The sequence below is a fragment of the Mercurialis annua genome, linkage group LG3 (genome assembly GCF_937616625.2).
Source record: "Mercurialis annua linkage group LG3, ddMerAnnu1.2, whole genome shotgun sequence".
Lineage (NCBI taxonomy): Eukaryota > Viridiplantae > Streptophyta > Magnoliopsida > Malpighiales > Euphorbiaceae > Mercurialis > Mercurialis annua.
In genome coordinates, this window is record NC_065572.1 from 61,051,784 (window position 1) to 61,112,981 (window position 61,198).

General features: G+C 32.4%; 3 protein-coding genes across 5 annotated transcripts; 2 read left to right on the forward strand and 1 right to left on the reverse strand.

The window, feature by feature from the left end:
* The first annotated feature begins 7,187 nt into the window (after nucleotides 1-7,187).
* LOC130014585 (glutamine--tRNA ligase-like) lies at nucleotides 7,188-14,502 on the forward strand. 2 transcript variants are annotated; one of them, XM_050365549.2, is made up of 23 exons: nucleotides 7,188-7,432; nucleotides 7,511-7,561; nucleotides 7,753-7,824; nucleotides 7,929-8,028; nucleotides 8,263-8,358; nucleotides 8,564-8,625; nucleotides 8,721-8,822; nucleotides 8,915-9,001; nucleotides 9,307-9,459; nucleotides 9,580-9,635; nucleotides 10,351-10,441; nucleotides 10,518-10,604; nucleotides 10,815-11,012; nucleotides 11,101-11,199; nucleotides 11,486-11,617; nucleotides 11,724-11,860; nucleotides 11,953-12,052; nucleotides 12,137-12,232; nucleotides 13,043-13,143; nucleotides 13,250-13,355; nucleotides 13,493-13,582; nucleotides 13,691-13,820; nucleotides 14,284-14,502. In XM_050365549.2, exons 1-23 carry the CDS (start codon nucleotides 7,295-7,297, stop codon nucleotides 14,376-14,378), a joined length of 2,379 nt encoding a protein of 792 aa, XP_050221506.1. In that variant the 5' UTR covers nucleotides 7,188-7,294; the 3' UTR covers nucleotides 14,379-14,502. The 2 variants fall into 2 exon arrangements, with proteins under 2 accessions (XP_050221506.1, XP_055960881.1); XM_056104906.1 differs by having other exon boundaries at nucleotides 7,341-7,432; nucleotides 7,757-7,824.
* Nucleotides 14,503-26,443: 11,941 nt separating this feature from the next.
* LOC126671748 (glutamine--tRNA ligase, cytoplasmic) lies at nucleotides 26,444-34,237 on the forward strand. Of its 2 annotated transcripts, none has more exons than XM_050365544.2 (23): nucleotides 26,444-26,777; nucleotides 26,862-26,912; nucleotides 27,145-27,216; nucleotides 27,306-27,405; nucleotides 27,553-27,648; nucleotides 27,730-27,791; nucleotides 27,890-27,991; nucleotides 28,075-28,173; nucleotides 28,484-28,636; nucleotides 28,756-28,811; nucleotides 29,720-29,810; nucleotides 29,890-29,976; nucleotides 30,280-30,477; nucleotides 30,566-30,664; nucleotides 30,952-31,083; nucleotides 31,191-31,327; nucleotides 31,419-31,518; nucleotides 31,603-31,698; nucleotides 32,766-32,866; nucleotides 32,973-33,078; nucleotides 33,216-33,305; nucleotides 33,415-33,544; nucleotides 34,023-34,237. In XM_050365544.2, the coding sequence occupies exons 1-23, from the start codon at nucleotides 26,640-26,642 to the stop codon at nucleotides 34,115-34,117; spliced, it is 2,391 nt and encodes a 796-aa protein (XP_050221501.1). In that variant the 5' UTR covers nucleotides 26,444-26,639; the 3' UTR covers nucleotides 34,118-34,237. The 2 variants fall into 2 exon arrangements, with proteins under 2 accessions (XP_050221501.1, XP_050221503.1); XM_050365546.2 differs by having other exon boundaries at nucleotides 26,445-26,777; nucleotides 28,084-28,173.
* A 10,295-nt stretch (nucleotides 34,238-44,532) lies between these two features.
* LOC126671747 (transcription factor MYB62) lies at nucleotides 44,533-46,380 on the reverse strand. Its single transcript, XM_050365543.2, has 3 exons — nucleotides 46,054-46,380; nucleotides 45,826-45,955; nucleotides 44,533-45,596 (listed from the first exon to the last, which is right to left on the reverse strand). Exons 1-3 carry the CDS (start codon nucleotides 46,229-46,231, stop codon nucleotides 44,999-45,001), a joined length of 906 nt encoding a protein of 301 aa, XP_050221500.1. The 5' UTR covers nucleotides 46,232-46,380; the 3' UTR covers nucleotides 44,533-44,998.
* Nucleotides 46,381-61,198: the final 14,818 nt, after the last annotated feature.

The following is a 61,198-nucleotide window of genomic DNA, read 5'->3' on the forward strand; positions in this document are numbered from 1 at the left end:
TAACAATTAAAATTTTAAAGAGTGGATTACCATTTTTGACAAAAAAAAAAATCATTCCGTTGTAGAATGACTCATTCAAAATTGTTGAGGAGTCGTTCATTTATATATTTTGAATATTTCATTAATAAAAATTTAACCTATGATTAAAAAAATCAAAACTACAAAATATTTTAACTTTTTTTTAACTAAAAAACCCATTTATGACACTCAAAATAAATCGTTAATTTTGTATTGGAAAGAAATTAGTCTTCCAGCAATTTTAATGTCCAAAAACGGAAAGGACAATGCTATTTAGCCCGAATGTTTATGGAGGCCAGAAATATTTTTTCTTACAAATCAGTCCTTCTTTTATTTGGTCCATAATTGCTCTTCTTCTTTTTTATTGGAAATAGTGAATGAAATACTAAAGTTAAATGCTAGTAGAAGTCCAATTTATCAGTAATTGAATAATGAACAGTTTTTTTATCGTTCCACCAATGGGCACGGCTCTTTTATTAAATTACCAATTCCAAAAAGAACAATGCTATTTGAAACAAGCTTATACGAATTTTTACATATTTAAATATTAATTGACTTGTTTACTACTCTGTCCTATATCTACTACCTAAGAAGCACGGAAACTTCGATAAAGTTGCGTTTTCCGTTTCGGAAACGTTTCGGAAACCGGAAACTCTTGGACACTCGTACGAAACGTTTCGGGCCGTTTCTGTAAATAATAAAAATTAAAATTTGTAAAAAATTTAAAATTATTACCCACAAATAAAAAAATCTAACTAGTTACCCATAAATTTTACATTCGCATTGCCCACAATACAACAAATATACTTATTTGTGTTGAATTGTATTATATTTTTTATATATTTTTAAAATTTTAAATATTTAGTACATTAAATTGAATTATTTTGTTAATTATCATAAATATTTAAATAATATTTTTATAAATATATCCCTAAATTTTTGTTATTTACACGTTTCCCCCACGTTTCGTATCCTTCATTTTGAAAAACTTTCGTTTCCCCGTGTCCGTTTCGTATCGTTTCCGTTTCCCGTTTCCGTTTCCGTGCTACTTTGTCTACTACTATATTTATCGTATTTGATAAAAAAAACATCCATAATACTTTATATAATTATATTAGTAGTAAGGCATAACAAATATACTAGTTTTTTTTTAATTTTTATGCAAAGCCGAATATTATGGACTAGCAAAAATGTATTAAATTTTTATTCTTTAAAATTAAATATATATCACCATAATCGATTGGAGTAGTTTTTAAAAAAAATTTAATGCATAAAATAAAATCTTTTCAATAATAGTACTTTTTATTTTTTTTATTGAATAGAAGTCGAGCTCAACCTCCAATAACTCGCATGTTATTTGAATTTAAACTCTCCAATGTTATTTGAACTGGAGCTATAGTTTAAATATTTAAACTTATTCTAGTTCAAGTTCAAACTTGTATAACATGTTCAAATTCGAGTTTGGTGTAACTCAAGACTCAATCCGTTCAAACCATGTACTCCCTTTGGTTCAAAACATTCATCGCTTTTGAATTTTTTTTGGATTGATAGTATTTGTCACTTTAAAATATCAAATAAAGTATACATTGCTATTTTAAAAAAAAATTATTCTTATCAATAAATAACTTGACGAAACTGAAAAAACTAGCTAAACATGAAAATAGTACTCCCGCCGTTCCGCTTAAAAAGTGATATATTCTATTTTTATATGTCCCATTTAAAAAGGTCATATCATGTCTTCTTTGCCAATTTATATAAATTCCTCTTTATCCCCATTTTTCTTTTTATCATTTTTTTGACGAATCTTTTTATATTTAATGATTGTTAGTCTATATACAAATTATAATACCATTATTAATATGATAATATAATTTAATGCTTTCTTCATTTATTTGAAAATGTCACATGTTGTTCCTTCTTAAACGGGACGAGGGGGGTAATAATAAATATGGATAAATTTATAAAAGCGTATATAACTTAAGATATATTTATTGTTTTGTAAATTTATATGAAAATAGTCAAATGCAACTAATGTTATATGGATTAGAGAAGTAAAACTAGTTAACTTAATATGAATTTTTCTTACAAATAATTTTATTTTTGAAATTCTTTTAAAATTAAGTATATTCTAATAATTAGAGTTAGCCAATAATGATATAATAAAGGATTTAGTTATAAATGATTTTTTTTTCAATATTTATATAATAAAAATTACATTATTTATTGATATAATGAATATACATTTTGTTTAAAAATCTTGAATATATGTTAAAAGAATCCATATGTTATAATATAATAAAACAAAAAATTATTAATAAATGTCATACCCGATAAATTTTTAATTTTTAATTATTCACTATAAAATATATAATATAATCAACTAAAATAGTATTTATTTAAATAAAGATAAAAAAGTTAATGTGATAAAAAATAATTATTTTGGTTGTGTAAAGATGCTCATTTGGGTTCATGAACCTCGCGAATCTTGTTTTTTAGTCGATCTCGAATAACTAGCTATCGATTTAATATTTGTTAAAGAATCCAAATATTATAATAAATAATTATATACAATTAAATATATTTTTTCATTAAATAGTCGATTTAGTTTTGATTTTAAATTTAAATGTTAAGTCGGTTAAAAATTATTATTTTTTAAAATAAAGGCAACTAATTCAAAATTAATTTTAAAAAATTAAAGGCGACTTAAAAAAATTAATAAAAAATTATAAATCCACTCAGACTTCCACTTTATATGTCACCTATAGAAATGGAAGTAGCCAGCTTGGATATGTAAGCTTGTATAACATACTCAATTTTGAAGTTGACATATAATAGGATCGCGTCTGTTTACACCTCTAAGTGCGATGCTATTGTAATATTTAAGAAAAAAAATCATCGATGTAAAATATCCTTTTAATAAAATTGATTTTATTTCTCCGAGTTATCGTTTACTTTTCAGAATAAAAATTAAATTCACTTTTATTTTTTTAACATATTATAAAAATTAATTAATTATATTTTTTTGATGCTGGATTTGAACAAATGTTTGTTTGTATGTCAATAGTCAGACATATGCATTCAATTCGTCTTTAGACGGTTGACATAAAAAAACGACTTTTACAAAGACGGAAAGAAAGACGAACGTTAACAGCAACAAAGAAGGAAAAAAGAAGAAAGCAAGAAGGAAAGAAGAAAAAGAAAACGAAATTTTTTTTTTTAAAAAATTTTATTTAAATTTAATATGATTTCAAACTTTCAAAATTTTAAGGTTTTTATTTGAAATTAACATAATTAAGCTTCAAATTGAGGAATAAATTAAATACTATAAGAATTTTTTAATTTTTTTTAAATTTTGTAATGGAGAATGTAACATATATACATGGGTGCGATTCAATTTTTGAATTTGTTTGACGTACTTTGCGCGAAAATAATTTTTTTTAGTCTTTTATGTCAAATTGACGAAGTAAAGTGATACGTTGTTCGTTATTTTTGTATAAAATTTACTTCATTTTATAAAATTATTTTATACTGGTTAATTTAATTTTTATAATAAAATTTACTTGATAAAAGATTACTATATTATTTTCAATTTTTGATAATTGCTATAATTTGATTCAGCTATAAAATTCATTTTATGAACTATGTGGTAGAAAATAGAATCAAATAATAATTTTTTTTTATTTCTAACCTAACAAAAAGTTCTATAAAAAATTATACTATATATCTAATTACTTTAATATTGGTATTTCATTCTGACATATATTAATAGTAATTTATTTATTATTCTTTTAAAAATATATATTACTGAAATAAAAAATTAAAATATATTGATTATATAAGATATGGTATGATACATTAAAAAAGAATACAGTATAGATAATTTAAATACTTATACTATAAGTCTATAATTATATTAACATGGGAGATTCAAAAAAAATTGATGTGGTATTATGCATTGTAAAGTCACGGTAAAAAAACATTGAATAATAATAAAAAAATTATTCTAGCATTAAATGATCAAATAATTGTTTGTTTATTTTACAAATAATATCATTAATTGGTCAAAGAAGAAGAGAAAATGTCACCATATACCCCAAAAATTGAAAATATTATGTTAGTGACCCAACAAAATATTTTTGGCAAAAATCCCTCTTTTTTAATTGTTCCTTTTCAGCTCTACCCCTTTCCATAAGAAGTTACTAAATTAACCCTATCTTATTCTTATTGTTGTATACCTGATTTAGACAATCCCCTCCCACTTTCCCTGCCCCCATTTTATTCTTCTTCACTTCTCCATTACTGTATATTTATTTTTTCCAATTTTTTTTTGGCATACACAGATGGGTACAAGTGGCCGGACCTTTAATGGTCGGTAGCCGGATTGCTAGACTTGTGGTGGTTGTTAGCTGGATCGTCCGTACCGCTCCCTCCGTCTGTTTTCTATTAACCGTCGAACCACCATTGTTGCTTCTTCACTCGCTAGATCTGGATTGCTGCTCAGATTATATATTTAATTTTGTTTGAATTATTGAGTTTTTCTCTCTATTGGTGCTGTTGTGGATTTTAGTTTCTGCACATATACCCACCTGTACATGTCAATAAAAAGAAGATGAAATGATATAAAAAGTTCAAAAGGGTTCCTATCTTTTATTTTAAAATTTATTTGGTTCTTAATTTGAATGGTGGGGATTTGATTGAATAGATAAATGTACATTAAATATGAAAAATAGGTGAATTTGATATAACATATACATTGGAAGTGGAAATTGAATTTTATAATCCTGAATGATTAGGTTGTGATATGTTATGTTGAGTATTTTACTAATGGTTTGTTTTACTGGAAAAGAAAAACAATTAGAGGTTGAAGATGTGTAAAAAGTATCATTTTAGCCATGATGTTAAGTTGATATATTAACAATTATTAAAGAAAAAAATACATTTTTGTCATAATCCATATTATCATATTTTTTAACTTTTTATTCGGTATAAATATTGAATAAATTAAAGTTTATCATAAATTTACAATCTTAAATGATGTTTTATATGAAGAAAATTTCAAAATTTAGTGTAATAGACAAATTGAATCTCTTTTTTAAGTGAAATATATTTGGCAGTCTATAATATCAAAAATCAACCTGATGTGAACCGGATGTGAACCTATTTCAACTGAACTACCCTAATTCAATTTTTAATAAAATTTGTCTTACTTCTCTTTACAATCTCAAATGATGTTTTATATGGATAGAATTTTGAAATTTAGTGTAATATATAAATTGAATCTCACTTTAAAGTAAGATGTATTTGGTAGTATATAAAATCAAAAATCAACCTGATATGAACCAGATGTGAACCTATATCAGCTGAACTGCCCTATTTAATTTTTTAATAAAAAAAATTAATAAAATTTGTCTTGCTGATTTTTACAATCTTAAATGATATTTTATATGAGAGAGTTTTGAGATTTAGCGTAATATGCAATTTGAATCTCTTTTCTAAGGGAAATATTTAGCAGTCTATAAAACTAAAAATCAACCTGATGTGAACCGGATATAAACTTATATCAATTGAACTATTCTAATTCAATTTTTAATAAATTTTGTCTTACTGTTCTTTACAATCTTAAATGATGTTTTATATGGATAGAATTTTGAAATTTAGTGTTATCATAAATTGAATCTCTTTTGAGTTAAATATATTTGACATTTTATAAAATCAAAAATCAACCTGATGTGAAACAGATGTGAACCTATCAACTGAACTATCTTAACTCAATTTTTAATAAAAAAATTCTTACTGCTCTTTACACTCTTAAGTGACATTTTATATAAAGAGAATTTTGAGATTTAGTGTATATACAAATAGAATATGAGATGTATTTGACATTCTATAAAACCAAAAATCAACCTGATGTGAACCGGATGTGAACCTATAATCTACATAAATTTCTAAAAATGGTCCTATATTATATTTTTACCTTAGCTTTGTTTATTTTGATTTAGATAATTAAAAGAAAAAGTAGTAGCAGTATAAAAACTGAGGTAATAATTTATTTTAGTTTTAATAATAAAGAGTTTATTTTAAGTTGATGATAAATTATAAATTAAAAAAATTCTAATGTAGAATGCATTTTCATGTCTAATTTATTAATTAGTTTTTTTTTTGTCAGATTGAATATTCAAAACTTCTTTTGCTTGACAAGAACTTTGTGAATACTCTTTGCATTTTAATGCTTCTTCCATTTATATGCAAATTGTCAAAACCCTTTTCGTCAAAATTGAGTACGAAACCCTATAACCCCACCTGCAAACTGATTATGATTCAAATTGCACACTAGATTTATCCAATGTGTACTACAGAATCCATTTTTCTTCTACTACATGTCCATAACAACGTCAATTTCAATTTTACTCAAACCAACAATATTAAAATTATAATCGGTTTGCACCAAGCGGCACTGCTGCTATTTTCTGTCCAGTAGACGGTAGCCAATCGATAATGGATACAAATCTTGTCGGAACAGGTAGAGTGATTTTAGATCCAAAAATAAGGAAATCGGAGGTAATCAGCCATACCTCCGCCGGACCACCGTCAAAACGCCAGCTCTCCATCCAACAGTCATCGAACTTTCGTTGGACTACTGTCATGTTAACTATTTATTGTAATTTATAATTTCATTTCAGATCCGCTCCAAAAAAAGCAATAGCCATGAGTAAGAAAAAGATTCACATCATCGTGGTCATCATGTCAAACTCGTGAAGTGGTGTTTCATGACTCTTTCAAATCATATGGCTGAAGCAGTACTGAAATTAATGCTAAGCTTTAATGGCGGCAATTTAAAAGGAAGTTGAAGATGAAGAATTTTTTGGTCCTATTTGTATCACACGGCTTTTGTGTTTAGGGGTTATAATTGTCCTATTTCAAATTTATTTTGGGTTATGAGAGAATTGTGAAAACTTTTCTATTTTATTGAGAGATTTTTGCAAAAATAAAAAATCTGAGGTAAAAACATTAGATAGGACCATTTTTGAGGGATTTGTGTAGATTACCCAAAGAAGAATGGAATAATTGGTCTTATTCGTTTTTTTTTGGGCCAAACAATTCGGGCGGGCCAAATATAATATTCCAAACGGGGAAGGGCAATCCATTCCAAAATAAGGAAAAAAAAATTTAATTTTGCTTTCTAGGGTTTATAACAGTATTAAAAACATCAACATCTTTCCCATAGACTGACACGCACAAAAGTTAACGCCGTTAGTTTTTCTTCGAACTGAAAAAAATGGCGGGGAAAGAAGAAGAAAATTCAGCTTCGACTCCTTTAGACCTGTTCTTGAAAATCGGACTCGAAGAAAAAACAGCTAAGAACACCATCGCCAACACCAAAGTCACTAACAATCTTCTCGCCGTCATTCACGAGGTTTTTTCTTTTGTATTTTTATTTATGTACTTTTTTAGGTTCAATTATTTTTTATGATTCTTGAGTTTTTTTTTTCAGGCGGGAGTTACTGAAGGATGCAACAGGACGATTGGAAACCTACTTTACACTGTAAGTATAATCAAATAATTTGCTTATTTATAATCTTGTTTTGATTACTCTTGTTGGCTATTTGCATTCAGCAGTGTGTTTTAGGAATTGAATAGTTAGGTATTTTAATTGAATTTATGTAGAAGTTTTGGTTTTTATTGGACTGAATAGTTAGTTATTAATATGAATTTGGTGAATTTTCTATCGGAAAGGCAGCTACAAAGTATCCAGCGAATGCACTTGTTCATCGGCCTACGTTGCTTGGATATATAGTCTCCTCCAAGGTTTTATACTGTATTTTACACTCTTTTTGCTTTACTGCTTCGAAAAGTAAGTTTTTTAAATTTTAATTATAATATTGATTCTTAAATCTGTTAAAAATTCGCAGATTAAAACTCCGGCTCAACTAGAAGCTGCATTTACCTTTTTATCTAATACTGCTTCAGAGAGTTTTAATGCGGATGTATTTGAAGAAGCATGTGGTGTGGGTAGGTTGAATTTTATCTCATACATTTAATACGCTAAATTACAGTAGGTTCCTTGAGGTAATGCTTTAGTGTTTTGTTCTGTTTATTGCCACTTCTTGAGTTTCCTTGATATCTTGTCATCTTTGTTTCGTCACTGTTAAAATTTATTATATGTTTGCAGTGTTACTTATAATTCTTTGATGGATAATCTTATTTTCAAGAGAGAAGATAATGATCTCTGATCCTTTTGGGTAGGTGTTGAGGTCTCAGAAGAAGACATTAAAAGGACCGTAAATGAAGTGTTTGAACAGAATAAGGCATCCATTCTGGAGCTGCGCTATCGAACTAATGGTCGGTGTTGAATTCTAAAGTTTTTTCTTCAATTTCTCTTTGCTGTTGTATGCTTTACCATCTTTCTTTTCTGTTTTTCATGCAGCTATATGGATTGTTGCCATTTTTATTCCATTGCTTTAATTTGTCCATGCATGTACATTGCTTATTGCCTCCTGTTAATTAAATAAAATCTTTTTATTTGGTTTTCTTATTCTGTTTCTAGTGGGTGATCTATTTGGGCATATTCGCAAGAGGCTTCCTTGGGCTGATCCTAAAACTGTCAAGGTGATTAATTATGTTGTTAAGATGAAATTTTCAATAGCAGAAATGTGTATGTTTTGTTTTATTTGTTGATACTTCTTCTCTTTTTTGTTTGTTAGAAACTCGTAGATGCAAAATTACTCGAATTACTTGGGGAAAAGACTGCAGCTGATAATGAGAAGCCCGCAAAGCAGAAAAAGGAGAAGCCTGCTAAAGTCCAGGTGCAAACACTTGCATGCAGTTACCTATTTTGGTACTGATGTTATGTATGTTGCTTTCATAACCCAGTTTTCTGTATTTTGAGATTGTGCAGGACAAGAAAGTTGCTGATTTGCCTAGACAGACATCTGAAGATCTTAATTTATTCCTGATGTTGCCGAATCCTGATGAAAATTTCAAGGTACTCTTTCAATATGCTTTCATGAGTATGAGGCTTTTATTTTGATTTTTAGTCAGTATGCAGTTTAAAGTCTGATCCAGTTCATTGCCAGTTTATGATTCTCAATGACAATGAATTTATAAGTTACTTTTTTTTCTAGGTTTTAATTTGCTTATCAACCTCGACATGTTTACATAAAGTTTAATTGCTTCCTTTCTCCATTTTTCTCCGAATTAATTCTTCAACTGTCTGTTTCTCATTATCCCAATTGATGAGCTTTTTCATCCGGTTAAAGCACACATGATAATTTGTTTTTCTACTTTTAGGTGCTTACTGAAGTATTCTTCAGCAACGGCTCTGTTTTGATATGTAGCAACAGAAGGGAATTGCTTGATGAACACCTGGCAGCAACAGGTGGGAAAGTTTACACTCGTTTCCCTCCCGAGCCAAATGGATATCTTCATGTTGGTCATGCTAAGGTATCATCTACGAACAGTGCTGTTTGAGATTTTGTTGAAAGGGTAGAGAAAAACATAGAGATTTGTCATTTTTCGTTATTCATGGACCATGGTTATCCCTCATTCTGAAATATTTTTCAGGCCATGTTAGCTAACTATGGTCTGGCAATAGAGCGAGGTGGATACTGCATTCTTAGGTGAGGATTGTTTTCTTTTTCTTGATTCTTAATACACTTATGTGCCAGTATATGCTGTTTATCATTGTGAATTTACACATCCAGCTTACTTTGTTGGTTTGTCCTATCAACCGCAATTTGAAAAAAAAAAGGATCTAGGATGACTTGTTTCCTGAACTTTCTATTTCATCTGTCCAAGGATCAGTCTCACCTATATTTTTACAGTTTCTTTTCTTAAATCGTTTGTATGAACATATTGAACTTCATATACCTTTCAACGTCAGGGTAGGATCGAACAGGGGCTACAAGGTCGGGATTTTTTAAGGCACTAGGCCTTAACAATTTTATTCAAAGTTTGATGTTTTTTTACTATTTGTTGCTTCTTATAATGTGATAATCACATTTTTTTCCTCTTTATTCAAATTGGAAGCGGCACTTCCAGTACAATATGCATTAATAATGATTGAGTTTAAATTGCTTATATATACATATTCTTGTTTTCCATGTATTTCCCCTCTAATATTCAATAATCATAAATTATTTTAACTATAACCTTTTAATATAGAACAGTAGTGTCATCTGTTATCCAATGATTCCATAAATATTTACAGCTATAGAATGGTCAATTTATTATGATTTTACGAAGTTTAGCATCTGCTAGAAAATAAGGCATGTAGTTGCTTTAACTTTATTTTGATTGTTAGTTTCATCTATTCCTATTCTTTGAGAAATTCAGATTTGATGATACAAACCCAGAAGCTGAAAAGAAGGAATATATTGATCACATCCTAGAAATTGTTGAGTGGATGGGTTGGAAATCCTTCAAGGTATTGTTGGTACAGTATTTGACTGGCATGTGTGTTTTGTGTGTATCTGTCTTCTGACGTTGTCTTCCTTTTGCAGATCACATATACTAGTGATTATTTCCAAGATCTTTATGATTTAGCGATTAAGCTGATATGTAAGGGTCATGCTTATGTTGATCACCAGGTAAAGACCAATATTTTTTATTTAAATTTTGATACACCTAGACGGTACAATTTTAAGTATGTCCCCTGTTAGTTGGCTGTGTGCTATGTATTTTTAGCCTGTGCATTAAATACTCCTTTTTGCACTGCCTGCCTTAAAACCAATTTTTCTTGACACTGCTTTACTTAGAATTTGAGAGTGTTGATTGAGGGAATTAAATGCTGTTTGTAGACAGCTGATGAAATTAAGGATTACAGAGAAAAGAAGATGAACAGTCCATGGAGGGATCGGCCAATTGCAGAGTCTCTGAAACTTTTTGATGAAATGAGAGGAGGCCTGATAGAAGAAGGCAAGGCAACACTCAGAATGAAGCAAGACATGCAGAGTGATAATTTTAATATGTATGACCTCATTGCTTATAGAATCAAGGCAAGTGAAATCAGATTATTGTCATTTTGTAGAACAAGACGTTAGCCATTTCTGGCATGCACTAATGTTTTGTCATTCTTTTGTTCAGTTTACTCCTCATCCACGTACAGGAGATAAGTGGTGTATTTACCCAAGTTATGATTATGCTCACTGTCTCGTGGATTCTCTAGAGAATATTACTCATTCGGTACAGTATATTTCTTCTTCATGTTTCACTATTTTCTTCTATTTTTACTTCAAGTACTGTATTCGCAATTAAGATATGTGAAAGTCACAATATCTATTCCCATGACAAAGACTTCCAATTTCAACTCTTAATTTGGTGTGCATTTTCTTGGTCTTTCACGTCCTCAATGAGATTTTATATCTAATGTGAATCAGTTGATTTCTAAATGGGTACATGTTTAATGTTATTTGGGTTGTATTTCTATTCCTTTTAACTTTTTTCCCTCTCTTTTTATCATTGTGCATAGCTTTGTACGCTGGAGTTTGAGACACGACGTGCTTCATATTACTGGTTGTTACATGCATTGGGCATGTATAAGCCTTTCGTGTGGGAATACTCGCGGCTGAATGTTGCAAACACTGTGATGTCAAAGCGTAAAGTGAGCAAACATCTTATGAGCTCTTGTTTGTAGGTCTCATAATTTGATAATACCTTGCTCTTTTGTGATAAACCCAATTGTCATTCTGTTTTTTACACCTTTCCAGTTAAATTTCTTGGTGACTAAGAATTATGTTGATGGTTGGGATGACCCTCGTCTTATGACGCTTGCTGGTTTAAGGCGTAGGGGTGTTACGGCAACTGCAATTAATGCTTTTGTTCGTGAAATTGGAATCACCAGAAGGTACTATATTTGGTGGCATTTACTCAGAAACAGTCGTCTTTTTTAGATAAACTAATTATATCTATGGTACTTTGTTTTTGTATTTGCTGCAGTGATGGTAGTTTGATACGCTTGGATCGGCTGGAGCATCAGATACGAGAAGAACTTAACAAAACTGCACCCCGTATTATGGTTGTCCTGCATCCTCTAAAGGTGCTCATATTATTTCTAAGGAGGTTATTCTTTTATTCTATTGATGGAATTCCAGTTTTGAGTTGACCCTTTCTGTGTTCTTAGGTGGTCATTACCAATCTAGAATCTGGTTCGACTATAGACGTTGAGGCTAAGAAATGGCCTGATGCACAATCTGATGATGCTTCTGCTTTTTACAAGGTGAATATTTGGTTCTATTTGAAGCCTAAGTTATAGATGTCCACAAACTTTAATATTTTTTAATTTGCAAACTACCTCAATGCCTTTCTCTATTAGTTATTGTTGATTGAGGGTAGTTTTAGGCTAGCCTTGAAAACAGGCCACCCAAAGAAATCCTAGCTTGAGTTTCAACAGATTCGGTTGTGTTTGTTAGGCTGTAAAAAAGATACGAGTGATAATGTTAAATGCATACATTCTTGATATCATATTTTACCACAAATTTGTTAATGCAAAAGACATTAATTGTTAGTAAGAGAGTAAATGGCTTCTTATGAGTTTCTCTATTTTCAACTTGCCTTTGTTTTTGTGGGTCAAATTTGGAGAAAACTAAAGTGAAACAGGCATACGGTGAAGAGAGCATGGATGGGAATTAAGGTTAGGTTTGCCAATGATCACAACTCACAAGTAATCAATCAGCCAATTAGATGTGAAACTGTAATCAGTCTAGATTAGATGTGAAACTGTAATCAGTCTATGTTTAACTATGGGATATAAATCTTGTAATTTGCAATATGATAAGATTGAACTTTTAATATTTAACTTGTTGGCAAGAGGGCAATACAGGGTAAAATGAAAATCTTTGTTATGACAGGGCTTGTCTTTTTTTCGCTACTTGATATAGGTCTACTGAGTTGCATACACAATTGTTGGTCCGATGAGATATATTAATGGCTAGGATTGTTAATTATTTGATTGTGATTGATGATCGAGGCTTGTACTGCAAGATCGTGCTTCACAAGCTGTTACATCAATTGCTTTTTTTTGATTCAGGTTCCATTTTCTAATGTTGTATACATTGAACATTCTGATTTTCGGATGAAAGATTCGAAGGATTATTATGGGCTTGCACCGGGTAAATCTGTCTTACTCAGGTATAGGGAAATTCACTCAATTGATCTGGTTCATTATGTAAAATTCTGCCATGAGAAAGTTGTTTTAACATTTGAAGATTGTACTTCTGCTTTTGATTACATGTAGGTATGCTTTTCCTATCAAATGCACAGAAGTAGTCCTGGCTGAAGATAATGAGACTGTTCTGGAGATCCGGGCTGAATACGATCCTTTCAAAAAGACGAAGCCAAAGGTCTCTGTTTTTTTAGTTCTTTCAACTTCCTCTTCAATGTAGTTTCTTTGAAACAGTGTTTTCATCGGCGGTGTACCTTTTCAATTGTTGCTTTGTCTGCTGCTTCTAATTTTATGCGAATGGACGTCTTTCCACAGGGTGTTCTTCATTGGGTTCCTGAACCTTCCTCTCAGGTTGATCCATTGAGAGTGGAAGTCAGATTATTTGAAAAACTATTTAATTCAGAGGTTGCCAATTATCTTATTTAAATTAATTGAATTGTAGTTTTTCATATTTTGCTTTAACCACCAGAAAATTCAATGCCTGATAATTTCTCCAATTACTGATTGCATCAGAATCCTGCTGAGCTTGAAGATTGGCTTGCTGATCTAAATCCACAGTCCAAGGAAGTCGTGTCCAATGCCTTTGCTGTACCGTCACTTGGAAATGCCACTGTTGGCGAAAGTTTCCAGTTTGAACGCCTCGGTAAGATTTTTAAACTCTTTTCAGTGTCTTGATTACACATTGACTGCAAAAATCTATTTCAGTTGCACTTCAAATTCTATCTTTTGCTCTTGAGATATGCTTTATAACATAGTTTTTGGTGCTATTCTCTCTTTTTTTTTTCTCTATACTATTAATTGGTGTTTAAGTGCAACTTAAATGTTAATTTGCTCCTTGAACTTATACAAAATGAACAATTAACACCAGAATTAACTTTTTATATCAATTAATCCCTTGAACTTGTCAATTTTGATCCATTAGATCAATTAATCCAAATCTTTGGCCAATTAGCTCCCTATATTTATTTACAAAATTAATACATTTAGTCTAATTGATAGAACTTGAAAAGTTCAAGGTACTTATTGACAAGAAAGTTAGTTTTGTTTTTAATTGCTCATCGGTTGCAAGGGACTAAGCTGCCTAAATCATTTTTTTTTCAAACCAGGCTATTTTACTGTTGATAAGGACTCCGCACCTGATAAACTCGTCTTCAACCGCACCGTGACCCTGCGAGATACCTATGGTAAGGCTGGGAAATAGGTTATTGTCCAAGAAGCTGAATCAGATTATGATGAGCTATGCTATCTATGGGCAAACATTTTTGTCATTCACAATCCATACATGTATAAATGTTTAAAGAATTAATCAGTTTTTAGTTTTTAAATTTAACCTATCTACATTTCTTTTCTTGCTTGACGAGATCTTCATTTTGTACATCTTACATGTGATGGCTTTTTACGAAAACCCAATACAAAAAGTATCTTGAAATATAAAATAGGGATGTTTAGAAAAAGGGATAATTACTATTTATCCTCCTCACATTACGTTATAATTGTCGATTCCTTCACGATTTTTAAAAAGCCAACTCTTTATTCCTTACGTTTGATTAAATTAACTACTACCTGTTTTTGTTAATTAACTTCGTTATTTGACTTATTTAAAGGGTATGTGCTGACCCATAAATTTGGGGCCCATAAAATAAAGGCCTAATGTCTTAAAAAATCCCGATCTTTTAGCCCCTTTTCAATCATACCCTGACGTTGAAAATTATTCAATTTTACCCTATTTTGCATTTTTGTATTTCAATTGTACCCTGAATAATTAAATTAACGTCTTTTGCGTTTGGAAATTTGTTTAAAACATTCTCCATGTCTCGCATATATTAATTGTATATTTTTAAAATTTATTTAAATTTAGTTAAATTAATTAAGAATTTAAATTATTGTTAATTTGATTATGGTTTTTAGTTAGTTTTTAAAAATAATGGACTTATTTGTACTTTTTTGAATAAAAAAGAATTTAATTTCATGTTTAGACTTAATTAATTGAATGATTTCATCATTTAAGTAAAAAAATTAATAAAAATTAAAATATTGGGGTACAATTGAAAACGGAAAATTCAAAAGTGGGTAAAATTGACAAATTTTCAACGTCGGGGTGGAATTGAGAAAAAGTTTAAAGCTGAGGGGTTTTTGAGTGATTAAGCTTAAAATAAATTGTGCTTAGTATATTTGACTTTTGAATTTATTTAATAATTTTAAAATTAATTATTAAATAAAGTCTAAATAATATTATATAAATCATTTGGGTAAATTAACAAATTATACTTGCTTAATATTAAAAAAAAATATTATTTTTTTATTAGTAAATAAATATCTCATTTAGCTAATAAAAATAAAATTAATTATTCTTTTCAAATATAGAGATATATGTATAAATACATATTCTCTACACTCTTACAAATAGGAGTGCTTTTGCAACAACACATACAACATTCTGAAATTGTGGAAATTCTGCAAATAAAGTAACAAAGAAACTCTGCACAATTTTTTCAAGCGACTACATCAAATTAAATCTTTATACGTTGTGTTAATCACCCGTCAAGAATTCAAGAAAATGACTACACAATTAAATCAGGTCTTCATATTTGAATCATCAAACGACGTGTTCATCACTCGTAATAATTCAACTATTTCCTTCACCAAATCGAAGGAGATTCTACAACGGATTCAAGAACAAACTTCATAAGCCCTTAATCCACAAATATTGAAGGAAAGCATCAAAGGATTTAAAATTCTACACGTGTAGAAATTACCCCATAGAGATTGTACTCCGCTTTTTGATTAAGTTCAATAAAATTGACATTTGTTCATATTTTTTTGCTTCTCAATTTCAGGACAAGAACTTCGTGTTAACAAATTTCTGACACACCCAGTGGGACATCTCTACCTTTCATCTTTTTCCTTCGTAAATTCAAAGAATCAACTATCAAAATCTATGGCTTCATGAAACAACAACTACGGTGGTCAATTCAAGACACCTATTCGTTTTACCGTGCGAAATACAACTAACGCTAGCCCGGGAGAAATAATAAAGGAGAGGTTGATTGAGGATATTTATGCTCGCACTCTTCCCCTTCTTTAAAAGATGCTCGTTTCACCACGATCAAATGAAGAAACTCCATCACCAACTCAATCTCCACCAAAGGCAAAAGGAGATCCTAAGTCTCCGATACGCAAGGATTCGCCAACCCCACCACACACCAACATTATCAAAATGTTCTTTTAATGTCATGAGCGTGATGATGACTAGCACTACTTTTTTAGAAGAGCAAGTTGCTAAGATGATCAAGGTGTTGGAGGCTCTTTCTGACTCCATTACGGAAAAAGATGAACAAATCTCTTTTTTGATGAAAAAGGTAGACAATTTAACTGATAAGGCGGTTGTCGTTTCTAAAACTCCACAATCACAAGAAAGACGAGAGAGAATTATGTTTTATATATCTTTTAACTTTGTCGTACTTGGAAAGCAAATAATGAAATATGTTTGTGTAAGTAACTTTATTTTGGCTGGAACTCGACATTTTGTTGGCATAATAGCGCTGATTGAGATAGAGGCGCTTCAGACATCAATGGAGGAAGTGTTGCTTACAAGATCTACTCTTTAAAGGGGACTGCTAGGTTCTTATTAATGTTGTTAATTCCTCCTCTAATGATGATAGAGATGTCGAAATAGTATTAGAATATATTTTTAATCTAGTTTTCCAATTCTCGAAAATTAGATTTTAATATGTATCGGGCGATTCATTTGATGGCTAGAAAAGCCCTATTTGATGACTGCTTGTAGGGTTTTCTGAGTTCATGACGCAGCGGAATTTCAAAAATTTATATAAAACCCAAACCAAGATCCATGTAATTCGACTTAATAGATTAATAACAGAATAAGTGCTTACTTGTATGTCGAATTCAACAGCTATGTAGGAAAGAAGGAGGTGGTTCACTTTGGTGATACCTGGCCTCGGATCAGAAACGCCTCCAAAAGAATACGTCCTCTACGAGTATCCACACGAACAGAACTTAGCCAAAACTAGTGCTTGTGTGCTAGCACTATTGCTTCACAAGCAATTTCGAATTTTTAGTGATTTAATGAATAATGAATTTCGTGATCCTCAAACCAATTGCTTAATGTGTATTTATAGTGATACAACAACACTAGGGTTTGAGACAAATTCGAATTTCAATCTCATTGCAATTCTTACAAGTTTATGTTTATCAAAAACTCTTTTTTATTATCTTAAAAATAATAAACTAAGGAAAACACTTATCCTTAATTTCGAATTAATATATATTTATTAATATATATATATATATATATATATATTATGAATTATATATATATATATATATAATAATTAATCAATTAATCACATTGGGCTTGTACAACCCATAACTGTTTTGGACCTGTTCTTAGTGTGCTACCCTGTAGGTTCATATAACGTTGGCAGTAGGCCCGAAATCCCTATTTCAGCCCACAAGTTATAAGTGGCCTCTAGCAAGACATTATGACTACCCAAGTTATACGAATATCGACAATCCGATTTAACCATTTACAATAATATTTTAATCCCTTTATCTCTCGATATCCAGATTGAATATAAGGCATAGTCCTGTCATCCTTATAATATTCAATCATTAGTTTCTAGACTCTAAGTAGACTGAAAATGATAACTCTTTATCAATTCATTTAGCATGGCCATGCATTTCCTTCAGTCTATCTTCTTCAAGGGGCCCATAGATATCTTACTCAAATAAATGAGGGACAAATTCCTTCTCAATCACTCACATTTCTCACATAGTTACTTTCATATCCAATGACAATCTATTCCATTATCCTGTTAAAGATAATGTAAGACTATCAAAATATGAAATAGCTATGTAGAAATCCATGATGATTTCAAGGTCAAAGGATTATACTAAAAGAACTGTAATGAGAATTACTTATGACAGTGATCTATGTAGTATTCTCATAGTGGGTCATCCAGTGCCTTATTTCTCAAATAGCACCTATGATTTGACTTAATATCTCATATACATGATTAGTAAAACATAATCATCAGTCAACATCATACTAGTCTCAATGTTCTATTAAGATTAGGGATAGATGATATATAATTCTTTCATAAAATCTAAGGGTTCTACTATCAAGTTACATACTTGATGACCTTAGAAAGAATTAACCATTCAAGTATTTTAATCATTAATATAAAATGATAAAAACTACCAATCAATAAATAACAAAATGATAAAGTCAAAACATGGTCAAATATGATTGACCTAGTGCATATCACTAACAGCTTTTACAGTACTTATCATTCCGTTGCGGCTGATGTGAACCTAGTTTAAATGGCTAAGGCACCTCTAAATGCATTAAGAGGTTGTGGGTTCGAACCACGCCTCTGTAACTAATAAATTAACAATTGAGATTTTAAAGAGTTGATTACCATCTTTGACAAAACAAAATCATTCCGTTGTGGAATGGCTCACTCAAAATTGTTGAGGAATCATTCATTTATGTATTTTGAATATTTCATTTAAAAAAAAATTAGCCTATGATAAAAAAAAATCAAAACTATAGAATATTTTAACTAAAAACCCATTTATGACACCTCAAAATAAATCATTAATTTTGTATAGGAAAGAAAGTGAACAAAGGGTCAACGCGCCCTCTAAACTTGTGACACGGGGTCATCTAATCCAATTTATACTTCTTTAAACAACTAACCCCAAAACACTTCATTTTGGGGTCAAATAACCCCATAATTTATATTTTTATTTCAAAAATATAGGTTTAACGTCAGTGATGACATGAATGATATGCTCTGTAGAAGATTTGAAGAAAGAGATATTGTTGCAACATTGAAAGAGATGGCTCCAACTAGAGGCTCTGGGGAAAGATGGTTTTCTTGCTCTTTTCTTTCAGCGGTACTGGCATGTGATTGGCAAAGAGATCTCCGAGGTATGTCTTTTGGCCCTTAACAGTGAGGCTGAGTTCAGCTGTATGAACGAGACTATCATTACATCACTAAAATTAAGAATGCCAAATGCATGCCCCACTTTAGGCCGATTAGCTTGTGCAATGTTCTTTACAAAATTATTTCTAACACGCTTGCTAATAGGCTTAGACTTGTTCTGAATGGTGTCATTGATAGTGCTCAGAGTGCCTTTGCCCCTGGTAGGCAAATTATCAATAATGCTTTGATTGGCTTCGAATGTATCCATTTTATTAAGCACTCCAATAAAAAGATGTAACACCCCGTATTTTTTTCTAACTTGTTCCGTTAGCCCAAACGATACCTTGGGTTCATTGAGTGGTTCGACCACTTAGATTCGCGTGTCGAAGGTTCCAAACCTTTTAAAATGTGTTTTAAGATATATTAGAAGTAACCTCGGAGTTTGAAACGTTTTCGATTTAAATTTCAAAATCTCAAAATTTCATCGGAGGCAGTAGCATTTCGCGGGCGCGATATGCATGAATCACGGGCGCGATTCATGTATCGCGGGCGCGAAGGAGGTGTAGCGGGCGCGACGCGTGCACTGTGCAGTTCGCTGATTTCTATTTAAACTCACCTAATTCGACCTAAACTGATTTTACACTTTTCTAAAAACCCTAAAACGGCACATACTCTCTGATTTTCATATTCCACCTATTCCTAAGCCTTTGGTGATCATTAGTAAGTATTTTCATCATTTCTTTAAGGTTTAATTCATATTTTATCTATCCTTGGGTTGTGTGCTCATTAGCTTTGGGTTGTTGTTCGTTCTTAGGCTGATTTGGATTGTTCTTATTGCTGGGTTTTCTTGTTGTGTGTTATCTCAAAAGGTTAGTATATCTAATCCCTTATTTTGTGTTGTTAAGATTGTTAGCTTTTCGATTGGATTCGATACATTGGGTGGTTTGAGTATATTTTCTGTTTGTTTTGATTTTAAATCTGTAAATGGTTGATTTAAGGTGCTATTGGCTTGTTCATATTACTTGTAACTTGGGTGGTTTGGTTTAGATGTTACAATTGAAAGGTTTATCAAATTGCTAACATTTTTGTGTTGTAAATTCTGTTTTGAAACTCTATTCAAATCTGAAAATTTCAAGCGAATGAATCATAGGGTGTTAGATACTTAACAATATTTTGGGTGGCTTGGAGAAATCGTTTAAGTAGATTAGTGTTGCATTTGATTAAAGTTTTTGGACTAAACTCTGTTTTGATTTAAAAACTAAATCTGGAAATTTCTTTTAAAAAGGTTAAAAGGGTGTTTGTTAACAATTGTTTCATTGAGTGATTTGAGGTAATTGTCTAATGGCTAAAACATATGTTAAATATGGTTTTGATGGTTTAGATCGCTGTTTTAAGAACATAGATATGTGGCTGGAAATTTGTAAGTTTAAGAATTTATTTTATAAAGTAAAATCGAATACTTTGGGTCTCTTTTGGTTGTTGGCTTAATTTGCTAAGTGTTGTGGTTTTGCCCTAGCTTTGAGACATACTTAGGGTGATTTTAATCAAGTTACTAAGGGCTGGAAATTATTTACTAATTGGTTTTAACTTATTTCAGGATGTTAGTTCTATCTTAGGTTGTGGTTTGATTTTGATTAAACTATATAAGGCATATAAGAGTGTTATTTGTCATGTAAGGTTTTGATTGATTTATTCTATTTTCAAGTTGATACTTAAAAAATGTTGGATCTTATTGATTCTATTTAAGGTGTTATATTTCAATGTACTTGGGGTGCTACTTTCTAAGTGTTAGCAAGCTTAATTGTTTATGGCATTATTAAGTTTCGGTGTGAGTTCTTATTTAAAAACTGAATTTGGTTTCATTTAAGGTTTGATTAAAGACTTTGGCTTTAAATTTGGTTTATGGTTGGATCGGGTTAGACGTGGTCTTCCGACATGTTGTGTTAGGCTATACTGCAGTAAGGCCAACACACTACTTTGGGAACTGTTATTGTTTTGAAGATTATTTAAGTATGTAAGACTTTGGTTTTGTTTTTTAAAGATATGAACTCACCTAAACTGAACTTGCCTTATTTGGATAATTAGTTGTATGGATGTTTAGTTGTACTTTGATTACCTTGTTTGATTGTTGGTTGCAATGCTAGTCCTATGTGGAGTCTAGTATTCTTAGAGATAGGGGTTGTTCGGAATTTAACTTATATTATGTTTTAGACCCGTCGACTGCTCGTGCTACGGAGTCTACGCAGGGTTAACTGTTGCCAAGACTTACGTGGATAAGCAAGCAGTGAGTTTGTAGTGCTATTTACCGCTTTATTAAGTACCGCATCATATTTTAATATTATAAATGTTTGTGAACTGTTTTTACGGATTATGGAACTGGATTGAAACGAGCTACTCGATAGGCTTGTATCGAGACTGTGTGCACCGGTAAGTACTCTGGGAAACGGCAGACTAAAGTCTTGCTTACTCTGGTATATATTTATGACGAGGATTTGTTCCCGTCCACTCTGGGTTTATCAGTATGCTATGTCATACTTACGCTGGGATCATTTCAATACTGTTTTTCCATAATCATATTATATTAGTATAAAAATGTTTTGATTTAAGGGTTTTAAACTTAATAAATGTAAATAGTATTGCGAACTCATCTCAGTATATCTGACCCCGTTGTTTTCCCAAATTTTCCAGGTTTATGATTTGAAAGCCGGTCCACTCCGATTCTTTTGATTCCTCGGAGGTTTTTATGTTATTAAACTAGTTTCTATTTTCGAACTCTTAGACCGCAGTAGAGCTAGTTTATATATTACATTTGTTATTGCATTGGGATTATCGATTAGACCGATTGTTTTTTTTAGCATGTTTACACTGGAATATTTTATTATTATATTTAAGGCATGCTGTTGAGCATTTCAGATATTTAAGTTATTTATAATAGAACTGTATTATAAATTGCTAGACTTAAGTTGGAGTCTCGGTTGCCCCCGAGCAGTTTTTCTGCAGGTTTAAATGTTCATTTGATTTCCGCAAGGCTTGCTACGGGTTTTGGTACAACCATGCCCATACCCTAACGCCGGTCACGATTCATGAAATTGGGTCGTGACAAAAGAAGAATGGGATTATGACCTTAAAACTAGATATGTCTAAAGTTTTTGATAGAGTCGAGTGGATCTTTGTGAGGGAGATGATGCGAAAGCTTGGGTTTAGAGAACAATGGATTTCTAAAATTATGCAGTGCATTTCTTCTGTCCAGTTCTCCTTCCTTCTCAATGGCAGTGTTAGAGACAACATTAAAGCTAATAGAGGTCTTACGCAGGGGGGGTCCTTTATCCCCTTACCTGTTTTTGATTTGCGCTCAAGGTTTATCCAGTTTGATCAATGCTGTTGTGGATAGAAATTTGATCTCTAGCATTAAATTTGGAGACAACTGCCATGTCTGTCACTTATTTTTCGCTGACGATAGCCTTTTATTATGTAAGGCTAATGTTAAGGAGTGCAATTTAATCAAAGATATGCTGCAGGTCTACAACAGAGCTTCAGGACAAGTTATCAGTATGGAGAAGTCTGCTTTTTCTTTTGGTAAGGGAACCAACCCTGAGGTCAGAGAGGAGATTAAGCAGATTTTCGATGTTCCTGAGATAAAGTGTCATGAGAAGTACCTCGGCTTGCCTTCTTCAGTGGGGAGGAGTAAAGGCAACAATCTCAAATCCATCAAGGACGGAATTTGGCAAAAACTTCAGAGTTAGAAAGGCTCCCTGCTTTCCGGAGGAGGTAAAGATGTTTTGATTAAAGCATTTGTCCAATCTATCCCAACTTATTTCATGAACTTCTTTAAGATCCCTAAAAGTCTCATTGATGCCATTGAGAAATTGTGTAACAGATTTTGGGAGGGGAGTAGTGATACTATTCGAAAAATTCATTGGGCTAAATGGAAAATGCTTTGCTTTTCTAAATGCCAGGGAGGTCAGGGTTTCAGGGACTTAGAATGTTTTAACAAAAGTGTGTTAGCCAAACAGGATTGGAGAATTTTGTCAAATCCAGATAGCCTTGTTGCTAGGATATTCAAATGTAGGTATTTCTCGCATACTTCTTTTTTGGTAGCCAACAGTCCTAGGGCTACCTCCTACACTTGGAAAAGTATTGTTTGGGGTAGGGAGCTGCTCAATGAGGGTCTAAGATTGAGAATAGGTTCTGGAGAAAGGGTTAGTATCTACGCGAACAAGTGGATTCCCTTAGAAAAATCTTTCAAAATTCAGAGTTTGCCTGTTCTTGATCCTAATGTCACTGTAAATACTATCATGTCTATGCCAGGTGGTTGGAATGCAGAGCTGATTCACGCCTCCTTTTCACCTTCTGAAGCAGCTAGCATCTTGAGTATTCCTTTAGCCAAATCTAACCAGAAGGATGCTTGGAGATGGTATTATGACCAAAGGGGTAAGTTCACTGTGAGAAGTGGCTATCACTTAGCTATGGAGATTAAGAATCCTGCCTCAGGCTGTGACCCTTCACGTTCTATGCAATGGCGGAAGGCTTTTTGGAAGACTCATGTTCCTTAAAAGGTGAAATTTTTTCTATGGAGATGCTTTCATAATTGGATCCCAATGAGATTAAACCTTCAGAATAAAGGATAACTGTTGATGTGTCTTGCTCCATTTGTTCATCTGATGTGGAGTCTGGTATGCATGTTCTTTTGTTTTGTAAAACTGCTAGATCTGTTTGAAATTCTTGGCCTGCTTCTTTCTGTTTGAAACCTGATGGGAGATGGAGTCTTCAGGATTTTTTAATGCATGCTCACAGTAGTTAAGTAGGGATGATGTTTTTGGGATCATTCTTTGGTTGCTATGGCATGGTAGGTATGTTACTCTCTTCGGTGGTGAGTCTAAGCCTAAGGATCAGCTGGTTCATGCCTACACGTATGCTGAAGAGTTTAGACTTGCTAATGAAGAGAAGAACAACATTCATAATAGAATAGGCAATGGCCAGAATTGTACCGCTGATAACAGGTGGGTTCCTCCCAAAAAGGATACTTATATTGTCAATGTAGATGCAGGCTTCGCGAAAGACAGATTTACTACATGTGTGATCATCAGAGACTAGCGTGGAGAGCCTCTGGTTGCTGAATGCATGAGATATGAAGGTAATCTCCTTATGGATGTGGGTGAAGCATTTGCAATAAGGGATGCATTATTCTGGCTAGTGAAGCTAATCTTACTCCTTTCATGATCAATTCAGACTCGAAAGTCGTAGTGGACAGCTTTAAAAACACCAATTTGCTTTGTAATAGTGTTAGTCTTGTTGCTCAAGATTGTATTGATCTAGATAAAAACAATAGTTGTACTGGTTTCACTCATTTTAGTAGGAGACAAAATGTGGTTGCTCATATGTTTGATAAGAAGGCATTTTCTGAGAACCATACTAGGTCCATTTGGAGAGGAAATGTCCCTCCTGACATTATTCGCTATGTGTTGGCGGATCAATCAGCTTTGTCTTAATTTAATATATCGACTTGGACTTAAAAAAAATAATAATTTTAATGCAACAATTAAGGAACTCGTTAATTTTTTTTTGTATCCCTCACCGCATTTTAAAAATATAATTATGAGTAATCTGACTCAAAAATGAAGAGTTTTGAGGTTATTTGGGCAAAAAATATAAATTGGATTGAATGACTTCATTAATTCTTGGCTTAATTACTTAAAAAATCCCCACTTTGAAACATTTTTTCGTTTATACCCTGAACTTTGGAAAAAGTTCATTTGTACCCTTTTTTTTTGATTTTTCGTTTTCAACTGTATCCCAAAATTTTATTTTTTGACAATCTAATTAATTGAAGGATGAAAACATTAAAAATAATTAAATAGAAGGGTTATATCATCTTTTTTCTGTTTGAAAAATACAAATAAGTCCTTCAACTTTAAAAATATTTAAATAAATCCAAAAAATTAATTACATTTAATTTTTTATTAAAAAACTAAATAAATTAAAAAATATTTTCGATAAACCACCATACTCTTCCAATTTATACACCGCTACATATTTTTTTACAAGAAAATTAAATTTTATTTTCCGGATTCCTCGAAAAGAGGACCTGCTCCTCCTCCATCTGCTCCTCTTTCACTGTGAAGGAGGAGCAGATCTGTGCTCCTCCTCACTGTGCTACTCCTTCACTGTGAAGGGGGAGCACAGATCTGCTCCTTCATGTGAAGGAGGAGAAGTTCTGTGCTCCTCCTCCAGCGGGCTCCTCCTCTGGATGGAGAATTCGATTTTTTTTCTTGAAAAAATATATAATTTTACGGTTTTGTGTTTAAAAATTATTTATAGTTAATATAAATTAAATAATTATTATAAGTTTAATTTTATAAAGAAGAAAGTATTTTATACTATTAATAATATTAAAGTCTAATTAGAATATAGGTTAAAAAATGAAAAATTATTTTAATTTTTTTTTAAATAAGAAAAGTTCAATTTAGTGCTTTACGGTAGAGTTGAAAACGAAAAATTAAAAAAAAAAGTACAAATAATTTTTTTCTAAATTAGGGTATAAACGAAAAAATGTTACAAGATGGTTTTAAATAAGAGGAAATTAGACTCAGCACTTGATTATCAAAAATAATTCCAAAAATACTTGAGCATTTTTTTTTTCTGTCAACACTTGATTCCACCTTTTTATTTCATCTAGCACTTGATTCCACCTTTTTATTTCATCCAGCACTTGATTTCACCTTTTTATTTCATCCAACACTTAACCCAACCTTTTTATTTCGTCCAACATTTAACTTTATTTTTTTATTCATCCAACATTTAACTCCATTTTTTTAAGATTTAGAATTTAGATTTTAGGATTTTAGGGGTTTAGGGTTTATGATTTTAGGGTTAGGGTTTAGCATGATTTACGATTTAGCATGATTTATTGTTTAGGGTTTAAGATTTAGGATATAGGGTTTAGCATGATTTAGGATTTAGGGTTTAGCATGATTTAGGGTTTACGGTTTAAGATTTAAAATTTAGGGTTTAGGGTTTAGCATGTTTTAGGGTTTAGAGTTTAGAGTTTAGGGATTAGGGTTTAGGTTTTAGCATGATTTAGGGTTTAGGGTTTAGTATAATTTAGGGTTTAGGGTTTAGAGAAATAAGATTTTAAGTGTTAAATTAAATGTTTTTATTAAATCAAGTGCTAGGTGCAATTTATTTTCTTTTATAGGTATTATTCGCAAATAAAAACGAACATAAGTATTTTTGAGATTATTTTAAAAAAATCAAGTATTTTTCAACTTTTCCCAATAAATAATTAGGCCTTAATCCTTTCTTCAAAAGAAATTGGTCTTGCACGTTAATCCTTTCTTCAAAAGAAATTGGTGTTGCAGCAATTTTAATGTCAAAAAACGAAAATTCCATTCCAAAATAAGGAACCATTTTTTCTTAAATTGTTTTCTAGGGTTTTGTAATAGTATCATATCATTAGCATCTTCCCCATAGACCTGCACGCACAACAAATATTAACGCTGAACTGAACAAAAATGGTGGAGAAGGAAGCAGAAAATTCAGCTTCGACTCCATTAGACCTGTTCTTGAAAATCGGACTCGAAGAAAAAACAGCTAAGAACACCATCGCCAACACCAAAGTCACTAACAATCTTCTCGCCGTCATTCACGAGGTTTTTTCTTTTGTATTTTTATTTATGTACTTTTTTAGGTTCAATTTTTTTTATGATTCTTGATTATTTTTGTTACTTTTTCAGGCGGGAGTTACTGAAGGATGCAACAGAACGGTTGGAAATCTACTTTACACTGTAAGTATGATCAAATCATTTGGTTATTTACATTTTTGTAATTGCTCTAATTGGCTATTTGCATTCAACAGTGTGTTTTAGGAATTGAATAGTTAGTTATTTTAATTGAATTTATGTGGAGGTTTCGATTTTTATTGGACTGGTAGCTAAAAAGAAAATGCATTGTACTTATGAACTGAATAGTTAGTTATTAGTATGAGTTTGGTGATCTTTTTTAATTTCCTATGGACAGGCAGCTACGAAATACCCTGCAAATGCACTTGTTCATCGGCCTACGTTGCTTGGATATATAGTTTCCGCCAAGGTTTTTCATACTTTAATTTACACTCTTTTTAGCTTTCTTGATTCAAAAACTTTATAACACTGATTCTTCCTCTGTTTTAAATTTGGCAGATTAAAACGCCGGCACAACTAGAAGCTGCATTTTCCTTTTTATCTAATACTGCTTCTGAGAGTTTCAATTCGAATGAATTTGAAGAAGCATGTGGTGTGGGTATGTTAAATTTATCTGTTGCATTGAATATGTTAAATACAGTAGATATTTTGTCATCTTTGTTTCTTAACTGCCTTAAAATTTACTATATGTTTGCGGTGTTATTTTCAAGAGAGAATATAATGATATCTCGTCCTTCTGGAATAGGTGTTGAGGTCTCGGAAGAAGACATTAAAAGGACTGTAAATGAAGTGTTTGAACAAAATAAGGCATCAATTCTGGAGCTGCGCTATCGAACTAATGGTTGGTGTTGAATATCATGGCTTATTGCCTCCTGTTAATTAAATAAAATATTTTTATTTGGTTTTCTTATTCTGTTTCTAGTGGGTGATCTATTTGGGCATATTCGCAAGAGGCTTCCTTGGGCTGATCCTAAAATTGTCAAGGTGATTAATTATGGTGTTAAGGTGAAGTTTTCAACAGCAGAAATATGTATGTTTATGCTTTATTTGTTGACACTCTTCTGCTTTCTTTTGTTTGTTAGAAACTCGTAGATGCAAAATTACTCGAATTACTTGGGGAAAAGACTGCAGCTGATCTTGAGAAGCCCGCAAAACAGAAAAAGGAGAAACCTGCAAAAGTCCAGGTGAAAACTTGCATGCAGTTACCTGTTTTGGTACTGATGTTTGGTATATTGTTTTCTCATAACTCATTTTTATGTATTTTGAGATTGTGCAGGACAAGAAAGTTGCTGATTCACCTGTACAGACATCTGAGGAAGATCTTAATCCATTCCTGATATTTCCGAATCCTGATGAAAATTTCAAGGTGCTCTTTGAATATGAGTTCATGAGTATGAGGCTTTTATTTTGATTTTAATCAGTATGCAGTTTAAAGTCTGGTCTAGTTCATTGCCAGTATTGGCTTTATGATTCTCAGTGACAATGAATTTATAAGTTAAAATATTTTTCTCGGTATTAGTTTGCATATCAAACTTGACATGTTTACATAAAGTTTAATTGCTTCCTTTCTCCATTTTTTTTCCAATTAATTCTTCAACTGTCTGTTTCTCATTATCCCAATTGATAAGCTTTTTCATCCTGTCAAGGCACACATGATAATTTCTTTTTACTTTTAGGTGCATACTGAAGTATTCTTCAGCAACGGCTCTGTTTTGAGATGCAGCAACACAAGGGAATTGCTTGATAAACACCTGAAAGCAACAGGTGGGAAAGTTTACACTCGTTTCCCTCCTGAGCCAAATGGATATCTACATATTGGTCATGCTAAGGTATCATCTATGCATACTGTTGTTTGAGATTTTATTGAAAGGGTAGAAATAACATAGAGATTTGTCATTTTTCGTTATTCATGGACCATGGTTATCCCTCATTCTGAAATGTTTTTCAGGCCATGTTTGTTGACTTTGGTCTGGCAAAAGAGCGAGGTGGATGCTGCTATCTTAGGTGACTTTTTCTTGATTTTTAATACTCTTATGTGCTAGTGTATGCTGTTTATCATTGAGAATTTATACATCCAGCTTACTATGTTGGTTTGTTCTATTAACTGCAATTTGGAAAAAAAAATCTAGGACGATTTGTTACCTAAACTTTCTAGTTCATTTGTCCAAGGATCAGTCTCACCTATATTTTAGTTTCTTTTCTTGAATCGTTTGTATCAACATAGAAAACTTCATATCACCTTTCTTTTGAGTTATTATCTAGGCAATTTATCTGGGAATCTCTAATTTGAGGCACTTAAACTTCTAGCGCCGTGTATATGTGCTTATGTGTGTAGATAACTTTCTGTTTATACTTTTCAAATAGTTGATTGCTGTCTTACCTTTTATTAGATCATTTATGTCCAATGTTAGCGTAAGCTGGACATGTTAGTGTAGGCTCTTTATTATACCATTGTTAAGATTTACTCTACTTGGAGATTGATTATAGCTAACAATTTTATTTAAAATTTTGATGTTTTTTTTGACTATTTATTGCTTCTTATAATGTGATAACCACATTTTTTCCTCTTTATTCAGATTGGAAGCGGCACTTCCAGTAAAATTTATGCATTAATGATGATTGAGTTCATATTGCTTATATATGCATATTCTAGTTTTCCATGTATTTCTCCTCTAATAATTAATAATCATAAATTATTCTAACTAAAACTTGTTTATATAGAAGAGTAATCCCATCCATTATCCTATGATTCCATAAAAATTTACAGTTATAGAATGGTCAATTTATTTTGATTTTGCGAAGTCCAGCATCTGCTAGAAAATAAGGCATGTAGTTGCTTTAACTTTATTTTGATTGAATTTTTCATCTATCATTCTGTATCAGCGTTAATTCCTAATCCTTGATAAATTTAGATTTGATGATACAAACCCTGAGGCTGAAAAGAAGGAATATATTGATCACATCCAAGAAATTGTTGAGTGGATGGGTTGGAAACCCTTCAAGGTATTGTTGCAACAATATCTGACTAGCATGTGTGTTTTTGTGTGAATCTGTCTTCTGTGACGCTGTATTCCTTTTGCAGATCACATATACTAGTGATTATTTCCAAAATCTTTATGATTTAGCGATCGAGCTGATACGTAGGGGTCATGCTTATGTTGATCACCAGGTAAGACCAATAATTTTCATTTAAATTTTGATAGACACCCAGACGGTACAATTTTTAGTATGTTGTGGGTGTCCACTGCAGCCTTCTTCCTCACTCTGCCTTCCCCCAGGGGGCAAAAAGAAAAAAGAGTGAAAGCCCCTATTAGTTGGCTGTGTGCTATGCTTTGTTTTAGCCCGAGGTTAAATTATTAAATTATCTAGTTGTGGCGGTCTCCTTTTTGCAACGCCTTAAAACCAATTTTTCTTGAAACTGATTAATTAGAATTTGGGAATGTTGATTGAGGGAATTAAATGTTGTTTGTAGACAGCTGATGAAATTAAGGAGTACAGAGAAAAGAAGATGAATAGTCCATGGAGGGATCGGCCAATTGCAGAGTCTCTGAAACTTTTTGATGAAATGAGAGTAGGCCTGATTGAAGAAGGCAAGGCGACACTCAGAATGAAGCAAGACATGCAGAGTGATAATTTTAATATGTACGACCTCATTGCTTATAGAATCAAGGCAAGTGATATCAGATTATTGTCATTTTGTAGAACAGGACGTTATCCATTTCTGGCATGCACTAATGGTTTGTCATTCTTTTGTTTAGTTCACTCCTCATCCACGTTCAGGAGACAAGTGGTGTATTTATCCAAGTTATGATTATGCTCACTGCACGGTGGATTCTCTAGAGAATATCACTCATTCGGTACAGTGTATTTGCTCTTTATGTTTCACTATTTTCTTCTATTTTTACTCTCAAGTAACTTATTGGTAATTAAGATATGTGAAAGTCATAATATCTATTCCCATGATAAAGACTTCTAATTTCAACTCTTAATTTGGTGTGCATTTGCTTGGTCTTTCATGTCCTCCATGAGTTTTTATATCGTGAACCATCTGATTTCTTAATATGCACAAGTTTAATCTTTAATGTTATATGGGTTGTATTTCTATTCCTTCTAACTTTTTTCCTCTTTTTGTCATTGTGCATAGCTTTGTACACTGGAGTTTGAGACACGACGTGCTTCATATTACTGGTTGTTACATGCATTGGGCATATATCAGCCTTACGTGTGGGAATACTCGCGGCTGAATGTTGCAAACACTGTGATGTCAAAGCGTAAAGTGAGGAAACATCTTATGAGCTCTTGTTTGTATGTCTCATAATTTGATAATACCTTGCTATTTTGTGATAAACCTAATTGTCATTATGTTTTTTTACACCTTTCCAGTTAAATTTCTTGGTGACTAAGAATTATGTTGATGGTTGGGATGACCCTCGTCTTATGACGCTTGCTGGTTTAAGGCGTAGGGGTGTTACGGAAACTGCTATTAATGCTTTTGTTCGTGGAATTGGAATCACCAGAAGGTATTATATTTGATTGCATTGTCTCAGAAACACTCGTATTTTTAGATGAACTTACTATATCTATGGTACTTCGTTTTTGTATTTGCTGCAGTGATGGTAGTTTGATACGCTTGGATCGGCTGGAGCATCAGATAAGAGAAGAACTTAACAAAACTGCACCTCGTATTATGGTTGTCCTGCATCCTCTAAAGGTGCTCATATTATTTTTAAGGTTGCTATTCTTTTATTCTGTTGATTGAATTCCAGTCCTGAGTTGAACCTTTCTGTGTTCTTAGGTGGTCATTACCAATCTAGAATCTGGTTCAATTATGGATGTTGAGGCGAAGAAATGGCCTGATGCACAATCTGATGATGCTTCTGCTTTTTACAAGGTGACCATGTGTTTCTGTTTGAAGCTTAAGTTATAGATATGCACAAACTTTAATATTTTAATTTGCAAACTACCTCAACGCCTTTCTCTTTCAGTTCTTGTTGATTGAGGTAGTTTCAGGTTAGCCTTGATGCCAGACCACCCAAAGAAATCCTAGATTGAGTTTCAGCTAGTGCAAGTTAGCCAAGTTTCTTTCTAAATTTATGGAGCTTTTCTGAGAAACAGATTTGGTTGTGTTTGTTAGGCAGTAAAAATGATACAAATGATAATGTTAAATGCATGCATTCTTGATATCATATTTTAGGCTAAACCCATTTTGAGGTCCCTGAAACTATATGGTTTTGGTTTATCAGGTCGCTCAACTTCGTTTTTTGGTTCATTGGGTGCCTAAACTTTTGCTTTTTGGTTCATTAGGTCCTTAAACGGAGATCCATTTAAGGACTTAATGAACCAAAAAACAAAAGTTTAGTCACCCAATGAACCAAAAAACGGTAGTTGAGGGAGCTGAGGAAGCCAAATAAAAGTTGAGGGACCTGATGAACCAAAAAAACGAGAGGAAGCCAAATAGAAGTTGAGGGACCTGATGAACCAAAACCGCCCATATTTTCCACAAACTTGTTAATGCAAAAGACATCAATTGTTAGTAAGAGAGTAAATGGCTTCTTATGAGTTTCTCTATTTTCAACTTGCTTTTGTTTGTGGTTCACATTTGAAGAAAATTAAAGTGAAACAGGCATACGGTGAAGAGAGCATGGATGAGAAATAAGGTTTAACTATGGGATATAAATCTTGTGATTTGCAAAATGTTTAAGATTGAACTTTTAATATTTAACTTGTTGGCAAGAGGGCACTACAGGGTAAAACGAAAATCTTTGTTATGACAGGGCTGCTGTCTTTCTTTTAGCTACTTGATATAGGTCTATTGAGTTGCATACACAATTGTTGGTCCAATGAGAAATATATTAATGGTTAGGATTGTTAATTATTTGTTTGTGATTGATGATTGAGGCTTGTACTGCAAGATCATGCTTCACAAGTTGTTACATCAATTGCTTTTCTTTAATTCAGGTTCCATTTTCTAATGTTGTATACATTGAACATTCTGATTTTCGGATGAAAGATTCGAAGGATTATTATGGGCTTGCACCGGGTAAATCTGTCTTACTCAGGTATAGGGAAATTCACTCGGTTGATCTGGTTCATTATGTAAAATTCTGCCATGAGAAAGTTGCTTTAACATTTGAAGATTTTACTTCTGCTTTTAATTATGTGTAGGTATGCTTTTCCTATAAAATGCACAGAAGTAGTCCTGGCTGAAGATAACGAGACTGTTCTGGAGATCCGGGCTGAATACGATCCTTTCAAAAAGACAAAGCCAAAGGTCTCTGTTTTTCCAGTTCTTTCAACTTCCTCTTCAATGTAGTTTCTTTGAAACAGTGTTTTCATCGGCGGTGTACCTTTTCAATTGTTGCTTTGTCTGCTGCTTCTAATTTTATGTGAATGAACGTCTTTCCACAGGGTGTTCTTCATTGGGTTCCTGAACCTTCCTCTCAGGTTGATCCATTGAGAGTGGAAGTCAGATTATTTGAGAAACTTTTTAATTCAGAGGTTGTCAATTATTTTATTTAAATTAATTGAGTTGTAGTTTTTTCATATTTTGCTTCAACCCCCGGAAAGTTCAATGCCTGATAACTTCTCCAATCATTGATTGCATCAGAATCCTGCTGAGCTTGAAGATTGGCTAGCTGATCTAAATCCACAGTCCAAGGAGGTTGTGTCCAATGCCTTTGCTGTTCCGTCACTTGGAAATGCCACTGTTGGCGAAAGTTTCCAGTTCGAACGACTTGGTAAGATTTTAAACTCTTTTTAGTTTTCAGATCCTTGATTACACATTGACTGCAAAAATCAATTCCTGTTGCACTTCATCTTCTGCTCTTGAGATGTTTTAAAACATACTGTATGGAGCTATTTTCTACTTTTTATTTTATTTTTCCTCTCTATATTATTAATTGGTGTTTGAATGCGACTTAAGTATCAATTTGCTCCCTGAAGTTATACATAATGAACAATTAACACCAAAACTAACTTTTTATATCAATCAGTCCGTTTATCTTGTTCATTTTTATCGATTAGATCAATTAATCCAAAATTCTGGCCAATTAGTCCATTATTTTTATTTCCAAAATTAATACATTTAGTCTAATTGATAAAACTCGAAAGGTTCAATGGACTTGTTGACAACAAAGTTTATTTTGCTATTAATTGCTTATCGCGTGCGAGGGACTAAGCTGTCTAATATTTATATTTTCAATTTTTTCAAACCAGGCTATTTTACTGTTGATAAGGACTCCACACCTGATAAACTCGTCTTCAATCGTACCGTGACCCTGAGAGATGGCTATGGTAAGGCTGGGAAATAGGTCATTGTCCAAGAAGCTGAATCAGAATATGATTAAGCTATCTATGGGCAAACACTTTTGTCATTTACAATTCATACGTGTATAAATGTTTAAAGAATTAATCAGTTTTTAGTTTTTAAATTTAACCTATGTACATTTCTTTTCTTGCTTGACGAGATCTTCATTTTATAAATCTTACATGTGATGGCCTTTTACAAAGATCCAATACAAGAATAAAATCCTGAAATATAAAATAGGGATGTGTGGAAAAATAGTTAAAAAGAAACAAATATTTGCAAAATTTATCTGAAAAATTGTAACATGATAATTCTATCCTACCGTGTCTTGTACTTTATCTTTATCGATTTCCTATACGAGCTTGTTTACGAACATTTAAACGACCGGTTCATAAACATGAGTGAGCTGAAACTGCTGTGCTCATGTTCAATTTGTTTAAATGAATGAATATAAAATCAAATCGAGCTCGGTTCGTTTATAATGCGAACGAACACGAAACCAAGCTCTTATTGAGTCAAATGCCGAGCTGTTCGCGAATAGCTCAATTCGTTTACGCCCCTATTGTGACAACACATCCCAATAACAAGAGAAATATCTATTGAAGTCCACCAAATCCAACGTAATTATATCTTAAAGCTGTCAAGACCCCAACAAAAATCTTAGGATTCCAAGTAACATCAAGACCCAGAAGGACCTAGGAATTTGAGCAACACCAAAATCTGAACAGAGGACATAGGAACCTGTGAAGGGCGTTGCCACATGGTGGCTAAGAGGGGCACTTTTCCTTTTTTTTTTAAAAAAAAAAAAAAACTTTTTAAATAATTTTTTTAAAATTTATCATGTTATTTATATAATTATTATATATTGACTCCTTTGATTTCAATAAATTTTAAATTTTTTATACTATATGATTTTTTTTTTATTTTACCCCCTTAATTTTGATTTCTAGAGTAAATCAAGACTCTGTAGATGGCCTAAAAACTATAGATTTGAGGAAGCTACTTCAAAACCCGATCAAAGAACGTAAATTTAAATTAAAAGACTTGAACAATAAATATCCATTTAAAAGAATATTGTGTCATAGTACGTCATGTATGCATGCACATTCTTCTAGATATTATATAAAAATACACATGAGCATCTTAAAAAATTGCTCTCCCCTCTCTATAAAAACATTCTCTTCATCTTGATCTTATAGAGGGTGGGAGAAGGTGATTTTTGATCTTATTGAAAAATCATCTTCTCTCCGCCCAAATTATTACTTATCTCTATGGTATTATATTTATATCTTTATGAATTTTTAATCTATAAATCTTTTTAAATCTAGATATTTAATAAACCTTGTTGTAGTGTTTGTTGAATGTTTTTGATAATCAAAGATATGTTAAAGATGAAAATCTACCTTTTTAGAATTTCTTTGAAAAAGAAGATCGGAAAACATGAAACTTTAACAAATCTAGCGGTTTGAAGAAAATTTTGGATATATATTGAAGATGAAAGTTAAAAAGTTTGAAACTTCAAGAATTAAGCGGTTTCACGATCGTAGTCTTAATATTTGAACCATTTATATATTTGGATAACTTTTTAATGGTTGAAAAAGGCCTATTCGATAACTGTATCAAAACAACTGTCATAATTGTTCGAGGATAGTTGAGAAATTATTCATTTATGTAATTTTCGTTATTATCAATGGAAGTTTTAGCCTTTAGCAAAAAAAAAACATGAATAACAACATTAACATCAACAAAAATATAAAAATTAATAAGAAGAATTATATTATATAAATTTTTTTGTTCCCCCTTCTCTCTAAAAAAACTATTCTTCTTCTTCATCTTTTAAAGGGTGGGAGAAGGTGATTTTTCGATTTCAATCGGAAATCACCCCCTCTCTGCCCATAAATAATAAATATTCTATAGTTTTAATCCTCCTTTCCATAAAATCTCTTCGATATGAAGTTTTATCTATCCGTAATGGATTTTATCTCTTTTCTTAAAAGAATTTTTATGCTTGTTTGTTAATTTTATGATTTGTTTTCTTCGATGGTTCAAAAATCTCTAGTGATTGTTCGGATTTTAGAGTTAATTTTTTGTAGATCTAAGATTTGAAAGGTTCCCGATCTAACTAATTCTAAAAATCTCATTGACAAAGATGGTCAGAAATACTAAATTTCAGCGTCGTGTGTGTGACCAGTTTATCGAAAAAGGGCAAATCCAAATACCCGCTCCACGGAACTCTTGCTTCTCGTTCGGTCAAAACATATATATGCGAAATCTATGTCTAGATTTGTCGTTTCTTCGATCTACTTATTGCTTATATCTCGAGTTGTTTGTTAGTTTTTTAGATCAAAGATTGAAAGATCATATATTATCTTTGTTATATGACTTTTTCTTTTCTATTCTTCATCAATAAATTCTAAATGGTTATCTTTCCAAGAATAAAAAAAGAATTACATCATATAAACCGTTTTGTGAACAAATTTTATGTACATCCTCCTCGTCTTTTAATTTTTATTTGCAATTCTCTTATTCTTTTTATTTTCCTCTCTCAAATATGGACTTGTACTTAATTTTTTTGCTCAAATAGGAAGATAGACCCAAATCTAAAAGACTCTCTCTCATCTCTCTAAACTCTCTCTTCCTTTTCAGAAACCCTGGCCGCAACAAGAGGGAGGTGATTTTGGCCATTATTTGGTTCAAAATCACCTCCCTACCTTCTCGTTTTCTCTTTAAATCTCGTATTTAGTTTATTTTACGTCAATAATCATAGATCTGAGATCTGTTGGTTTTTTCTTTCTTCCTTTATGGATGTTTTGTCTTCCTTAGTGGAGTTCTGGCTCTTACCCTTTATGGGTTTTGCTATTTCCTCGATGAAATTATCTACGGAACGTAGATCTGAAGTGCTATCAGTAGAAATCTTATTTCTAATATTCTCTCAATCGGACTCATTCAAAGACCAAAGAGTCGATTTGTGGTTTAAAATAACCTTCAAGTGGAGCGGACGGATCGCCGAGTTGCACATTCAAAGAGCTCTGTCAATGCGATTGAAGAAATTAGATATGATTTTTTGTTATTTTACTGATGTTCTATTATTGTACCTCTTGAATGTATTGATATATTCAATATTTGATCAAGTTGTATTTTTATTTCTCTATTAATGAAATTTTCATTATTCTCAAAAAAAAAAAATATGGACTTGCCCTTCGAAGTGAACATCCGATTTTTTTCCGATGTTCTTTTAACGTTTGCCTTTCTTTCTTTTTAAGATCTAAACCTATCCCTAAATATCTACCAATACTTAGTAAATTATCAAACCAATGTGATTATTGCTTAAAAGGGAAATAATAAGGGGGGACATAATCTCAATCATCCCATTAAGGAGCCATGTATCTTAGGTTTCCACAGGAGAAATGGTGGCTTTAAGGGAGCGGAGAAGGTGGATTTCACTTCATCGGACCTACCATCATCAACTTAGTTCATGCACCACAAACTTAGAAAAATCTCTCTTTGGATTGTGCATGCCATGAAATTTTATAGAGCTTATAAAAGGACCAATACGGCCCTCTCTCTCTATCATCATAGTGTTTAGTCTCTTCACGCTTTATATGTGATAGTGAAAGCTTGATTTGATGGACATTTTTGAAAGGATGAGTATCTTTGCTAATTCTTTCAACTCACGTCATAAGTGCAACTTTTTCCAAGGGTAATAAGTTGGCTAATCCTTAACTTGGAAGACTTACAAATAGAGTGCCTCATATAATGTTTTCAAGTAATTTTGAGGGTTATTTACATATTAAATTTTAATATTTTATATATATAGCGATTTAAGCACATCGTTTAAAATGTTGTATATTATTTTGTTTTTAAATTATGGTATTTTATAGTGCATTTCCATTTTTCTTTGCCGTTTTAGTATATATTTTATAGCTTTATATTTTGTAAAAAACGGGAATGTGCTGTAATATGTCAGATTTTAAAAGGATGGAATTGATGATGCAACACTTTAAATAACGTGTTTAAATCGTAACAAACGCAAAATGGATCTAATTCATTCCATCACATAAGTTTATGTACGGAAATGACCCTTTTTATCTTAATTAAGTAGGACTTAGTGACTTTTGTCATTTTAATGACAATGATTGAAGAAAAAAAAAAACTGTAAAATTCTCCAAGAAATAGATGTGCAAGAAGAGGAATAAGATAAACATATGAGAATAAGATGCTATAGACCTTATAGTAGTATTTGCAAGTCGGTATAATATATGGTTTAGCATAAAATCATATGATTGCATCATTTTAACTATTTTATTCTCTCTATATGACACCACCACAACCAACACTTTTTCCTTTTTGTATCAAACACCCTCATTTTCTTATATTCAAGTCAATGGAACTTATGCATTTTGCACACGTTTTTTAAACCTATAGTTCTCAATGTATTATAACTTAATTCTTGCCAATTAGTCATGGGGATTATTGGAGCTCATATAAACCACAAGTTTAGCAACATTATATCTCTTTATTGATTAGTTGGTAGCAATTTGAATTATGATTGGTTTGAATGCATCACCTTAACCTTTTATTATTCTCTATCCATTTTCTCTCCTTTATAGCTAGCTACATCCCATGATAGAATAACATGCTTTCCTTTCCGTGGCGGAGTCGGAATATCGAGTCGAGACTGGGTGGACAGACGGAAATTTTAATCAATAATCTCTTCATACCAATCCGGATAGAGCTCAGAATTCAAACCTTTTTTCTAAAGGAACTCGACTAACTCAGATCAGGCTGACGCATGGCTCCGCCACTATTTTCTTTTTTTTCCTTTTTCTTTTTTGCTTGAATGGAATCACACTCCTACAGAATAAGCATTTTTTAACAAAAATGTTCGTCGGGAAATAAATTATTTAATCAAAAAAAGATTACCGTTATATTTTGACATAAAAAAATTTGCGCCTAAAATCTTGATTAGTTAATCTGTCTCCCAAAAGTGGAGCTTATCGGTGCCACACTCTTGTCATATTTTTCAAAGGATATATACAATGAATTCATATTCATCCATAAAGTAGAAAAGTAATATATTTTAGTACTGTGTGCTAGAAATAATATTATTATTGTAGTCTCACTAACGGTTTGGATCAAAAGTCTAAGATTGATCGTTTAGGGAAAGAGAACGCTTGTGTGAGAAATTAAACTCACGACTTTAGCAGAAAGTTCCAACACTTACACAATTTGATTAATTAAATGTATAAAATAAAATGAACTGTGACAAAATCACTACAGAACTTGGATAGGCTCTAGTTCGGACAGCAGTCCGGAAATTTTAAAGAGAGGGAATTCACAAGGAAGCGTAGGATAGTAAAATGTCATGTCGGAACTGTCGAAAGATCGAACGTGTAGTGAATGATCACATTATATCATTTAAAACGGACCGAAAAAAATTCTAATACTGCCACTGCACATGTTCCTGTCAAAGTTTATTGATTGTACATAATTTGTAAACTCACGTTTATTTTATGAAGACAAATAAAAGGCAAGCGCCAACTTGTGTGTGAATCCTAGAAATGAAGTATGCTTGTTGTGCAAGTAAACCAGATTACATCTCACCTAATCATTTATAAGTATTATATTTCTTCATGTCTTAAATCAAATTAGTCAAATAAAACATACAATTTTCTTCACATAAATTTATGTCAACTTAAATAGTTAATTGAAATGATAAACTTAGATGCAGACAAATTAATTTAGATTAGACATTTCAATTCACACTTTGTCCAAATAGGTAAGAATCATTGTATACATCCAGAAATCACCCTATCCACTCATTTCTTAGTTTAAAAAATCACCAACAATTATTCCTAACAATTTTATGTGTAGAGAAAAAAAGATCAATATTCCATATCTCTGTATATAGTTTTATTCAAAACAAAATTCTATGTATAGTTTAGACTAACCGACAAAATATAAGGAAGAATAAAATTAACAATTTCTTAAGAGTTACACTTGATTAATAAAAATTTAATGTATATTTTATAATTAATTGTATTACGTATTAGGGTATTCTTTAGGAGTGTGCATAGTCTCCTTTTTTCCTTCAATTGATTCTCTATTTTTCTCATATTCTATTAAATGATATTTTTAATACAACTGTTTTGCAAGAGATTTTCTTCTATAATTTGCTTTCCAATGTTCGTCATATCCCCGCATCAATTTCTTCACTGATTACCTCTCGCAGCGTCTTATCAAAATGACTTAATAGAATTGTACTATACGCATTGGACATAACTTTTAGCCCTCTCTAGCTAACAAACTCATAGAAAAATTATCTTCTCCGTCTAATATTGTCGAAAATCGTTGCTGAACGAGAACAACTCTCATATTATCTTTCCACAAAATAAAGTCATTTAAACCATTGAATATTTTAATATCGAAGATATAAAGCGACATCTTTAGTCAGCAGTGACTATTAAATATCTCAAATTTTAAAATCTAAACTCCAATGTCACTTGTTGTAGAGGAAGCAAATACAAAAATTAACAAAAGTAAACAAAAAACATAAACAAACAAGCATATGAAAGTTTACGTATATCGTTTAATTCTATCTACGTTCATGAAAAGAGAGTTTATTCTATTTACATTAATAAAAGTTACAATTAAGTAACATCAAATATTTATATTAAAATTTTATTTACACACCTCATGCACATCTTAAATCGATTTTGGTTGGTAACTCAATAAACAATTTTAAACAGAATTTCAGGAGAGTAGAACTATCAAAACTAGACGAGACATAATTTTTTTCTTTTTTTGGTGACGAAGGAATCCTCGGCGGAGCCCGGTCACCTTTTAGGGCGGAACCCGACCACCTGGATAAAACCCTCGGGGAGGCTAGTCTCGGCATTCCACCGCCCGGACCTCCCATTTAATATGGATCTTTTAACAACTCATCCACAAATGCTTTCAATATTCTTAGGACAAGGGACCAGACAAGTCCAAGGATTCTCCCATTTATGGAATATGAGATTCGAATTTTGGTTCTTTTAAATCTCATGCTTACTGCCCACATTTGTGATCAATTCAGCCAACCCACGGTGGATATGAGACATAAATATTCTCATCGGTTTTCAAACTCTTTATCCTCTAAATCGAAAGTTGTCTAAATTATCTCATGTGGCCATTAACTAACTAGAGTAAAATAACAAATAAGTTAGAATGGTATGTGCATCGGATTAAAAATTTGTTAAAGCTGTGTTATCAATTTTCTTCACAAACGCACAAAATGATCCCCCTCCTGTAATTAAGAAAAAGTAGGGTAGCATATAATTGAATGTCATGCAAATGTCTTACGTCCAATAATTCTACATTCACGAAAAACCAAAAGGGATCTTTAACAATTATATGCCACACACCATAGTGTTCTATAATGGAGTCAACATGCCAAGAAATTATTATTATTATTATTATTATTATTATTATTATTATTATTATTGTTATTATTATTATTATTGTTTTATTTTAACTATCATATATTATTATTATATTATTACACGTAAGTAGCATAAATTCCAATGCCAGCATGATTCTTCAATATTTATTCCACGTTTTAAAAACTTCATACAATAGGGTAACTTGGTAACATGCATGTTAAGAATCTAATAATTTAATGCTTCAAATTTTGGAAGCATATATCTATATGATCTATTTTCCCATGACATGAGTGGTTTTTTTTTTTTATATTAAATTCCATAGATAATGCATTATCTAGTTGAAACCATTAAAGAAAGCTTAAAAGAAAAAAAGGGTTTGAAAAATGCAATATTTTGATGTCCACTACTTTGATCTCATGTACGTTGCTACTTTATTTGACAGGATGTGGGAAGAGTTATGAGCCTTCCCTCATCTCTACTTGCAATTAATTGGCCCTCCTGCTACCTATAGCTACTCCCAATTCCATCACATTCTTTCTCGTTATCCTTTTATCATATTTTATTATATTAAAAAATACGCATTTATAAATTTTAACGTTTCGTATAATTATAAAATAAACTTTAAAGTTTTGTAAAATCGTTTTTTAATTTTTATTTTTTAAGAAACCAAAACACCAATTTATTTTTTTCGTTGAAAAATGCTGATCATGTGGATGTGTATTCTAATTTCAATATCAATGTTGTTTTTATAAAATTTAAGTTGATGTTTTGTTTTGTTAAAAAATAAAATAAATAATTGATTTTATCAAATGTTAAAGTTAATGTTTTACTTATAAATTATGTTAAAATTTTTGATTGAATTTTCTTTTAGTTAAAACAGAATTACTTTCATAAAAAAATCTCACATTTTCTTCAATTCAAGCATATTTTATAAAATGCGGCATCTTATGTCCCAACTTTTCCTATAAACTAGTGTCTTACTAGGTGCTTTTTCCGAAAAACGACGATGTAACTAATTTTAACCGTTTTGAATGATTAACACGACATCTGGCAAAATATTTGAACTAAGCAAATAATAAAAAGTGCAAATGGATGTCACGCTTGGTAAAATATGTTTAAAAATACAGAAAGCTATTTTTATGATCATAAGTCTATAAAATATTGGTGCATAAAGTCTTCATAATTCATTTTTTCCGTAGCACCATCTTATTGGATAAGTAATTGTATTACAAATTTGTGTTCTCCATTCTCGCAAGTGATTATTATGCGCTGAAGTGTAAATAATTATAAACATATTTTATTTTATATATCTAGTTAATCAATTAAGGGGCCGTTTGGTTTAAGGTTGGAAATCGGAATGAGAAGAAATGAAAATAAGAATGATTGTTTTCATTTTTTGTTTGGTTCAAAATTAATGTGGGAATGAGAATGGAAATGAGTAAAATTTAATAAAAAGAATATTTATTATTTATTAAAAATATATTTTTTTATTTTTTTAAATAATTTTGTTATATAAAAAACTGTAAATTTTTTTAAAAAAATTTTAAAAATTTTAAAAACATTTTAAATTTTTTTACTTTTTTTAAGAAATTAAAAAATTATTTAAAAAAATTAAAAAATTAAAAAATTAAGAAATATTTTTTTATTATTTCAAGTATATTTTTTGGAATAAATATTTAAAAATAATTTTTTTAATAATTATATATTGATTATTTATTATTAAAATATTTTGTTAAATTTTGATTCTCATTCCCAAAGTCCATTTCCATGGGTAGGGGAAATGGGTGATTCCCGAGGGGTAATCACATTCTCATTCTCTAGTACATTTTGACAAAAGAAACACGAACAATGGAAATCATTCCCATTTCCATTCCCTTTTTTTTGGCGAACCAAAACGGCCCCTAAAAATATTTAAAAACTCAGACTATCAGCTGAGGGTATGTTATTATTTTCTCCAACATTGTATGTTATATTCATAACAAAATAATGTAAATGTTCTCAATAAAGATGATCTTTTTATTTCAATATTTTATTGTCTGCGTCCCACAAAAGAGTTAGTGTCCCATGTACCTTGAGACCTGACTCCACTTCTGATCATCCTATGTGTTGTCACTTCTACCTTCATTTCTTGAATTGACTGCCTCCTTTCCAATCGTCTCTCATTTTCCAGTTATAAGTATTCAAGAATTTCTAGACAAGAAATTAAGTACGTTGATAAATTGCATCTTTATATCAAATTAAATGCATAGATAACAACCAAAATTAAAAAATAGATTTATACAAACTAAAAAAAATTAATATTTACATATATTATATAAAATTTAAGTAGCGCGCAATTTATCTCTCAATTTGTAAACAATAACAATTAATATATAAATTAGTTTTATGGGCAAATTAGTCATGCATGAACTTCCATATTATGGGCAATCAGTCCCATTTTGACAATTTGCCTCCTAAACTTGTAAATTATTTGTCTCTAAATTGGCAATTTACCCCATAAAATTTTAAATTAATTTTTTAAAATTTGCCCTTAATATACAAGTTCATGACTAATTAATTTATATGTTGTTTTTCATTGCTAACAAGCTGAGGGGACAAATTGCTATTTAACTCTATCATATAATGATGCACACATACGTTTATACTAAAATTATTTGTATATTGAATCCCGATCTTTCATATTTATAACATCGTTTAAAATGTCGCATCAAATATGTTGTTTTTTTATTAATAAAAAAATGTCTTGTTCTTTTTAAATTTTGCTTTTTATATGTTTTTGGTGTCGTTTTATATAAAATGATACTGTGTTAATTTACATTTCGCAGCTTTAAACGACCACAAAATATAAAAATAAATATGCAATGTTTTGATTAATGTGTTTAAATCGCTGTTAACACAGATAAAAAAATCAAAAATCAAAATTTAATATGCAAATAGACGTTTATATTATTTTATACACAATTTTACTTCAATATCAAAAAGATCTGGTCTCTATCATCAAATCTTTAAATTATAGATTATACATGTTTTACATGGTTTGAAATAAACTTATAATTAAAGTAACAATAATTAATCAAATAAATAGGGTTTCAGTACGGAGAAATTCTTAGGTAGATTCGGTCCACCACGTCATCCGTGGACTAAGCCTATCACATAATGACACGTCATTAAAATGATGGCAATCTTGTAATATTACTATTCAAAAGTGTAAATAAGTAATAAACAAATTTACAAGATTGCCATTATTTTAATGACGTGTCATTATATAATAGGCTAGTCCACGGATGACGTGGTGGACTTAGTCTACCTAAGAATCTCTCTTCAGTACGTCATACAAACTCATAAACTACAAAATCTAAAGTCACTCGTCATATGATTATTGACAATATAACATATAATCTGTTTTAACTGTTAACTCTAATTATATATCAGTAGCCAGTAGATGGGCGCCTATTTAATTCTTACTGAAACCTAAACTGCCATATGTCATCCAGGTTCCACAAAGCATCTGCCATGTCATTATCAACTACCCAATTCGTATCCGCCATCTGGCATTCCGGAGGTGAATCATCAAAAGTGCCAAATTCAGCCGTTGGATCTGCTGCTTGATTGAACCCGGGATCCACGTCATAATAACTTAAGCTGCTGTTAAAGATATTAGTGTCACTGTAACTAAGTACTGGTGGAGTTTCTGGATTTTCAAGAATGTTAGGCTGACGTTGGATTGCCATGGATTCCGTCACTGAACTTAACAGACGTTGATCACTCCCAAGATTTGAAGTACTGATTTGTGGATCAAAAGATTCCGGCAGTAAATAAGGGTTTGATGAAGATGAACGATGATCGTGTGAATAATCAAGATTGTTTAACGGAGTAGAATCAGTTTGCTCCACTTTTTGAAGCAATCTTGGCATCCAAAAACACCTAACGGCGTCAAGAAACCTCTTACTATTCGATTCAATGTTCATTTGTCGCGCTTGCCTTTGCACTCTTGTTCTCCAGTAATTCTTGATCTCATTGTCTGTTCTTCCCGGTAGATGCTGTGCAATTTTTGACCACCTAATAATTCAAAATAAATTAACTAACACGATATGTAGCGTGGAAATGAAAATCGGAGCAGAAACGAAAAACAATAAAATTATGTTTTTTTACAAGAATTGATTATAAATATAGAGTTTCGGAGTTTTGAAAGCGTTGCAATGAACATAGTGAAATATCAAAATATAAGATTCGAAAAGTTTTCATGCAACGTTAAAATAGTACTCATTAAACTAAAGCTTTAGATTACCTGTTACCCCACTTAGAGTGCAACTCAAGAATCAAGAGCTGTTCTTGAGGAGTAAGGTTCCCACGCTTAATGTCGGGTTTTAGATAATTCAGCCATCGCAATCTACAACTCTTTCCGGTTCTCTTCAGTCCTGAACATAGATAAATTAAAAGAATTAAACATACATATTTGCACCAAACAAAATCAAAATTAATTCATTTATATATATATACTGTACGTAACGCATACCAGCGAATTTCGCCAACATATTCCAACGACCTTCGCCATGACGAGCAATGTAATGAGCGAGCAAGGTATCTTCTTCAAGAGTCCATGGACCTCTTCTAAGATCATTTTCCTCTTCACTGCAATTATTTTTAATATTGCACATCCTCTTTGCAACACTATTAGGCGTAGCTGATCTCATAATTCTGTTAAATACAATGAAAACTTAAAGAAAGAAAGGGATGGTTTAATCAAGTTTAATTCGTGTGTGTTCGATTAGTAAAAGTGAAACTGTTAAGAAACTAGAGGTGTGTATATATTTATAGAGAGAGCAAGAACAAGGGTGTTATGGTAAATGGTTAAATTTGAAACGAATTTATCAAATCAAAAATATATATTTGTATATATGTATTTATCTCCACCAATAGAGAATAGTAAAACTTTCCAATTTGGAGTTGGTTTCTTAATTTCTGCACAAATGCTACCCAAAATTGGATGGGAATTTTGTTATGTGATATGATATGGCATTGGTCATCTCGGATGTGCAATGGAGGTGTGAATAATATTTAGATTTTGCCAACGTAGGGGCCATATTGAGAAAATAGTACCTATGTATATAGTCCACTTTAGTGTGGATCCTTCTCTTTCATTTCCTTTTTACTCAAAATATTAATTTTAAAGAATTTTAACTGAATTGAACCTTAATTTTTTTTTCCAAAGGTAAAAATAGATATACTAAAAGGCTAATTACAAGCCTCCATTCGAGTTCACAAGCATAATAAATTTTGCATTTGCCTCCTGAGCTAGACAATAAGCCTCACAATTTTCCTTTCTGTTGATATGACAAAAACTGCAGCTTTCAAAGAACGATGATAATCGCCAAATATCTTTACAGATTCTCCAGTTAACACTAGAAGGGCAATTCCCCGAGTTGATAGTTTGAGAGACCAGAGCGGTGTCGCCTTCAAAGCATGCAGATTTCCATTTCACACTAATACTCTAATTCATCATTTCCCTAAGGGCAATGAATTCCAGAGAGAAGTCGGCTAGAGTTTTAAAATTTCAAAAAGAATGTTACGTCGACCTGTCATTCCGCTGAAACCGGTATTGTGTGGGCGCACAGTGCCGGTGTGCAGGCGCACACCGGGCCGGTTCGATACCAAATCAAACCCGGACGCACCCCGAACCAAAAACCAACCCAAAACGAACTCGGACAACAAGAAAACGAGCCTGAAACCAACTTTATCATGATCGAAAAACATGAAATATTACAAGAGGTCTGTCCCTCTTTTGTTTGGTCGTTGCCTTAGGAGATATATATAGCATATCTGTTGTCGCTTTTTATGTGTATTTGTTTATATCTTTGGATTTTGCTGTTGCTTTAGTTTGCATTTTGCCACTTTGTCAAAAAGAGAACTTTGATTGTATTGAAAATGAAATAGAGATGCTAGCTGATAAAAAAATGAAGGCTATTTTCTTTATCTCGCTGGCCTCCGTTCTTTGACATTCTTCTTGTGGTCACTTTACCCTTCCCTAGCATTTGGCTGCTATCTCCTGGTCTTCCTTCACATTGATTACTCCTCCTGGGGCTGGTATCTTCATTACCAGGTAGCAGATGTTGGTGATTGCCACAGAGTCGTATAGGAACGGCCTTCCCAGTATTCCATTATAAGCTATGTCCACGACCGAAAACAGTGTCTTGATTTTCTTTGCTTCCTTTTCTCCCCTTCCGAACTCTATTACCAGTTCCGCCAGTCCTCTGGGTTGGACGGGAGTTCCTTTGAGTCCCATGATCGGCACCGGGCAGTGTTTCAGTTTTCCGAGTTTTCCTCCAATCCGTTTGTATGTTTCCCATGTCATCAGGTTTATCGCACTTCCTTCATCTATAAGCAGCTTCATTACTAGAAAGTTGATGATGATTGCTTCTATTACCAACGCATCGTTATGCGGCCCTTTCACGTGCAGCCCATCATCTGCTGAGAAGATGATGACCTTTGTTGTCTCTCCTTTTCCTCCAGCTTCTTCAGCTACCTGCATTATCTCGGCTCTCAATCTTTTCCTTCCTTCTCTTGCACCTTTTTCCGCTCGCAATGATGTTAACGACTCCCGCGACATCCTTCTTTCTTCCCCTTTCTTCTTCCTTTTTCGCTTCTTTGCCCGATCCTTCCTTTCGCTACTCCTTTTCTTCTCTATTGTTTGTGAATTTTCTTAGTGCTCCTGATTCAATTAGTTTCTCTATTTCTTTTTTCAGGTCGTAGCATTCCTCTGTATCGTGCCCATAGTCCTCGTGAAACTTGCAATACCGGTTTTCATCTCTTGTTCTGGTTCTGTGGATCATCTTTTTGGGCCATGTTACCGGCGTTCTGTTTTCTTTGACCCACATCATGGCGTTCGCTCTTGTGGTATTCAATGGCGTGAATGCCTCTGTTCTGTCGCCGTTCCTTGACCGGTAATCATGGGAATCCCTGATGTCGTTCCTCCAGTGGTTTTTTTCCTCATACGGGTTATATCTGCCAATACTTTGATGACTCGTGCTATAATCCTTTTGTGAATGGGAGGACTGTCTTTGAGACGCGCTGCCCTTACTTTCCTCCTTTCTTGGCGCGGCGTTTGTTTTTTGTCTCCTTCCATCATCTATATTGATACATTTCTGAGCCACCGCCATTACCTCCTGATATGTTTTTGGTTTCTTCGAGCTTAGCTTGTCTCCTAACACTCCCATCCTTGTTCCCTTCATTAGAGCTTGCACACCGTGTCGTTGTTTAGGTCCTCGATTTTCATAGCCCGTTGTTGAATCTTTCGATATCTGCTCTGAGTGTTTCCCTTTCTCCTTGTTTGCATCTGTATAGTTCTTCCGAGCTTTTTTTTGGCGGGATGTTTGTAAAAAATCTTATCACGAATTCTCTATTTAGTTGCCTCCAGGTAGCTATTGATCCGACTTTTAGGTCGTTGTACCATCTCTGTATTGTGTCGCTGAGTGTGGTCGGAAATGTCTTGCAAAGTATTGCGTCTGAGACGTCTAGTAGCACCATCTTGTTGTAGAATTTGGTGACGTGGGTTTCCGGACAACCGGTGCCGTCGAAGTTATCAAAGTTGGATATCTTAAGTCTTTCTGGCCATTTCTCGGACAATACGCTCGTCGACAGAGGCAATTTTCCATCCGTCATACTGCAGGTTTGGACATGCTCTCTTGATTTTTCTTCGGCTACTTTCTGCATTGCTTCTGAGATGAGTCTTTGAACTTCTTTTAGGTCCACGCCGTCCATTCCTATCTCAGATCGCCTGGGAACGGGCAGTTCCGCCTCTTCCTTTTCTTCATCATCGATCGTAACTATTTCCGGATTCGTCCCTTCAGGATCGACGACTGTGTTGTTCGACTTCTTCGTTCCGCTTGTCCTCTTATCAGTCATGTTTCAGGTCCTGCTATTAGGTGTCTGCGACCTGATTGACTCGTTTTCTTCCTCTACCACCGTGGCCACCTCTTCTCTGAAATGCCTCATCACCCCATCCATTGTTAGTCCAAGGGTCTCCTGGAAATCCTTACTGGACCCCCCCTTCCGGCGTGGGTGTCGGACTCCCAAATTCCTGAAAGAAGATTCCTGACCTTCCTATCGCTCCTGGGGCTATGGGGGTTCGTGGACTATCCTCTGTGATCTTCGATACACCGGGTAAGGTGCCTTTTTCCTTGGCCGCTGGTCCCGTTGTGTACTTGCTCACATACGCCATGACTCAATCCAATCAGTAAAATTTTTGTTCTTGTGATTTTTTACAGTCGGCGGCAAATGATGGATATGGATGTGGGATGTTAGTCTAAAAGTCGGGACGTTGAGTATAGATCATGTATTTGTTATGGATCTTACATGTTTAAGGTGTTTGGCAAGCTCAAAGCATGTAGACATGCAATAGTTAACTGGCATAAAGCATCACGTACAAATTCTCATCATACAATAAATCAAATTTCAGCCTTATTAAGCTCAGCTAGGACACAAAAACCACAGGACATCAATTGGCAACACATTAAGATACTTGAACAACAACTTTTTGAAGCTCGCAAACAGGAAGAACTTTATTGGCTTCAAAAGTCACGACAAATCTGGCTACAAAAAGGAGATAGAAATACAAAATATTTCCATGCTAGCACCATGCAACGACGTAAACGTAATACCATCACGGGCTTATTTGATCATCATAAGGAATGGCAAACGGAACCCAAGATTCTTAACCAGATGATAGTACAATATTTTGACCAGATTTTTCATTGTGAATTACAACAATCTTCTAATGAGGTATTATATTCTTTCACATATAAAATCACTCCACAAATGAATGCATCCCTTTGTATGTCTGTCACAGACTTGGAAATTTCAAATGCGGTTTTCTTAATAAATCCATCCAAGGCACCGGGTAGTGACAGTTTTACATCACTATTTTTTCAAAATTATTAGAATATAATTCAAGGGGATGTTATTACTTCTATCAAACTTTTTTTCAGAGGAGGGAATATTTTAAAAAGTTTTAATCATACAATATTGCCCTTATTCCAAAAGTTAAAACGCCAACAGTGGTTTCAGAATTCAGACCAACCAGCTTGTGTACTACATATTATAAAATTATTTCAAAAATACTCACTTTAAGGCTACAAAAATTTTTACCTGGCCTAATCTCAACATATCAGAATGCTTTTACTAAGAGTCGATCGATAGCGGATAATATTTTGTTAGTCCATGAAGTTATCCCTTATTTAAAATTAAAACAAAAGGAAATGATTACTTCATGGCACTTAAACTGGATATCAGTAAAGCATATGATAAGCTGGAATGGCCGTTTATTGAAGCAATGCTTAAAGCATGGGGATTTCATCCAACATTTATTAGTTGGATAATGGAACGTATTACTAAAGTTTCATATTCAATTAGGATAAATGGAAGTTCCCATGGCTATTTCAAACCAACAAGAGGCATCAGACAGGGAGATCCTTTATCCCCGATACTATATGTTATATGTTCTGAAGGATTCACCCACATATTAACACAAGCGGTTGCAGCAAAAACATTAACAAGTATACGCATATCAAAGTATTGTCTAACAATTACTCATCTCCTGTTTGCGGATGATACAATTATCTTTTCAAAAGCTACATTTTCATGATATTCGTATGATCCAAGAATTACTTCAACAATATGGGGATCTCAATGGCCAATATATTAATTTTCACAAATCGGCAGTGTTCTTTAGTTCCAATGTTGATATGTACCAACAGAGCTTATTTTCCCATATGCTTCAAATTCCTCAGAACATTATCCAAGAAAAATATCTTGGGTTACCTTCCCAAATACTCAGATCAAAAACAAAATCATTCTCGGGTATAGTTTTTACAATTGTGGGAAAACTACATGGATGGAAGGAGCAGCTATTGTCTTTTGCTGGGAAAGAAATCCTAATTAAAGCTGTAGCATCTGCTATTCCAGTTTATGCGATGATGTGTTTCATTATTCCATCAACGCTATGTGATCATATCATTAGGGCAATTAGGCAATTTTGGTGGGGACAACAAAAGGATGAAAGGAAAATTTGTTGGATTTTATGGGAGAAGATGTGCAAAAGCAAGTGGGCAGGTGGTTTAGGATTCAAAGACTTAACATCTTTCAATCATGCCTTACTTGCTAAACAATTTTGGAGAATTCTTCACCAACCACATTCACTGCTCTATCAAATATATAAAGGGAAATAATTTCATAGTACGGATATCCTACATGCAATAGTAGGGAATTGACCTTCATGGGGATGTCGCAGTTTAATTTGGGGTCTCCAATTACTTCAGAAAGGTCTCAGATGGCACATAAATAGTGGAATGGCAGTGCGGTGTCTTTTAGATCTCTGGATTCCGAACTCTTTTCCTTTCCAACCTCAACATACAAGCCATATTCATATTGCCCCTGAATTTGTTGCAGACCTTATCTCAGCTGGTCGGCGTAATTAGAATTTCCAATTAATTAATCATTTGTTTTCACCGGACGATGCTGTCAACATATTGGCCATTCCTTTACCTTATTGGCCAAGACAGGATAAGCTGATTTGGCATTACACACCATCTGGGCAATACACGCTTAAATCTGGCTATTATATAGCTTTAGACCAGGGTTTTCACACATACAGTTCAACAGCACAAGAATTAGGGAAGAAGTATTGGCAAATATTACGGGGCCTTCATATCCCGTATAAACAAAAAGTATTCATTTGGAGATGTATTCATGATGGCATTCCTTCAGGGCAAGCATTAAATCTCAGGCTTAATATTGATTCTTCCGGTGCTTTCTGTGGATTGCAGGAGGATATCATGCACCTATTATTTCATTGCTCGCGTGCTAGACAGATATGGTTTTCATCCCCTCTAACTTTTAGATTCAATTGGGATATAAATTCAACTTTTGCAATGATTTGGAAACATGTGACATATCAACTTAAGCAATTAGACCATACTGGATCAAGTATTCACTTATTTAGTTCTATACTCTGTCATATTTGGAAGACAAGGAATAAGTAGATATTTCAAAATGAGAACACGCCAACAATAACTACGCTAAATGTTGTCACTCAAAACTGCCAAGAATTTCATGATGCAAATGCAATTATACCCACAAACCGCAAACCAGGAAATCAAGAATCTCAAAACTATCCTGAAGGACAAAATTCTATAATCCCAGAAGGATACATTAAGCTTTCCTATGATGCAGCGGTTAATTCTCAAAAACAATTTGGATGTATTGGTGTCGTGGCTCTTAATTCTCAACATTTCCGAATCCAAAAAATTTTAGCAGTGTTTCGTCATATTTGGGACCCAGGCATTTTAGAATGCTTAGCACTACGAGAAGCAATGAATTGGGCTACACTTCAGGGATGGAAAAATTGTATATTCGAAGGAGATGCAATTCAAGTATCCAATTATATTAATTCAAATTTATGTAATTCAGCGGTTTCGCAGGGTATTTGTGAAGATGTTTGGCATCTTAAACGATCCTTCAATTCAACAATTTTCCGGTACATTCCAAGGAGGGCAAATATGATGGCACATCAGTGGGCACAGACGACCAAAGTTGCCCATAGTTCTGTTTAGTTCTGTTTACTTCTTTTTTAATTTTATTTCCTCTTTTCGGTTTTTAATCTTTTCATTTTTTGTAAGTTAATTCTATTATATATCTCTGCTAAAAAAAAAGTAAAATGTAGGTCATCTCCTTTATATCACACCAATTTAAAAGTCTAGCAGCATAATTAATATTGTCGAATACATTATACACACAATTCAGTCTGTTTGTCATATTCATACTTTATAACCATAATGAAAAAACTGAACATTTCTCTTTAAGGGCAATGATTCACTCCATTTTCTCATTTGTATAATATAAATTTATCCTCCATCTTGTTATTTATTGTAAGAAACGTGCATTGACGAGACACAATATATTTATGCTCAAACCGAATTTATATGAACGGTACAACATAAAATTGTTATCTAAATTAAAAATTAATAATAAATCAACAATATGGTGAAATAATTATACAAAAAATTGCTTTCAGAATTAAGAACAAGAAGGATTAAAGAAGATGAGTAATTCTCATTAAAAAATCAAGAAAAGAATTACAACGCATATAAATAGGGAGCAGACTTTAACATGTGTCATTCCCTTATTGCTTGTAATGTAAAATACACAACGGCTATAAACAAAACGGTATCGTTTTGTTTAATCTGTTATAATAGCTGTTTATAAACAAAACGGTATCGTTTTGTTTAATTAGCTGTTCTAACAGATTGTAACAGACTTCATTAAACAACTTCTAACTGATTTCTTCAATCTTGAGAAGCTGAGCTGATCCTGATTATTTCTTGATCTAATATCCCCCCTCAAGATGGGGCGTAAATATTATGAAGACCCAGCTTGTCTGCAAAGCTTAGAAAAGATTGAGGTGGCAAAGGTTTAATGAAAAAATCAGCAATTTGCTGTTCTGAAGTTACTGGAAATAGATGAATAAGTCCTGATTGCAGCTTCTGTCTGACTATATGGCAATCGATTTCTATGTGTTTTGTCCTTTCGTGAAAAACTGGGTTATGTGCTAGGTGATAAGCTGACTGGTTGTCACAGTAGATTGAAGCTGGTGTTGCATTGTGAACTTGGAGATCTTTAAGTAAATACTGTAGCCATTGAATTTCACATGTGACATTGGCTAATGCTCTATACTCTGCTTCAGAACTGGATTTAGAGACTGTAGCTTGTTTCTTTGTTTTCCAAGATATCAATGAAGTTCCAAGAAAAACACAAAAACCTGTTATAGACTTCCTTGTGTCTGGACAATTAGCCCAATCTGAATCTGAAAAAGCCTTCAACTGTTGACTTGTTTTTGAAGAGAAAAACAACCCTTGAGCTGGTGACTTTTTGATATATCTTAATATCCTGGATGTTGCTGCAAAATGCTTTTCTGTTGGACAGTCTAAGAATTGGGATAACTGTTGAACAGGAAATGAGATGTCTGGTCTTGTGTTGCAGAGATAAATAAGCTTCCCCACCAGTCTTCTATAAGCTTTAATATCTGTGTAAGCAGGACCATCATCCTTTGTAAGTCTTGTCTCTGTAGTCATTGGTGTTTTTGCTGGTTTTGATCCCAGAAAACCTGTGTCAGTCAATAAGTCTATAGCATACTTCTTTTGGCAAAGATTGATTCCTGCTGCTGACCTAGCCACTTCCAAGCCAAGAAAATACTTTAGATCTCCAAGATCTTTAATCTTGAACTCTTCATGAAGATACTCTTTAACTGCTTGAATTTGATGAAGGTCATTCCCTGTTAGTATAACATCATCAACATATACTAACAGGGCTGTGAATGAACCACTATGTAACTTGGTGAATAAAGATGGATCTGAAGATGTTTGATTAAATCCTTGAGTAACAAGAGCCTCTGTCAATTTTAAATTCCACTGTCGACTAGCTTGTTTTAAGCCATACAGTGACTTGTTCAGTTTACAAACTAGGCCTGGTTTCTCAGCTTTAAGTCCAAGAGGCAGCTCCATGTACACCTCTTCATGCAATTCTCCATGAAGAAATGCATTGTTGATGTCCAGCTGTTGCAAATACCAACCTTTTGCTGCTGCTAAAGCTAACAAAACACGAATAGTAGTCATTTTTGCCACAGGTGAAAAAGTATCAATGTAATCAATCCCATTCTGTTGTGTATATCCCTTAGCAACTAACCTAGCTTTATATCTCTCAATTGTTCCATCACTATTGTACTTAATCTTATATATCCATTTACACCCTATAGGAATCTTACCTACTGGTAAATTTGTTAAAGACCAAGTTTTATTTAGATTTAAAGCATTTATCTCTTTGTCCATAGCTTCCTGCCAACAAACTTTTTTAACAGCTTCTAAATATGTTTTTGGTTCTGTATTATTATCAATTTGAACTGATAACACTTTATGACTCTTACTCAGATTATGATATGTAAATACTTTAGAAAAAATATGAGGAGTACTGACTAATTGATTTACTCTAGCATTAGTTTTACTAAACTTACAAACATAATCTTTAAGATAAGATGGCTCAATGGCTATCCTAGAAGACTTTCTTATTGGCACAGAATCAATCACTGTAACAGGCAAACTATGATCAACTAAGACATCATTAGTTGAATTATTACTAATTTCATGATGTTCAGTATTATTATTACTAACTTGTGTTTTTGGCAAAGAAAAATCCATATTTAAAGTATCTATCAATGCTGGCAAAACTAAAGACTGATCTAAAAATGAAATTGCAGAATCATTTGCAGGAAACAAATGCTCATAAAACCTAACATTTCTGGAAACAATTATTTGTTTGGATTGAATATCATATAATCTATAACCTTTAGTATTTGATGGATAACCTAAAAAAATACACTGAGTAGCTCTAGGGGAAAATTTTGACCTGTTATGTGTTAAAGTTGAAGCATATGCAAGACAACCAAAAACTTTTAAATCCTGAAAACTTGGAGTCTTTTTATACAAAATCTCATAAGGAGTTTTATTATCTATGACTGGTGAAGAAACCCTATTAATCAAATAAACAGAATGAGATATGCAATCAGACCAAAAATGTAAAGGCAAAGATGCTTGAAATTTAAGTGATCTTGCAACATTTAAAAGATGCTGATGCTTTCTTTCTACAACTGAATTTTGTTCAGGGGTATAAATACAAGTTGTATGATGAATAATACCTTTTGAATCATAAAAATTAGGCATATGAAACTCAAGTCCATTGTCAGTTCTAATACATTTCACTTTAGTATTAAACTGAGTATTAACATATGAACAAAAATTCTGCACAATCATCCTTGCATCAGACTTAGCTTTTAATAAAAACACCCATGTGAACCTACTTTTGTCATCCACTATTGTTAGAAAATACCTATGTCCATATAATGAATAAGTCCTAGCTGGACCCCAAATGTCAATATGCAATAAATCAAAACAATCACTAACAACAGATTGACTAATTGGAAAAGATAACTTCTTTTGTTTTGATAGATGGCAAAACTTACAATGACTATCATTAGGAATTTTGATAGAAGAATCAATATTTTGCAAAGTTTTTAATCTTGAATTAGCTAAATGTCCTAATCTAAAATGCCACAAAGTTTCAGCATTAACAGAAGTAGCCAGAGTATGATTTACATCAAAAATGTGTTTCTCAGCAGAAACATGATTCACAGCAGAAGTAGTTTTATCAGAAACATGAAATTGATCTTTATCTAGATAATAAAGTCCTTGCTTTTGTTTAGCTAATCCAATCATCTTCCATTTCATTATGTCCTGTATGATACAAAGATTTTTATAAAGAAATACACAATAATCATACTTAGCAGTTAACTTACTAGTTGAAATTAAGTTAAAAGAAAACAATGGAACATACAGGACATCATGTAAAATGAAATCTTCACTAAATTTAACTATGCCAATATGAGTAACTTTTATTTTTTGAAAATTAGGCAAAGTAACAAACATGTCATGCACAACTCTATAAGAAACAAATTCAGACAAAGAACAGACTATGTGATCTGTTGCACCAGAATCAATTATCCAAGACATTTTACCAGGTTTTTCAACATATGAACAAGCAACAAAGTTATTAAAATATGAATATGAGAAGAAATGTGTACCTTCATTGCTGTGTCCTACAAAATTTGTTGAGACAGTATTAATTCTGGGAGATGATGCAATCATAGCTGAACTCATATTATTGTTATTTTGTTGCAGCATGTTCATTAATTGATTATACTGATCTTGTGTGATAGGAGGAGCAGCATTACTAGAATCATAAAACTGCATATGTGAACCAGAATCTTGCATGTTCTGATTATTTAAACCAGTAACTTGTACATTTGTACCAGCCTTCTCATTATTTGCAAACTCATATCCAGCCTTCTCATTATTAATAAACTCATTCTGCTCAGACTGTATTTGATCACAGTAATAATTCCCTTGTTCATCAGTAGTAACCACCTCTCCTACTTGATTCACATAAGTTTGTGGTCTAATTCTAGGCTTGTATCCTGGAGGATACCCATGCTTTTTAAAGCAAATATCAATAGTATGCCCAGACACTCCACAATGACTACAAACTGGTTTATTATTATTGAATGATGGATAAAACCTTCTATTCTGTCCCCCCTGAGGTCTAAAACCATTGTTACTTGTACTACCAAAACTTGTCATAGCTGGTCTAAAACTTCTACTATTATTAAAAGAAATAAAGGCAGGTCTTCCTTGATAAGAACCACTACCCTGAGTAGCAAAAACAATTGGATCCACAATTTGATTTATATTACTAGAAATACCAGTTTGTCTCTCATGTTGTAAAGCTAAGGAAAAAACTTTGTTTATCTTTGGTAAAGGATCTAACATCAAGATTTGACTCTTAACAACAGAAAAATTTTCACTTAATCCTTTAAGAAACCTAATCACATAATCCTCTTCTTGAAATTTTTTAACTATCTTTAAAGATTCACATTGACATTGTGGAACACATGAACAAGTTGGTACAGCCCTGAGATTAACATATTCATCCCATAAAATTTTCAGCTGAGTAAAATAATCTGTGACTGAAAGATTATTCTGTTTATACGCATAAATCTCTTCTTGAAGTTCAGAAACTCTAACTGCATTACCTTGTGAAAAACGATCATAAAGATCCTTCCAGACTTCCAATGCACTATCTAGCCATAAGATACTCTGAGCAATAGATGGTGACAAAGACTTCAAGATCCAAGATAACACCATTGTATTACATCTTTCCCAAACTGGAAAAATTGGATCATCCTTAGCTGGTGCAATTATGCTACCATCAACAAACTTGAGTTTATTTTTAGACAAAAGACACATTCTCATAGACCTGAACCATGAATGATAATTTTGTCCATTCAATGGTGGAGAAACCAGAATCAAAGAAGGATTTTCATTAGGATGGAGATAATACGGACTTGATGGATTTTCTGAATCTAAAAATGACATTGTTAGGGTTTTCAAGAAATAGAAAGATTATGAATCAGAATATAAGCTTTTATGATTGAATGATTAAAGATTGTAAAAGAAGACTGAATAAATCTGAGAATGAAAAGAAAAACAAATTGATTAAGATTGAGATTGAAGATTGAGATTGAGAATAAGATTTGAGTATTCGCAGGTGAAGCTTTTAGAAGAAGAATTGCTCTGATACCATTTCAGAATTAAGAACAAGAAGGATTAAAGAAGATGAGTAATTCTCATTAAAAAATCAAGAAAAGAATTACAACGCATATAAATAGGGAGCAGACTTTAACATGTGTCATTCCCTTATTGCTTGTAATGTAAAATACACAACGGCTATAAACAAAACGGTATCGTTTTGTTTAATTTGTTATAATAGCTGTTTATAAACAAAACGGTATCGTTTTGTTTAATTAGCTGTTCTAACATATTGTAACAGACTTCATTAAACAACTTCTAACTGATTTCTTCAATCTTGAGAAGCTGAGCTGATCTTGATTATTTCTTGATCTAATAATTGCCTCATTCATCCAAAAATATTTCATCTTTTCGACGTTTGCTGCTTATATGATAAACTCTTAAAATTATTAATTTTATCTTAATTTTTAATTTTCATTTTAAATTGTACCTAACATTTTAAAATTTGACTTTTACCACTCAAATTTTTTTAAATGTGTCCTCCATATTTGACATATAGTCTAAATAGGCCACTAATGAGAAAATAAATTCAAATATGTCCTTTGTTTTGATTTTGAAAAAGTTAAAAATATTAGTTTTATTTGTTTTCAGTTTTTTTAACCTAAAAAATTTCAAAAAAGTAAATTTGTAATAAATTATTGCTTAAATATTATAAATTCAAATTTCATTTTTTATTTAAAAAATAAATTTGAAATTAATGAATTTAAAAATAAAATTTGAATTGTAAATTTGTAAAATTATACCATTTTTTGTGACTTTTTAAACACTAAAAGCTTACTAAGTTTATGTGTCAATTATGAAAGACATATTTAAAAAAAAATCGAGTGAAAAATCTAATTAGAAAAATGGATATAGCTAAAATTGATAATATTGAAATTTGGAATATAATTGAAAAGAAAAAAATAGAAAAATAAAATATTTTCAAATGATTAAATTTTAAGTTTTATAGCGCAATAATTAAATTTATATTAATGGACAAATAAATAAGAGTCATTTAATAAAAGAAGTATAGAACTATAATTAAAAAAATTGAGAGCCTTTAAAGAAAGGCCTAATTGTAAAAGAAGAAAGTTTATCTCAATAAAATACCAAGCGTTTACAGATTTTGTTAGTTATAATCAAACCTTTCAAAATTGGCTAGTTTAGTCCAATTTGGGATATTTGAAACCTTTTCAAGCCATTTGTGAATCAAATCGAAAAATTTATCATTCGTGAATGCGCTAAATTAGCAGATTTTGAATAATATGAGATATTTAAAACTTTTTCTAGCGAAATGCATTCAGGAATCCCTTAGTACATCGAGATGCTACGTTATTAGCCTCAATTGAGTTATAGGATTTCTTAGAAGATTTTTTCTTATTCTTCATTCTCCGAGCTAATTCAGTCAGAGGATACTCATCACTCTCATGATCTGATGGCTCTCCTACCTGAGCTATAGGTTCAGAACGTTCATTCTCAAAAATTGTAGAAATTGATGCTCATCCTTATAAGCCGATAACCCAGAAACAGACCCCTCACTCCCCTCATCCGACTGCTTATCACAGTGAAGGCCCTCTCAAGTCGAAGAACTTTCTTTTGACATACCTAGAAAAATGAGAAAGGAACCTGTCACAAGGCAAGGAATCCAAGGACAAACAAGATAGTTGAAAGAAAGTTTATAACTGGGAGATCGAAAAAAAAGGAAGACGAAAATAGAAAATCAAAGCGTCTAGAACACGATGAAACAAAAAGAAAAAATCTCAGGAAAAGAGAACATAAAAAAAAACAAATCCTTAGAGAATTGAGAAATAGACGCAAAAAACGTAAGCTTTGTTGTAACTGAAGCCTAATTCAATAACGAGACACTAATTCACCATTTTACAGTCAATTATCCGCTCACTCGAGATATCAAATACTTCTCATACTGGAAAAGCTGGCTGAGTGTCCTTTACTCAGCCAGCACACGTACGTAACGATCTTGAAAGGACCACAAGATATCTTTTGACATACCACTACTAGAAACAGAGAATTACCGACATAAATTTTTTGATTTAACGACGGATTTTAGCTTTTACCAACGGAAAATTTAATTTACCGACGAATTTCAGCCTTTAGTGACGAAAAAATCCGTTGGTAAAATACAGTTTTCTAGTAGTGTACAATGATATTTTCTGCGTAGCATGCACCTGACACACCACTCGAGGTATAACTGAATTGGCTACATAAGACAAACAGAAAAGTGGGTATCATAGAGAGTGAAGAGAAGAAGATTTGCACAGGTCGACTATATATATCACCTTATGGGCAAATCATAAGGTACTCTTTTTTTTTTTACACTCGATTTATTTCTTCTCTTCTCTTCACTTTCCTTTACTAAATTGACTTGAACGTCAGAGCGGACAATCGGTAAACTCCACCGACGTTTTTTATGATCTC

Bases quoted from the DNA above. Each gene is read 5' to 3' on its own strand.
- LOC126671747 (XM_050365543.2), bottom strand. From the start codon at position 46,231: ATGAGATCAGCTACGCCTAATAGTGTTGCAAAGAGGATGTGCAATATT. The intron at 45,956-46,053 runs GTATGCGTTACG...ATCTATGTTCAG, and splicing joins TATGTTGGCGAAATTCGCTG to GACTGAAGAGAACCGGAAAG. The intron at 45,597-45,825 runs GTAATCTAAAGC...TTGAATTATTAG, and splicing joins CACTCTAAGTGGGGTAACAG to GTGGTCAAAAATTGCACAGC.
- LOC126671748 (XM_050365544.2), top strand. From the start codon at position 26,640: ATGGTGGAGAAGGAAGCAGAAAATTCAGCTTCGACTCCATTAGACCTG. The intron at 27,217-27,305 runs GTTTTTCATACT...TAAATTTGGCAG, and splicing joins GATATATAGTTTCCGCCAAG to ATTAAAACGCCGGCACAACT. The intron at 30,478-30,565 runs GCAAGTGATATC...TCTTTTGTTTAG, and splicing joins TCATTGCTTATAGAATCAAG to TTCACTCCTCATCCACGTTC.
- LOC130014585 (XM_050365549.2), top strand. From the start codon at position 7,295: ATGGCGGGGAAAGAAGAAGAAAATTCAGCTTCGACTCCTTTAGACCTG. The intron at 10,605-10,814 runs GTAAAGACCAAT...TGCTGTTTGTAG, and splicing joins ATGCTTATGTTGATCACCAG to ACAGCTGATGAAATTAAGGA. The intron at 12,053-12,136 runs GTGCTCATATTA...CTGTGTTCTTAG, and splicing joins TTGTCCTGCATCCTCTAAAG to GTGGTCATTACCAATCTAGA.